At 35.7% G+C, this 72,089-nt stretch overlaps 3 protein-coding genes across 3 annotated transcripts in view; all 3 read right to left on the bottom strand.

Moving 5' to 3' along the window:
* The window catches only part of LOC130048559 (E3 ubiquitin-protein ligase TRIM71-like), an 8,663-nt gene extending 1,274 nt beyond the window's left edge, over positions 1-7,389 (bottom strand). Inside the window, exons 1-2 of the mRNA XM_056145436.1 lie at positions 7,231-7,389; positions 1-1,050 (exon numbers count right to left, since the gene is read on the bottom strand). The exon at positions 1-1,050 is cut by the window's left edge and continues 1,274 nt beyond it. Coding sequence (XP_056001411.1) covers positions 1-1,041 — 1,041 coding nt within the window. The 5' untranslated portion in view covers positions 1,042-1,050; positions 7,231-7,389. The remainder of the gene's footprint in view (positions 1,051-7,230) is intronic.
* Positions 7,390-24,127: 16,738 nt separating this feature from the next.
* Positions 24,128-33,773, bottom strand: LOC125654400 (uncharacterized). Its single transcript, XM_048884360.2, has 2 exons — positions 33,638-33,773; positions 24,128-26,972 (listed from the first exon to the last, which is right to left on the bottom strand). Exon 2 carries the CDS (start codon positions 26,961-26,963, stop codon positions 25,308-25,310), a length of 1,656 nt encoding a protein of 551 aa, XP_048740317.2. The 5' UTR covers positions 26,964-26,972; positions 33,638-33,773; the 3' UTR covers positions 24,128-25,307.
* A 16,184-nt stretch (positions 33,774-49,957) lies between these two features.
* LOC125654762 (uncharacterized) lies at positions 49,958-59,996 on the bottom strand. Its single transcript, XM_048884796.2, has 3 exons — positions 59,892-59,996; positions 52,288-52,416; positions 49,958-51,808 (listed from the first exon to the last, which is right to left on the bottom strand). Exon 3 carries the CDS (start codon positions 51,799-51,801, stop codon positions 50,149-50,151), a length of 1,653 nt encoding a protein of 550 aa, XP_048740753.2. The 5' UTR covers positions 51,802-51,808; positions 52,288-52,416; positions 59,892-59,996; the 3' UTR covers positions 49,958-50,148.
* Between the last annotated feature and the right edge of the window lie 12,093 nt (positions 59,997-72,089).

The raw sequence follows: 72,089 nt of genomic DNA, 5'->3' as shown, positions 1-72,089 counted from the left end.
TCTGGTCACTGTGATGTCACAAGGCCAGGGTTTACATGTGGTGGTGACAGTGTCCTGTACAGACCCGTGTATGTCAACACGTCTTATGGTTTTATCTTTACCACTAACCCAGGCTTCATCCACTCCCACACAGGCAACATTGTATAGAGGATTAACTCCAGTAGGAATGGTTGTAATTGATTTAGCTTGCTCTAACAGCTTTTGTAAAGATAAATAGGAGACTTCCCCTGTCAGACTGGACAGTGTTGTCTGTGTCAGGCTAACTTTGTATTCTCCTAATTCCAGGCTGAGTTCTCTCCCTTGGGCTATGTTGGTTTTGAGTGATGGCAGTTTGACATCAATATCAGTAGGCATGTTCCTGAATGCCGCAAGTTTAGATTTGTGGTTGGTGACTTCAAAAACTCTTTTGGATTTCAAAATTTCTTTATTTCGTTGAACTGTTTGAATCATGTCTGGAATACAATTATTTATTTTGGATTGGTGGGATATTAGAGCAGCCAGGTGATTCTCTTTCAGGGATTCCATCAAAGACCCAAGTGTGTTGAAAATGGTGTCTACTTCTTGGTGCCAGAATTTTCTCAGTTTTTCTTTTTCTGTTTCCAGTTCATCACATTCGGCCCTTGTAATGGATATTTTGCTTTCTGTTTCTTCGTTTTTCTTCTTGCACTGAGGAATAATGGTGAATTCAATTTCTTTGGTTTCCTCTTCAAGTTCCTTTTTCTTGTCATTAAAACTTTCCGGCATATCCTTGACTTTGTGTCCATTATGGACACCAACTATGCATTTCAGGCAAACTGGAACATCACATTGCTGGCAGTGAACCTCACATCTCTGGTTGGAGTGAAACTCACACTCAGGAAAATCAACCTTTCTGTCTTTGAAAGGAACGATGTCATGTGGTAGGGAGTCAAGCTTGTCCACGTGTTTACTAACGCATTCCACACACAAACTGACTTGACAATTGTTACAGAATTTTCGGGTTGGCTTGGCACAGAGGTCACAGGTGATGATCTCCTGTGCTTGGTTGGTGGGCGTGGCCATTGTATGTCTCTGTTGGAAAATGAAATATTTGTATATAGAATTAAGTTACAATTACATGTGTGTAAAAGAAATGATCGATATATGATGATTGTGCCAATGACAGGTTTTTTTTTCATTTATTGCTGCAAACATGCTACATCAAAAAAGAAAATTAAACGTCGTGCACCCGAACCGCCGTCACCGAACTCTCGGTGCCAAACTCCCGAACTGTCCCATTCCAAGTCCCGAACCGTCGCGCCCCCGAAACGCCGCGCACCCATCTAGATATATTTAAATTACCATTTTTTGTTAAAAACCTTCAATCAAGGGTAAGGAGTGACCCACACCCGGAGTGTGAATATAATGTGTATAGATCTTATATACATTACTCCCTTCCTAGTATTGGAAAATGTGGCATATCTGGTTTTTCTCTCTTCCCGTAATTTATTTCGATCTCGATTTAAATTATTTACCCGATCTAAGTACATGTAAAGGTTATTGTATATTTATTTCGGTGTATCTTGATTTATTTCAACGAAGGGCGTGACGAGTTCTGCTTCGCACTCGTCTCGGCCCTTCGTCCAAATAAATCAAGATACATCGAAATAAATATTCAATAACTTACTTGTATTATGAATTAGAAATATACTATCTGTCATGTGACCAGTGATTATCATTGGCGGATTTAACCTCCCTCCCCTAAAATTTTCAAATTTAAGGTAAATTGTGGTCTCTTGTCAATGTAAACGATATAAGAATTTCTTTCGCTCTCGGAGGAATAAATGACAAAATCTTTTGATTTACTGGATTACTTTTGTTGCGAATAACATTTGCGTCATTTTATTAATTTCACCTTATTGAAAATGACAGTAAATAGTAAAAATTACTACATAAGAGACATATTTCAAGCCTTGTAAAATCCAGGAGCTTTGTCCCCCGAACCCCCACTAGGGCTTTGCCCTGGATCCACTGGGGACCTTAATGCTGCCTCCAGAGCCCATGCCTTATAAAAAGGTGCACCCCTTAACCGCAATTCTTGGATCCGCCCTTGTTTATTGCATGATTTTTTTTTAATTAACGCATTGAAAAGTAAAGTTTTTGTCAGGTGATCGCTTTGGGTATTTTCCTCTTTCTGCCATGCATGTTCATCGCGCACTTATCGCCCGATAGATGGTGAGAGCGGATGTGCAGTATGTGTCTGATCAGAGCACCTCAACTATGATCATTGGCGGCTTGCACGATATGGGTGCACAGTTTTTATTCAATGATGATCACACATTTCGCACAAACACGGCCGTGAGCCTAGATCTCGTGAATTCGGATTTCGCCATGTGTTGAAATTGTCAGTTGGTGTTCAGTAATGTATTTACACAGGACAGTTAAAAAAAGGTGGTCTCCAGAGCCCATGCCTTATAAAAAGTTGCGCCCCTTAACCGCAATTCCTGGATCAGCCCTTGTTTATTGCATGATTTGTTTTTAATTAACGCATTGAAAAGTAAAGTTTTTGTCGGGTGATCGCTTGGGTATTTTCCTCTTCCTGCCATGCATGTTCATCGCGCACTTATTGCCCGATAGTTGGTGAGAGCGGAAGTGCAGAATGTGTCTGATAAGAGCACCTCCACTATGATCATTGGCGGCTTGCACGATTTTATTCAATGATCACACATTTCGCACAAACACGGCCGCGAGCCTAGATCTCGTGAATTCGGATTTCACCATGTGTTGAAATTGTCAGGTGGTGTTCAGTAATTTATTTACACAGGACAGTTAAAAAAATATGCAAATGATGGTTCCCCCCACTGGTGTATCTCCAATTATTATACACTTTTTATAAAAGGACAAACACCACAGCCATGATACAAGTAATCATTGTATAATCATTGTATCATGCATGGCTGTGCTGTTTTTTCCTTTGATAAAAAAGTGTGGATATACACCAGTTGGCAGAACCATCATTTGCATATTTTTTTTAAAACTGTCATGTGTAAATAAATTATTGAACACCACCTGACAATTTCAACACATGGTGTTCAAATTAGAATTCACTTGATATAGTCTCGCGGCCGTGTCGATATCCACCTTATCATCCCAGTAAATTTCACGAAATGTGTGATCCTCACATGCTTGTGAGAAAATCCTCATGGTCATCATTGAATAAAAACTGTAAATCCAAATCGTGTAAATCGTCAATGATCATAGTGGAGGTGCTCTGATCAGACACATTCTGCACATCGGTTCTCACCAACTATCGGGTGATAAGTGCGCGATGAGCATGCATGGCGGGAAGAGGAAAATACCCAAGCGATCACCCAACAAAAATTTACTTTTCATTGGGGTAGTTAAAAAAATCGCTAAAACACATCAAAGATGCGTATGGCCGAGTTGCAGTTTGCGTATTTAATATAGTTTATAAGTATGAAGCTTTGAATGGCCGCAAAAGGTATTTAATGTGATCTTGACCTTTGGACTTTGGATTTCAAAAGCATTAACATGAATCTTGAATGTCATCAGGATTTGAAGTCAGCAAGTATATGTATAAAAGTTAGAGGCAAGCTCAAATCTACAGCATATAGTGAAAAAGAGACCTTGACCTTTTACCTTAAAATAAATAGGAACCTTCCTCTTTTGGATGTGATCAAAATATGCAAGTCTGACAAACACGCACAAAGTAGTATGAAAGTCAGAGACCAGACAAGCTCAAATCTGTGACAAAGTTACCTTGACCTTTGACCTAAAAATAAATGGGAACCTTCCTCTTTTGGATGTGATCATGTTATGCAAGTTTGACAAAGATACCCCTAGTAGTATGAAAGTTAGAGAGCGGACAATCTCAAATCTATTGTATTTAGTGACAACGTGACCTTGACCTTTGACCTCAAAATAAATAGGAACCTTCCACTTTTGGATGTGATCATGTTATGCAAGTTTCACAAAGATGCCCCAAGTTGTATGAAAGTAGACTGGACAAGCTCAAATATATGACATTTAGTGACAAAAGTGACCTTGACCTTTTGACCTCAAAATAAATAGAAACCTTCCTCATTTAGATGTGATCATGTTATGTAAGTTTCACAAAGATGCACCAAAAAGTATTAAAGTTAGAGACCGGACAAGCTAATTGTGGACGCCGCCCGCCCGACTGAACGCTTATCCTTCGACAATGTAAAAGCCGGGATTTGCAACGCAACTCGGCTAAAAAGCATGCAATAACCACTGGTCACATGACATATTTTACCTTTCTAATTGGTCATGATACAAGTAAGTTATTGGATATTTATTTCGGTGTATCTTGATTTATTTGGACAAAGGGCGGAGACCTGTGCTTCGCACTCGACACCGCCCTTCGTCCAAATAAATCAAGATACACCGACATAAATATACAATAACAATTACATGTAGGTAACGCCCACTTATCATTAAATGCCATGTCAGTTGTCTTGCGTGCAAACGAACTCTGGCGGAAGTTTGTTGTCCATTCTAAAGCCGTGCAGCGGCGGTCCTACTAAACAGAGTACGCTATGTATGTTTTATTATCTTAGAGTATATGCAATATTTAACCACTGTTCGTAAGGTTTTTTGCTTTAGTTTAACCTAATGAATGTATATCTGGAATAGTTTGTGTTTGTTTTCATTATTTTAGGAATTATTTTGAATTACAGTGGTACACATTCAAAATAAAGAATTAAATTATGAAATTTTACCAGCGTACTCAAAAGTACTTTAAAGTACTCTAGCGTATTCTGTTAAGTAGGACCTGTGTAGCGGACACCTCGGAGAAGTGAGACAGCTGTTTAATTCCTAACGCCATTTCTCAAAATAACACTATAGCAACAGTTGTTTTATTCACATTCAAGGAGTCTAACCTCTTCGCATGCACAGACGTCACCCTAGAGTTACCCGGGTCATCCCAATCAAACGTACCCAGGCTGTGTCCATCTGTGTTTTGTCCCATTTTACCTTAGTGTAGATGAAATCATATTTGGGTTTCGGAATTTTTTTTTCGACTAAAAGAAAGGTTTTACATTATATGCTTTAGGAGCATGTATTTATCATTGATGAACGGGTAATAAATTTTTTAAGTATTGTCAGGATTTCTCCAAAATCATGTGATTTCTCCGCCGATCACCTGTATTTATAAGTCGTTAATGTGGATAGTCATGATCAGATGTTAGCTTTTGAGATCTTTAATATATGTTCACGTATAAATTGTATTAGAATTCAAAAGTAGTCATCTCAAACGCTTACGTAAAGTAAAAATTGGACTTTTCAGAACGACTCTTAAGAAGGTATGCTACACCGGAGAATTTGATATGGATGAAAAATGGAGGATATGTACAACAATATTTGAAAACTGAAAACTGATATTTACTCTATTTAGTCAAAAAATACATTGTTAGTAATTTAAACCAATCTGAATTTTTTTTGTTTTGAAAACCTGGTGGACTCGAACCCGCGATCTACAGTTCAGCAGTCGACGTGCTAACCTACTGAACTACTCAGCTAGCCAATGATTTAAAATTGATAGACAAATATTGCTGATATCTATATTTTCATCCATGCTTGAAAAGGAAGTCAGCCATTATGACGATGTAGAGTACCTCCTTAAAATGAAGATGATCGGTGAGGAAATCGCATATTTTGGAGAAAGTATTGCTACCTATTTAACATAACCTATTTAACATAACAACCCAACACATACAATCAATCATATATATATATATATATATATATATATATATATATATGTGTGTGTGTGTGTGTGTGTGTGTGTGTGTGTGTGTGTGTGTGTGTAAATTTACCCAATTGAGAGAGAGAGAGAGAGAGAGAGAGAGAGAGAGAGAGAGAGAATACAATTATTTAGAAAAATGTAAACGATGAAAGAAGCAATAATTTTCTCCACTCTCAGAGAAATAAATGACAAAAACTTTTAATTTATTGAATGACTTTTATTGCCTGTCTGACGTGTTTCATGCCGATTGTTAGACCGTTCTTGGCACACTGATTTTGACTACGGATAACTCCGTTTACCTAATCAAGATATAGGGCTCACGGCTGGTAGATAAGAAAGCAGGGGATGCTTTCTTATCCAAGGCACCTGGTCCCACATCTGGCATATCCAGAGGTCCGTGTTTGTCCAACTCTCTATTTTGTATTGCTTATGGGAGTTATGAGATTGATCACTGTTCGTTATCTTCGCCTTTCAATGGGAGAACTGATACGTTTTCAAAAAATCCTTAAAATTTGCGTCATTTTATTAATTTCACCTTTTCAAAAGTGACAGAAAATAGTAAAAACGACTACATAGGAGACATATTTCAAGCCCTAAAAAATCTGTAAAAATCCGGGAGCTTCCGGGGCCTTCGCCCTCTGGGCCCCCACCAGGGCTTTGCGCTTGACCAACTGGGGACCTCAAGGCGGCCCCCAGATCGCCTGCCTCATACAGTTGCGCCCCTCCCCCCAACTGCGATTCCTGGATCCGCCCCTGATCTTAAGGTCATAAAATGTGCTTTCAATGGCGATGGAATTGGACCCTACACGGTCATTGAGAATGGAAATGGAACTCGGTTATTTAAGGTTCATACAAGATACACATTGCATTAGAACTATTTTATAAAGCACAAAGATAATAATGAACTCTTAAATCAACATGTACATAATAATATATTATATCAACAACCGATTATACTGTAACAAACATTATATGTAAAATTTCAGCTGTCAACGTGGACAACAACTATAAAGTGACCAGCCTATAAGTTACCACCCGTTTACTCCCCGTGACAGTATACCGACTTCCTGTAGGTCAATATGATGGACCATAACAACTAAATTAAATAATTATGTAATGCAAATACATCGTTTGCCTGTTTTTACTACCGAACCGTGGGGAAATAGAGTTATTGGTTTTATAATCTATATTCATTTCGTAATTGAATTCGAGGGAGATGGTGGTGTACATAAGATTATGTACACTTTATCCCAACAACTCAAAAAACTCCCAACAACCATTATGTAACCCACTCCAGATCCGACACAAAGTACCCCAGGTTGATCATTATAATACACTATTTCACAATATCGTAAAAAATTTGAATCATGTGACCCAGAATGATAATTAGATACATTATCTATCGATATGATCGTTCTATTAACACGACTACCAAATGAAAATAATATTAAGTTTAAACAACATCCATGATCTATATATACCTTTCACATCCGATCACCGCCCAGATCGCTGTCGATGGACACGGAATCCACGGCCCCCACCCCGATATTCACCTGGCTGGGAAGTACTTTCGGTTTGGTGTTTATTCTTCCTGGTAGATTTACCTTTACTACCAGTCACGTGATCTAAGTTCAAGTCACATGGTTTGAGTTCATATATTGTGTACAGTGTATACTGAGGTATGTTCAGCAGAGCGAGTGCTCGCTAACAGTGTCATACCTGGCGCGCACCTGTCAACTGAACGGAGGCGAGCGCTCGTTTTTTATCCAATATGGCAGACAATTTGAGTTTATAACTGTTACGAAAGTCACAATTGTAGATTTTTAACGATTTAGCATTTACAATGATTTTCGGAATATACGATCGACAGGGGTTCTGATTTTAGATGCTTTGTGACGACAACCGACGAAAGGAAACTGAGTATGGAAATGAAAAAGACTTCGACAATCGTGTATTTTTGTCTCTGTGAAATTGAGAATTAATACAGAGGTACAAACATGTTATTATCGTCTGCTTCACTTCTCAGTCGTGGACAAGAGAATATCCTCTGTATCAGTGTTCCGTCTGCGCACAGGGGCATCTTATCACACATATATAAATACCTTATCCGCTGTTCTCAATCACACATATATAAATACACAAAGCGGATAAGATGCCCCTGTGGTCTGCGAGATTTTGTTTTGACTGCCCTGGGAGTAGCCCTCACCCCAGATCCTAATGGTTGAAGAAGGGGGAAAATGCTTGGTAAAGTACAGAACTTGCATTTACCTGCAAGTTGATACAACAAATACAAGTCCTCTCAAAATATGTTGTATACCTTAATCCAAATTGACAAAAATGTTTAGATCTATAAATTTAAAAGTGCAGGATTTATGTATAAAAAAGAAATTGAATACAACCAGGAACCTGTATATGTTGACTGATTTAATACTCAAAATCAGCTAGAGCCTCCTATTTTAGCTGGGTTTTTTTATACTGTATAATCCCTCAGATTTTGTTTTTTATGTTCCATACTTTAGCAAAGATGACATGTTATAAAGAACTTAGTACTACCAATACATGTACTGATGGAGATCTAGGTAAGTAGCCAAGAAAGGTAGGTATATTCATTATTGTATTAATAGCTTCATGTTATTAACATGTTTTATTCCCTCGCCCTCTTTTTTAAAAAGAAAAACAATCGCAGTTCACAAATATTTTGACCAGTAATGATACATGTACATTACTTTATAAGATTATGCTTTTAAAATCATCTGTAGGTCTACATAATGTTGATCATAAATATCAAAGCAGGGTAGCCTTATTGTTCATAAATTTTCACAGGCTCACAGATTACAATTTTTGCTTCAAAATCTTATACACTGTATATATATATATTGATGATCAAAAAATCTTCCAAGAGCTTGAGGGCATTGTTACCTGACTGTTCATATTTGACTGTTCATATTTTTCATCTGTTCAGCATATCAAAAGAAAAACATGTTTGATGGGGACTGAGAAATTTTTTAGCTGTTGATATTGTACATGTCTGAATGTTTCGATATCCCAATTTCTTCTTTTTCCCATTATCCTTGTATGTCACTAACTGTCTGTTATGAGGATCTGTGGGTTCGAATCCCACCACTACTTATGTATATGATCCAGAGTAGTGAGTACTATAGGGAGATCCTCATTGTCTGACTAATAATGCAATAATGATCTGTAATTTATATGCCTTTGTGATAGTAACTGTTTTGATTTTGTTATCCTAATTTCATATACCTTTAATTGTTGCTAATTTTCTGTTATGAGGATCCCACTACTAATATATATTTGATACGAAGTAGTGCATAATATATCAGTGAGATCCCCAATGTCTCTTTAATAGTGTTATAATTAAATTAATGAAAGACTGCTTCAAGTGTATTCACTCAATGATTTTAAATTGTTTCTTGAAATATTGTCAAAATCTATGTTAGTTTCAGCTTTTATTCATCTATTAGAAAATCATTATGTTATTGTTCAAACCCCTGTATTCCAAATGCTAATATTGTGTGTGTTGTTTATTGTTTCCTTTGAGGATCTATTGTTTAAAACCCACCACTACTGCAAGAAATAATTGTAACTTCTTTTCTTTAGATCAATATGTATGGATAAATGTCAAAAACTAATCATCAATCATAATTGAGGTTTTCCCAGAAAATACATGAACACATTTACACTTACATTTTTGACAAATTTAGGGATGTGTGTACCCCCACATCTTTTTTAAAACTACCAGTCTTTATAAAAGAAGGGTTTGTTAATGAATAACCTGTGTGGCTATATTTACATAGTTTTTATTTGAGACTGCTGAATTTCAGGTACAAAATTATCAATGAAAGATGAGGCAGTTGCTGCATGGTGATCCCGCTGTAAATCCTGTGCCTGTGTCTTCCTCCATTCAGCCATCATCATCAGCAACACCTTTCCCATAGAAGAAGAAGACTAAAGTTGCCAGCATATCAAAGGATCTAAGCTGAGTGGCATCATTTAAAGAGGACTTGCATCAAATGCATGCCGAGAGGATGGAGGATGAGAAAAAACTGTTGGCTTTAGAAGAAAGGAGAGTTGTTGCACTTGAGAAACTGGCTGATTTTGTTCACAAATAAACTGTGAATACTGATCACATATATGCCATACATTGAAGTGAACATGATAAGACATATATACAGTGTATAGGAATCTGCCCCTTCAGAATATAAATCCTCTTTCTGAAACTAAATGTATGAATATGGAAATTGATTTCAGAGGTGTAGGGGAACAAGGTGTATCAAAACATTTTGTAACATATAACTCATGGCTGCTTCATCATTTATTAGGGTCCTGCCATATGGTGGGTGCCCTATAGTAATAACTTTGTCCGTCCGTCTGTCAGCACTTTCTGTAACACACATTAATTAAAGTTTTCAGGGGAAGATTTTCATAAAGATACATATTACTTGGATTAGAAAGAGGAAGACCCCTTCGATTTTCACATTTATCAACTTTGCCTTTATTTATTTGAAGGTCTTTTATGGCATGTAAAGCATTACAATATTATACAAATCTTGATTTATATTTCATCTTAATATTTATATCCGAAGATTTTCATTTATATGTGATAAATCTTGATTTATATTCGATAATCTTGTTATTTGTCTTCAATAAATCTTGGTTTATATTTGATAATCTTGTTATTTATATTTGATAAATTGAAAAAGATTATCCAATATAAATCAAAATTCATCAAATACAGATAACAAGATTATCGAATAAAAATCAAGATTTATCGCATATAAATCAAAGTTTTTGCATATAAATATCAAGATACCCGAGTATACATAAAAATACCGCCTATAAATATCAAGATTGTTGAATATAGATTAAGATTTTCGCATATAAATATGAAGACTAGAATATAAATCAAGATTTTTGCATATGAATTAGAATTTGTATAATATTGCAACATTTGACAAACCATAGTCTTTATCTAGTTAATTATATGACTTTATCGACAGTATCACACAGTAGGACTACACATTTTTGATATTTAATAAAATAATAGCATTTTCTATATATGCATATGTATGTACGTGTGATATATATATATATATATATATATATATATATATATATATATATATATCAGATCCGACACTAAGAAAGTAAGGTGTTGTTGGGTTTTCGTGCTTTTATATATATATATATATATATATAATATATATATATTTGTGTGTGTGTGTCGGTTTTCTAATGTATATTGTCCTGTGGGGATCCGGGTTAGAAAGGTCCTCAGTACTCCTTGCTTGTAATAGGAGACTAAATGGGAGGTGGGTGGGGGTGGTCCTTCAGATGAGACCAAAAAAAAAAAACCCGAGGTCCTGTGTCACAGCAGGTGTGGCACGATAAAGATCCTTCCCTGCTCAGAGGCCGTAAGCGCCGAGCATAGGCCTATATTTTGCAGCCCTTCACCGGCAATGGTGACGTCTCCATATGAGTGAAATATTCTCGAGAGGACGTTAAACAATATAAAATCAATCAATCTATTGTATATTGTAAATACGTTGTGTAGATTTAAAAAAAAAAAAAAAAAAAGATTATGATCTCCCCCTCCCTGTCTATATATATTTTTTGTCCTGTATGCGTGTCCAAATCTTTAACATTGCTCATAACTTTTGAATGGTGAGTGATAGATAGGGCTATCATATTTCACACATGTTCTTTGTGACAATTATGTTGATGTGACAGTGACCTGATTTCAAGAAAATTTAACTTCTTCAATATCTCCTGAAATATTTAAGGTTGCTCACTACACCTTCAAATAATTTCTCAGATCAGCTCAGCATGAAATGATTTAATTATGAAAAATATGATGACATATAATAAGTATATGTGTCAAAAAGGCAACAATAAGCAATTTTGGAGAGAGAGATAGATGGTTTTCAAAAATGTATTGCAGTAGATAACATAAAACAAAGCAACAAAAAAACAAACCCGCGGATTTGAACTCGGGATCTGCGGGTCAGTCATCAGATACCTTATCCACCGAGCTACGTAAATATACAAACAAATCGATTGCAATACAAGTATTTTCACAAAACATTTGAATCACCATCTTGTGACTTAGTCATAAAATATGTAAGTGTTAATGTAGTGAGCTGCCGTAAGGTAGGGATTTTGTATATAAATTTCTTATGGCAAGACCTTTCATTCCATAAGCTATTACTTTGACCTCCTGAGCAGCAAGGTCATGTTAATCATATCCCCATGTTGTGTGAATTCATGTTCGGTTAAGTTCTGACACTTTGGTACTAAGTGGTGGGTGGGGGAGGGGGCACCATATAGGGTTAGGTAGTCTGTTTCATTCTTGTCTCCATTACAATTTGCTTAATAATCGATCGGAAAGGAAGATATTTACATTTATTTTTTTATTTGTTTTGTCAACATTCCTCACAATGGTCTAGATCCTTTAACTTGGCTATTAGTGACCAACAATTTAAACTAATTAAATCTGAAAATTAATAACAAATGTAACACAAGCTGCATCAGTACATGTAGAATGCCAGAAAGAGCATGTGCACGTGTTAAAATAGTATAGGTGTGAAAACCGGGGACTGACCTGACTAACTAACTAAGGATCTAAAAATGTGGGTCACATACATTAAAACTAATATGACTTTCTGATAAAGCATATCTCAATTTCTAATCAACAAAAACAAGGTTTTTTTTTTTGTTTTTTTAAAAATATTTTATCTCTGAGACAACCTAATGCAATGGTGACAACTTCCTTACAAATCAGCTGTTCAATAGTCAATCATTTCCAAGATAAATCTTAACAAACTTAATCCAATTAAAATTATATTGTTTTTGGTGTAACGATCATAGAACCGATTTTTTTTTTTTAAATTGGATTGAAAGCAATATTTCAAAAATTGTTCAATAAGATATGAACAATTGATTAAAGATTAATAAATTGTTACAGTATATTTTTCTCCACGCCAAGCTCTAAAAGTACTTTTTAAAATTGTTTTCTAGACATTTACGACATGCTTAATCAGAAAACCAAACCATATTAGTCATATGTTTCAATGTATATAGCCTACATTCTTGTAGAATAGGTCTTCAATTACACCGTTGCGAATCAGGCGTGACTTTGACATTAAAATAGCTTTATACGAAAGTCAACACAATGAAAATTTCAAACAAAAAAGTAACACCTTTATCAGTAACGAATTGTCACAATTCTCAGTAACAATCTATATAAATATAAAATGGTAGTTCTGCGTGTGGTAGAAGCAGAGAACACTGGCATGTTTTTTGGTTTTCAGTCAAAAACTTTTCGACCGTCAAAATACTATCAGGTGTTACTTACTCGTTTGATATTTCCGTTGTGCTGACTTTCCGTGTATTTGATCATGTAAAATTCACATGATTTACCACTGTGAATTAGACATTCTCTTGCGTACCATTTCATAGAGTACATATACATGTATTGTATGAAATAATGGGGGAAATATATCTCCTATTTCTTCGGAATGTTCTGTGCGATAGGTTTTTCTAAGGACTAGTTAAATCACCAGTGGAACATGAATTGGAGCTTAAATATATGACATTTCACAATGAATGGATATGTTCGATCATCTGTGTATCTAAAATTTATCTTTTTTTCTTCTACAGGATCATGTGCATGAGACAAGATCTAAAAAATGTAGATACACGAGAAATAAAACTTCTTTAAAGATAACTAATATAATATAATTATATTAAGCCTATACAGGCTATCTATAGGCTCTTCATATTTGGGAAAATCGTCTTTCAATGCTAAATAAGAAAGTCTTCCGTTTATCTTTAGGCTTACAGGCTTAATTAACACCTTATATGTATATAATCTTAATATTGGAATCCGAAATGAAGCTTGGTCGATCGTCCGAAGAGCCATTGTTATTGATGATAGCAGGCGATAAAGAGATTTGACAGACGAACCACTTATTTGTAACTATGGATTCTAAAAATGTTACATAGAGACAAAAAGTGGTAAAATTTGTCATTTCTCAGAGGCAAACTATTGTTTTCAAAGTCCTTGTCTTTTCCCGTCAACTGTACGACGCAAATAAAGTTAAAATCTGTTCAAATTCGACATTCTAGAATGTACAGAAGCTATCAGAGGGCAGCTTTCGTCAAAAATAAAATGAAAGATCCACCGATCAACACATTCGACGCCATATTGGATTACAAGGCGAACTACATTGGGAGCAGGTTCGCGAGCGATCGCGAGCACTTTGGCGAACTCTACCGTTCAGAAGCGAGCGCCCGCGAACAATCGCGAGCGCTCGCTCTGCTGAACAGGCCTCTGATCTCAGTGCTGATATAAATAAGGTGGTCTTTAATGATTTAAATGTCTAATATCACCCGCGCGTGCTGGGTTTTTGTGAAAAGTTACACATGTCCTTCATATTGCATTTACAATTTCAAAATGCAGATTATTCATACAGGAACAGATAAGTCAAAAATGAAATCCAGATTGGGTTCATTATGTTGGTTTTTTTTGCAATCAATATTGACATATGGATTTAGCTCAAAGGTTATTTGTTTGAATCTTAATGTAACCTCTGTAAATAAATTCTCATTAATCATTTATTTCTCATTGTTGCATAAGTGTAAATGTGTTTTTATTTCTGCGCTCAAGTGTGACAGACCACGTGTGTGTGTGTTTATAACTGACCACTGGACTTCCCTATACTTGTTTAACCGGTTTCTAATAATCACTCACTTTCTCGCTTTTACTAACCCAGGGCCCGCACTCTCGGTGCTACCCTTGAAGGGAACAGACATAAATAGCTACTTAGCATTGAGTTTTCATATTTCTTATTGAGGAACTATATGTACCGGTGTTTGGTAATTATTCATGATAACGTTAACTATATGTAATTGTGATATTCATTGTCATATTTAAACGTATTTCTAATTATTCATTTTATTTCAGGTTTTCACTTAATAGTTTTAATAAAACATATTCCTCAGACTGATGGTATTTGTCTCTCTAGTTGCATTAATTTTGTTTATACAATCCCCCCCCCCCCCCCCTCGTGGATACCTGACTTCAAAGTGGATCATTGCACCGAAATTTCCAAACAACTCGTTACATAAGTCTGATGTCATAATCAAAAGCCTCTATCACGCAAATCATTAGATACGAGTTTTTCGCATTTTTTCGGAATTATAAAAAGGGGCATTTTATTTGCAAGCAAGATATTTTATTTATTTTATTAAATTTTGCAATGATTGATGCATGATATAAATAATCTAATAAAATATGCATAAAAGACGCATATAAATGTTCCAATTTTTTTTTTTTTGATAATAAAATATCAAAATTAAAAACATTATATTCCTTAATATTCTTCTTTAAAAAAGCATGTCAATTACAAAACAAAAACAAAAGAGGATATGTTGAACAACTGTAATTCAGAGGCTATATACATTGAAATGAAATGGCCAGAATATTCACATTCATTGCGATTTTTCAAATTTGAACCAAGTCCAATGTGAATCATACAAAAAATTCGTAAAGAACATCGGGATCCGAAAACTACAGTCCATTGATGTAAAGTGCTTTCAAATTAAATTAAATGAAGTTATACAAGAAACTAATTTCATCATAGAAAGTGTATGCAATTTTAACGAGCAACAGTATGATCGCCCGCTATTTTACTGATTTCTATTTAATTTGATCGGGATCGGAACTTTTTATTTTTCTTCAAATCTAAACAAAATTAGAAACGCAATGAAACAAGAGGCCCATGGGCCACATCGCTCACCTGAGTCACCTTGGCCAATATCTGAAGACTTTCCATATATATTTGCATGTAAAACCTTAGTCCCTATTATGACCTAAAGTAACCTTTGCAAACTTAAATCTACACTATGTCAGAAAGCTTTCATGTAAATGTCAACTTCTTTGGCCAAATGGTTCTTAAGAAGAAGATTTTTAAAACTTTTTCCTATATTTGTATGTAAAACTTTGACACCCCCCCCCCCACTTGTGGCCCCATCCTACCCCCCGGGGGCCATGATTTGAACAAACTTGAATCTACACTATGTCAGAAAGTTTTCTTGTAAATATCAGCTTTTCTGGCTAAGTGGTTATTGAGAAAAAGAATTTAACTATATATTTGTATGTAAAACTTTGATCCCCCTTGTGGCCCCATCCTACCCTCGGGGGCCATGATTTGAACAAATTGAATCTGCACTATGTCAGAAAGTTTTCATGTAAAAATCAGCTTTTCTGGCTCAGTGGTACTTGAGAAGAAGATTTTTCCTATATATTTGTGTGTAAAACTTTAATCCCCTATTGTGGCCCCATCTTATCCCCGGGGGCCATGATTTGAACAAACTTGAATCTGCACTATGTCAGAAAGTTTTCATGTAAAAATCAGCTTTTCTGGTTCAGTGGTTCTTGAAAAGATGATTTTTCCTATATATTTGTATGTAAAATTTTGATCCCCTATTGTGGCCCCATCCAACCCCAGGGGCCCATGATTTGAACAACCTTGAATCTGCATTATGTCAGGAAGCTTCCATGTAAATCTCAGCTTTTCCGGCTTAGTGGTTCTTGAGAAGAAGATTTTAAAAGTTTTTCCCTATATATTTGTATGTAAAACTTTGATCCCCTATTGTGGCCCCATCCTACCCCCGGGGGCCATGATTTGAACAAACTTGAATCTGCAATATGTCAGGAAGCCTTCAGGTAAATTTCAGCTCTTCTAGCCCAGTGGTTCTTGAGAAGAAGATTTTTAAATGACCCCACCCTATTTTTGCATTTTTGTGATTATCTCCCCTTTGAAAGGGACATGGCCCTTCATTTGAACAAACTTGAAAGCCCTTCACCCAAGGATGCTTTTGGCCATGTTTGGTTGAAATTGGCTCAGTGGTTCTGGAGAAGAAGTCGAAAATGTGAAAAGTTTAACAGACAGACGGACAGACAGACGGACGGACAGACAGACAGACGACGGACAAAAAGCGATCAGAAAAGCTCACTTGAGTTTCTCAGCTCAGGTGAGCTAAAAATGGTTGTATCTCAAATATTTCTCTGATATATCTTTTTCCAAATGATATGTTCCGTCAAAACTTAAATCGTAGATTCAAAACTTATAACCAAAGAAAGAAGAATTTTCAGTAGTATTTTAAAAATATAAAATATTTACATGATTCTTATTACATATCTATTGACATTGTGCATCAAATCAAAGCGAAGTTTGGATTTTAAAATTTCTTATTTGCACCAAAAACATTCTTAATCATACCGGATAACTCATATAAAATAACTGAAAGCTTACAAGTATTACAATGTGATCGTAAAGAAACATGACTTTGAGCAACAGAGACAGGGTGTTATTTTTGTTTGAATACACCTTTTTATTGTATATTTCCGTGATAGAGTCATTTAACATTATCCTCGGTTACTCGCATGTTCTTCTCATCGATTATCTCTATCCTTAAGAGGAGTGCACGTGGACTCAAAACCGTGGTTTGCGATGAGAAATTAATAATGATAATAAATTCTTTATTTAGACAGGATAGCAGAATTAGTATCAAATGACTAGTTTACATTGTGGTCCTGTATAAAACATATTCACAGAAAGATAAATCAGAGGATAGAAAAATAGATAACATAATATAGAATATATACATGAAATATATACACGATATTACTGGGAAAAAATAAACGTATGCATATTTATATATCACTTATTTGATTTACAATGCTGCAAAAATGCTGATTTAAAAGATACAATAGAACAACCCAGACAACTGATTCCATAAAATTGTGGAAGATTAAATTTACGTGCATATTTCTTCTGTCAGTACTATTACATTTCAGAAAATTTCATTGGGTGTCACCTTGATCAGAAAAAAGGACCTATTAGAAACACCTTCTGGGAGATTATGGACATATCCTCATTGCTTTGTAATTTTTTTCTGTTCAATGTCTTGGGCATTTAGCGTATATTTCTCACCAAATATCTAACGTGTTTTCATTTCATTGGAATAAACAAATCCCTCATAGAAACTATTCTTATAGATAGCATATCACTGATCATACTTGTAAATGTACAGTAATAACAGTTCATCTATTATGGTAAGTGATATAATAAAACTAAAAAAGAAAACAAATTCTATGTCCGAAGAATTTAAGATGCAGTGTATTTCTTATTAACAGAGTGTTTTGATTTGTCAAATAATACACCAATAACTGTAGAGAAACATTACATATACATGTACATAAACTAGATCGCAATTAAGTTAACATTAGATGTTAGATATGTTTGTACACTCCCTATCCTTCTGCTGAGAACTTCATTAGCAGGTCAAAGACTATCGTTTTCATTGGCTTGTTTCCTTCACACAGATCAAATAATATCGTCTTGACCGACTTGTTATCTTCATACATGTTAATTGAACAGAGTGTTCCAGGAATACAAAGATAACAAAAATCATACGGAGTACTGAGGGATACGGTTTGATAAATAATAAGAAAGTAAATCAAAAACTTATTTTACTTCAACATTCATTAACGGAAAATAGCTGCCATTTTGTCACCAACAATTGAATTCAATGAGAATTTCTCTGTATCATGTATTTCAGGAATACATGTACATGTAACATCAGCATTGAATCATTTCAAATACCTTTCAACCTCAAAGCAAACACATGAATATACAATTTTGGTGCTTAGATAATCATCATCTTGCAAACCTTCTTATTTTATGTATCTCTTTTCACCAAAAGCGGTTATCTAACGTAGCTGTGTTAGGTTTATCTGGTTTTTGTACGTTTATTAGTCATCAATGAAAGGTGAAGATATATTTCTATGTTATTGATAGATTATGCGAATAAATGCGAAGTGCCATCATTTTCACGGGTAATGCTCTTTAAATTTTTTTTTTAACATTATTTCAATGAAAATATTCATTGAAAACATTCATTGAGCTTTGTTCCCATTATGATTAAAAGCGAATTTTTATTTCTATAAATATCTTCTGGTGCAGCATGACTAGATGTAATACGATGACATGTTTTGATTTTTTCTGTGATTCTGATATCCCCGATAAGGCACCATGATTTTTATATAATTGCCCTTAATTTCCTTTGCACCTGTTCTTTGAAATTATGAAATGTTGGTATTCCGGAATACAGCCCAATGAAACTGATTTCAGTTGAAATGAATTAATTTGTGAATGATATGCATACGTCATCCACACAGCGTTAGAAGTTTGATTGAAATGCTTGACAGTATAAATAGAATTAGCCCTTATGTTTTATCAGCTGGTATGATAAAGTACGTAAGATACGCAATAGCGGATTTTAATTTGACCGTGATATGTGATATATACTAGCGGAAAAAAGAAACTGTGTATCCTTAAAAGTTAATAAAACATCAAAAATATTCTTTGGTCACTCTTTACTCATAAAGGCATAGTTTACTATAAAAAACAGGTGTTTGGTGGCCACAGCACGATTGTCTGGAGTTTTGAGCCTAAGCGACATGTTGTTAGTAAGTAGAATTAGATTTTTAGGATTATAATGTCTTGCATTCATTGACATCAAAGCATAATATTTCTAGGATTATAATTTCTAGCATTCATTGACATTATCCAATGTACTGAAACAGAAAAACCTTGGAGATATGCCTTGCATGATTGAAAATGATCGTAGGCGTGCTATTGGGATGCTAGAAGCTAGGATATACCTTAAAGGAGTATAGCAAGGCAGTTTGTAGTTCATATCAACACTATCAATGCTTTTATGGACCGTTATCAGAAAAGTGGCACCATTCGGGACCACCCATGATCGGAAAACATGCGTGTGACGTCACGTGGGCAAGATACGTAGATGCGGACGCCACATTTGCGTTATCTATTCCAATCGGCTTTTATGGCCACTAGAACCATCCCTGGGCATCAACGAATAAGTCCACGTACCGCACGGAACATACACGTATTGCGAAAGGTCAACATCCGTCCTCATTATCCTGTTATCCGTCCTGTACCGCTCTGACCTCACCTTGTTTCGAGGTTAGCGCGATGTAGACGGCATCGTCGTTTCAATAACAGAGATAGGGCGAAATTTCTGTTTTCGGACAAGTCGAGATTTCCTCTTGAAAGCAGTGGCGTTCTTGTTCGGGCTTACAGTCGTGCCGGAGAACGTTACATTGAAGACTGCGTTATTCAGCGCCACTAATTCGTCGCAGGGAGCGTTATGGTCTGGGGTGGAATTACAACACATAGTAGGACCCCTTTGATGATAGTAGAGGGCAATCTAACCGCCGTATGCTACCGTGATGAAATTGTACGTTAGTACGGCATTCCATTCATTCATAACAGCCAGCGTAACGTCATTCTGCAACAGGAAAACCCACGACCACACACCAAACGCGTTGTTAGTGACAATTTACAACAACTAATTACCCTGGTCTGCGATGTCACTGGATTCATTGCCTATATAACCTGTTTTTGATTAAATAGATGTCAAGAGCCAAAGTGCTGCTACTTTTGCGTTGTTTCGATATTGCACAGATGGCGGGGCATTCCCAGGCAGTTCTGCAAAACCTGATTTGTTTAATACGTCAGAGCTATGAGGAATACATCGGTGTAAATGGGGGTAATACACACTATTAAATTTGCGAACTTTTTTGCAACCCCTTATTATCAGTGGCTGTTCGTATCAACCATAATGGACATAATCCGTAATTTGATGTTTGAATCGAAATACAATACATTGTATTAGGTACTGATATACATAACGCAACATAATATTTTGTATTCGTATCGGAATCGGACTCTTCCTGACTTGTCCACCACGACCAATGCCTTAGCATTACCATCAGAGGCAAATGTGTCACCATTGTTGTTCTCCACCACACACAGTGCGTATTCCCCTCCTTTACAGATTGGTTCTCCGTCTTCATCTCTATCTATTTCCTGTTTCACTATGTGTCCCTGATATCGGATAATTTTATTTTGACTATAATTTGTAGTAAACATACTGACCAGGATGTCTCCTGACTTAGTACAACATATTTTGTCTGGTTTCCAGCCTTGTGGTGTAGTTCTCAGTGTCTCTGTTCTCCCATGTCTGACAATGTTCACAGTTCTATTGTGATCATCACTGTATACCAGTTCTCCCTGTCTGGTCATCATGATGTCACTGGGCACGATTTGACATGTGGAGATGACAGTGTCCTGTATAGACTCTTGTATGTCAAAGTATCTTATGGTTTTATCTTTACCACTAACTCAGGCTTCATCCACTCCCACACAAGTGACATTGTATAGAGGTTTAACTCCAGTGGGAATTGTTGTAATTGATTTGTCTTGCTCTAACAGATTTTGTAATGATAAATCGGTGACTTTCTCTGTCAGACTGGACGGTGGTGACTGTGTCAGGCTAGCCTTGTATTCTCCTAATTCCAGGCTGATTTCTCTCCCTTGGACTGTGTTGGTTTTCAGTGATGGCAGTTCGACATGAATATCAGTAGGCATGTTCTTGTATTCCTGGAGTTTGGATTTGCATTGGTGATTTTAGACACCTTTTTTTTTATTTTTTATTTCATAATCATTTCATTTTGTTGAACAGTTTGGATCATGTCTGGAATACAGTTATCAATTTTGGATGGATAGAATTTGAGAGCAGTCAGGTTGATTTTCTTTGGAATTAATCAAGGACTCAAGTATATTGAAAATGGTGTCTACTTTTTGGTGCCATATTTTTCTATGGTTTTCTTTTTCTGTTTCCAGTTCATCAAATTCGGCCCTTGTAATGAATAGTTTGCTTTCTGGGTTTTTTTTTAACTTCTCCTCTTGTACTGTGGAATAATGGTGAATTGAATTTCTTTGGTTTCCTCTTCAAATTCCTTTTTCTTGTCATTAGAACTCTCCGGCATATCCTTGACTGTGTATCCATTATGGGGACGAAGTGTGCATTTCAGGCAAACTGGAACATCACATTGTTGGCAGGGAACCTCACATCTCTGGTTGGAGTGAAACTCACACTCAGGAAAAGCCACATTTTTGTATTTGAAAGGAACGATGTCATGTGGTAGGGAGTCGAGCTTCTCCAAGTGTTCATTGATGCAATCTGTACACAAACTGACTTGACAGCTGTTACAACATTTTTGGGTTGGATTGATTGATAACAAAGGTTACAGGTGATGACCTCCTGCGCTTGGTTAGTGGGCGTGGCCATTGCGTGTCTCTGTTGGGAGATAAGCTAACATTTATTGAAGATTGAGATAAATATGTGTAAATGTAATTAAGTTAAAACTATTAATTATTGAAATCAAATGGCAATATTTGTTTTTGTTAAAAATGTGGTGTTTTATCTATGTTTTCACTTCAATGTAACTGCTAATATCGCTCTACTTATCACTTCAGGGGTAACATTATCACTTATAACTGTGTCTTATGTCATAGGCACTCCGCCCGTCTCAATCATAAATATAAACGAATATAATGTCTATACTATGAATACATAACACAGCAGAAACTCTGCTGGATTTTCCCTAGGGGCACCTACTCACTTTTATTGAGAACTATTCGCAGACATTGGTATATATTGGTTGAATTTTGCCGAACTATTGTCGGATTCTAGCGTTATCTAACATTTTAGACACAGTGTGTGCACATTCTAGGCTTCAGGAGTGTGTGGGTATCATTGCTGTACTGGTAATCAATTCGTAGCGTTATTACTCTTATTTTCATTTCTAGTGCATTTTAAGTTAATGTATCGTCACTGCGTAATTTGGACATTCAGAAGTGAAATGTGAAATACAGATTAACGAACGCCAGAACTATAACACATTAATTTCTTCAGAATGTGTTATTTCTCCTGTATAAGTCGCTAATGAAAGGTGAAGATAACGAAAAATGATCAATCTCATAACTCCTACAAGCAATACAAAATAGATAGTTGGGCAAACACTCTCTGAATAGTCATGATGGAATGTAAGATGACTACGTTTAAATACTGATATATGTATATATATATTGCATTTGTTTTCAATAATGACAATCTCAAAAGTTTACGGAAAGTAAAAACTGATTATTAGGGAAATGATTGGCAGAGGAAATCACATATTTTGGGGAATGTATTGACCTACAATCTACATTCATTTCGTATTTGAATTAGAGGGGGAAGGGGATTAAATAAGAAGTATGCACTCTATCCACACTTCTGGGGCCTTTATATGTACATTCGTCACTTGTAACCCACTCCAGATCCGACAACAATATTTCAGGTAGATACATGTACATGTAGTTGCAGTGCATTGTTTCAAAACATCCTGCAAAACTTGAATCATGTGACCTAGAAAAATAAGTGGATGCATTCTCAATCGATTTGATTGTTATATCAACACGACTTTGAAATTATAAATAATTTCAACTTTAAAAAACTTTCAGGGTCTATATACCTTTACATGCGATCCTCGGCCGAGCTGTTGTCTATGGACATGATATCCATGCCCATACCTCAACATTTACCAATATGGGAACACGGGCTCTCGGCGTTTTAAACATTTATAAATAAAAAAGTATCTTCCTGTAAGCAAACTCTCGTGAATAGATATTTCAAACGTCAAGAGCCTGTTGCTAGGAAGTACTTTCAGTTCGCAATCCACATGGTCTAACTTCATATGTTGTGTTAAATGTAAACTGGTTTTAAAAAGGCATTCTTAAATGAATTACAACGTGCAGGATTTTTGTAAAAAGCATAGGACTAAAATTGTACAATTTCACCATAAAATACAAGCTTTAATTTTTATACGGCAAAAGATGAGTCAAAGATGAAATTAAGTCTGAGTTTATCCAGTATACTGTTGTCTTGTATTCCAATCAATATTGGTAGATGGAAAATTTATTCGTTTTAATCTTTCGTTTCTTTTATATACAACTCTCCTCCCCTCGTGGGGTGGATAATTACAGCGAAATATTTATGTAAAAGTTCGTTGAAACACCATCGAGAATGTCGGTAAAATGGGTAGGGAGAACTGGACTGTTTAGTTTACGGACCGGGTAGTTTGGCATTTGGCAACGATAAAAATACCTATAACTTTCGTTAAGGGCTATAATTTACGTCCCAACCCGGTTGACTTTGGTTCGGTTATAATTTTGGTTCCGGGCATATACTTATCCTTTAAAACATTTCAAATATGAAATGTGTAAAACAGTTCTTATGGATTTGTGGGGTTCTTTTTCATCAAGTTATACAATAATTAAAGATTAAATGAATAGGGGTCTGTCATTAGAGCCGGATTTATACGTATATTTCTGAGTTTATTCGTCTTTTATTATGAAGGTTATCTTGTTTTGAATTTGGAATGTGGAAGGTGTGAATCTTTGATTAAGTAGTAAATACATCTAAAATACCGAGTAAACTCATCAATAAATTGTAAACATAATAACATTAGTTTTACGGGAGGAAAAATTAGAGGCGATCACTTCATTGCTTGTTTGTAACAACTGGGGAACAGAATGTCACTGAAAATCAAGCATCGGCCTCTACATCGGAAACCTCTCTTATCAATCCATCAGAGGCAGGCCCAGAGAGTGGAGGACCCCGTATGTCACCGGGGATATTAATGATTTCCCCCCCAAAACTTTAAAAACGATGAATAATCAACGACAATCTCATTAAAGTTAGATCGTATGATCCGCTCATCTACTATCGTTACATACATAGATCCTATGATCCGCTCATCGACTCAGATCTACTCACTTACATGTACATGTATGTGTAGCGATAGTAGATGAGCGGATTATATGATCTGATTTTAATTAGATTTTAATCAACATATAATTTAAATTTCTGAATTTTACGTTTGATTCATTGCATACAACGCTCAACATTTCGATTTACCTACACAAGAAAAATCATCACACTTGATTTATAAATTTTACATAAACATTTATACAGGCAACATTCAGAATTCACCAGCTTGCATATTAGACTCGCCTAAAATTAGCCCCGCCCCTTACCCGAGGAAAACTGAGCGGCTGAAAATCCCAGTAGCAGATAGTATGCAACCATTTATAGACATGCAGAATGAACATAAGGGTATATGTATTCTATAAAAATTTCATGGTATTGTAAATGACTATGATGGACCAGAAAAGCAATTATTAATAAGGCTCCTGACGCAATCTAAATTAAACAGCTAGAGTAACATCAACTTATATTTTCAGAACAGAAAGTAAATAAAACTTTAAGATAAGTTAGAATACAGGGGGGTGGGGGTGGTGTGATATTTTTAAACCTATACAGAAGTTACATTTTGATACCAGTATTTGTAATTGTTTCAGGCTTTTTCTCTGAACTTGATTTTGTCAGTTCTCAAATTGATATATCATGTATATAATCAAGTAGATGTAACTTAATATTCTCATGCCAGTTCTGTCAGTTATAACGTGATTAGGATTTTTATATCTCAATGAATTAATGCACTGTGTGAACTTTGTCATCATCTGATGTCTGTACATTACATGTTGTAAACAGTGTGTGTTTATTTCATGTACTGAATCACTTTCACTTCTCCTGATAGACCTAACCCTACCCACAACCTCCCCTCACTGTCCACACTCAGTCCAAGAGGATTATCTAGTCCACAATTGTCCACACATCTCAGGAACTGTCCGTTCTGATCCAGGATGTGTAGACAGGCATTGTTGTAATCTGTGACAATGATCTGACTCATGGAGTCTGTCACTATATGTTTAGGATAAAATGACTTCTTCCTCCTGGCTGGGGTACCGTCGTATCGGAATCGGACTCTTCCTGACTTGTCTACCACACCCACTGCCTTAGCATTACCATGAGAGGCCACGGTGTCTCCATTGTTGTTCTCCACCACATACAGTGAGTATTCCCCTCCTTTATAGATTGGTTCTCCATCTTCATCTCTATCTATTTCCTGCTTCACTGTGTGTCCCTGATAACGGGCAATTTTATGTTGGCTAAAATCAGTAGTATACATACTGACCAGGATGTCCCCTGACTTAGTACAGCATAGTCTGCCTGGATGCCAGCCCTGTGGTGTGGTTATCAGTGTTTCTGTTCTCCCGTGTCTGACAATGTTCACAGTTCTATTGTTAGCATCACTGTATACCAGTTCTCCCTGTCTGGTCACTGTGATGTCATTAGGCCAGTCTAGACATGTGGTGGTGACAGTGTCCCGTACAGACCCGTGTATGTCAACACGTCTTATGATTTTATCTTTACCACTAACCCAGACCTCATCCACTCCCACACAGGCAACATGGAATAGAGGATTAACTCCAGTAGGAATGGTTGTAATTGATTTGGCTTGCTCTAACAGTTTTTGTAAAGATAAATAGTAGACTTCCTCTGTCAGACTGGACAGTGTTTTCTGTGTCAGGCAAGTCTTGTATTCTCCTAATTCCAGGCTGAGTTCTCTCCCTTGGACTGTGTTGGTTTTGAGTGATGGCAGTTTGACATCAATATCAGTAGGCATGTTCCTGTATTCCTCGAGTTTAGATTTGTAGTTGGTGACTTCAAACACTTTTTTGGATTTCAAAATTTCTTTATTTCGTTGAACTGTTTGGATCATGTCTGGAATACAATTATTTATTTTGGATTGATGGGATTTTAGAGCAGCCAGGTGATTTTCTTTCATGGATTTAATCAAAGACCCAAGTGTATTGAAAATGGTGTCTACTTCTTGGTGCCAGAGTTTTCTATGTTTTTCTTTTTCTTTGTCCAGTTCATCACATTCGGCCATTGTTGTGGAGATTTTGCTTTCTGTTTCTTCGTTTTTCTTCTTGTACTGTGGAATAATGCGGGATTCAATTTCTTTGGTTTCCTCTTCAAGTTCCTTTTCCTTGTCATTAAAATTTTCCGGCATATCCTTGACTTTGTGTCCATTATGTGGGCCAAGCATACATTTCAGGCAAACCGGAACATCACATTGTTGGCAGTGGGCCTCACATCTCTGGTTGGAGTGAAATTCACACTCGGGAAAAGGCACCTTTCTGTCTTTGAAAGGAACGATGTCATGTGGTAGGGAGTCAAGCTTGTCCACGTGTTTACTAACGCATTCCACACACAAACTGACTTGACAATTGTTACAGAATTTTCGGGTTGGCTTGGCACAGAGGTCACAGGTGATGATCTCCTGTGCTTGGTTGGTGGGCGTGGCCATTGTATGTCTCTGTTGGAAAAATGAAATATTTGTATATAGAATTAAGTTACAATTAAATATTTTTAAAAGAAATGATCGATATATGATGATTGTGCCAATGACAGTTTTTTTTTTTATCATTTATTGCTACAAACATGCTACATAAAAAAAGAAAATTAAACGTCGTGCACCCGAACCGCCGTCACCGAACTCTCGGCGCCAAACTCCCGAACCGTCCTATTCTAAGTCCCGAACCGTTGCGCCCCCGAAACGCCGCGTACCCATCTAGATCTATTTAAATTACCATTTTATGTTAAAAACCTTCAATCAAGGATAAGGAGTCACACACACCCGGAGTGTGAATATAATGTGTATAGATCTTATATACATTACTCCCTTCCTACCATTGGAAAATGTGGCATATCTGGTTTTTCTCTCTTCCCGTAATTTATTGCGATCTCGATTTAAATTATTTACCCGATTTTAGTACATGTGATGGTTATTGTATATTTCTTTCAGTGCATCTTGATTTTTTTTTTAACGAAGGGCGGAGACGAGTTCTGCTTCGCACTCGTCTCTGCCCTTCGTCCAAATAAATCAAGATACATCGAAATAAATGTTCAATAACTTACTTGTATCATGAACAATTAGAAATATACTATCTGTCATGTGACCAGTGATTATCAGTGGCAGATTTAACACCCCCCTCCCCTAAAATTTTCAAATTTAAGGTAAATTGTGGTCTCTTGTCAATGTAAACGATAAAAGAATTTCTTTCGCTCTCGGAGGAATAAATGACAAAATCTTTTGATTTACTGAATTACTTTTGTTGGGAAACCTACATTTTTTTCAAAAACCCTTAAAATTTGCGTCATTTTATTAATTTCACCTTATTGAAAATGACAGAAAATAGTAAAAATTACAACATAAGAGACATATTTCAAGCCTTGTAAAATCCAGGAGCTTCGTCCCCCGAACCCCCACTAGGGCTTTGCCCTGGATCCACTGGGGACCTTAATGCTGCCTCCAGAGCCCATGCCTTATAAAAAGGTGCACCCCTTAACCGCAATTCTTGGATCCGCCCTTGTTTATTGCATGATTTTTTTTTAATTAACGCATTGAAAAGTAAAGTTTTTGTCAGGTGATCGCTTTGGGTATTTTCCTCTTTCTGCCATGCATGTTCATCGCGCACTTATCGCCCGATAGATGGTGAGAGCGGATGTGCAGTATGTGTCTGATCAGAGCACCTCAACTATGATCATTGGCGGCTTGCACGATATGGGTGCACAGTTTTTATTCAATGATGATCACACATTTCGCACAAACACGGCCGTGAGCCTAGATCTCGTGAATTCGGATTTCGCCATGTGTTGAAATTGTCAGTTGGTGTTCAGTAATGTATTTACACAGAACAGTTAAAAAAAATATGCAAATGATGGTTCCGCCCACTGGTGTATCTCCAGTTATTGTACACTTTTTTTTTTATAAAAGGAAAAACACAACAGCCATGATACAAGTAATCATTGTATCATGCATGGCTGTGGTGTTTTTTTCCTTTTATAAAAAGTGTGGATATACACCAGTTGGCAGAACCATCATTTGCATATTTTTTTTTAAAAACTGTCATGTGTAAATAAATTATTGAACACCACCTGACAATTTCAACACATGGTGTTCAAATTAGAATTCAATAGATATAGACTCGCGGTCGTGTCGATATCCATCTTATCATCTCCCAGTTAATTTCACGAAATGTGTGATCCTCACATGCTTGTGAGAAAATCCTCATGGTCATCATTGAATAAAAACCGTAAACCCAAATCGTGTAAATCGACAATGATCATAGTCACATTCTGCACATCCGCTCTCACCAACTATCGGGCGATAAGTGCGCGATGAGCATGCATGGCGGGAAGAGGAAAATTCCCAAGCGATCACCTGACAAAAATTTACTTTTCATTGGGGTAGTTAATAAAATCGCTAAAACGCATCAAAGATGCGTATGGCCGAGTTGCAGTTTGCGTATTTAATATAGTTTATAAGTATGAAGCTTTGAATGGCCGCAAAAGGTTTTTAATGTGATCTTGACTTTTGGACTTTGGATTTCAAAAGCAACATGAATCTTGAATGTCATCAGGATTTGAAGTCAGCAAGTATATGTATAACAGTTAGAGGCAAGCTCAAATCTACAGCATATAGTGAAAAACAGACCTTGACCTTTGACTTTAAAATAAATAGGAACCTTCCTCTTTTGGATGTGATCAAAATATGCAAGTCTGACAAACACGCACAAAGTATTATGAAAGTTAGAGACCAGACAAGCTCAAATCTATGACAAAGTTACCTTGACCTTTGACCTAAAAATAAATAGGAACGTTCCTCTTTTGGATGCGATCATGTTATGCAAGTTTGACAAAGATACTCCTAGTAGTATGAAAGTTAGAGAGCGGACAATCTCAAATCTATTGTATTTAGTGACAAAGTGACCTTGACCTTTGACCTCAAAATAAACAGGAACCTTCTTCGTTTGGATGTGACCATGTCATGCAAGATAGAGACCGGACAAGCTCAAATCTCTGACATTTAGTGACAAAAGTGACCTTGACCGTTTGACTTCAAAATGAATAGGAACCTTCCTCTTTTGGATGTGATCATGTTATGTAAGTTTCACAAAGATGCACCAAAAAGTCTGAAAGTTAGAGACCGGACAAGCTAATTGTGGACGCCGCCCGCTCGACTGGACGCCCATCCTTTGACAATTTAAAAGCCGAGATTTGCTTCGCAACTCGGCTAAAATGCATGCAATAACCACTGGTCACATGACATATTTTACATTTCTAATTGGTCATGTTACAAGTAAGTTATTGGATATTTATTTCGGTGTATCCTGATTTATTTGGACAAAGGGCGGAGACCTGTGCTTCGCACTCGACACCGCCCTTCGTCCAAATAAATCAAGATACACCGAAATAAATATACAATAACTATTGCATGTAGGTAACGCCCACTTATCAATAAATGTCATGTGCAAACGAACTCTGGCGGAAGTTTGTTGTCCATTCTAAAGCCGTGCAGCGGCGGTCCTACTAAAAAGAGTACGCTCTGTATGTTTTAGTATCTTAGAGTATATGTAATATTTAACCGCTGTTCGTAGTTTTTTTTTTTTTACTTTAGTTTAACCTAATAAATGTATATCTGGAATAGTTTGTGTTTGTTTTCATTATTTTAGGAATTATTTTGAATTTGAGTGGTACACATATAAAATAAAGAATTAAATTATGAAATTTTACCAGCGTACTCAAAAGTACTTTAACGTACTCTAGCGTATTCTGTTAAGTAGGACCTGTGCAGCGGACACCTCGGAGAAGTGAGACAGCTGTCTAATTCCTAACGCCATTTCTCAACAAAAAAGCAACGTTTGTTGTTTTATTCACATTTAAGGAGTCTAACCTTTGCGCATGCACAGACGTCACTCTAGAGTTACCCGGATCTTTCCAATCAAACGTACCCAGGCTGTGTGTACATCTGTGTTTTGTCCCATTTTACCTTAGCACATGTATATGAAATTATATTTTTGGAGTTTCGGGATTTTTTCTACTAAAAGAAAGGCTTTACATTATATTCTTTAGGGGGATGTATTTATCATTGATGTACGGATAATACATTTGTAAAGTGTTGTTAATCTAATTTTTATTTCTAGTACATTTCAAGTTAGATGACATGTACATGTATGTATATTCACTTTGTAGTTTAGTCACTACGAAGTTGTCACTTAGAATATAAACACAACGTGAAATACAGACTAACGAACGCCTGACTTACTATACAATGATTTCTCCAAATCATGTGATTTCTCCGCCGATCACCCGTATTTATAAGTCGTTAATGTGGATAGTCATGGTTAGATGTAAGCTTTTGAGATATCTAATGTATGTTCACGTATAAATTGTATTAAAATTCAAAAGTAGTCATCTCAAACGCTTACATATAGTGAAAATGGACTATTCAGAACGACTTTTAAGAAGGAATGCTACACCGGAGAAATTTGATATGGATGAAAAGTGGAGGATATGTGCAACAATATTTTAAAACTGAAAACTTTCATATTTACTCTATTTAGGTAGCAGGGGACAGTTTCGCATTATAGGCCCGGTCAACTTTTTCAAAAAATGGAAATACCCTATATTTGAAGCGATATTACATGTGTAAAAATGTATACAATAATTTTAGGATGCATGTCAAATGTAGCTGAGTGCTTAATAAAAATGTTGATATACAACATGTAGGTGTCACCATGATTCTTAGCATATAGATGGGTGCAAATACCAAACTAAGATACGTGGTCAGTTGCTGAAGAAATTCCGGTGAGAACATGCAGGGTCCAGCAAAAGGGCTGTAGCTGTGAGGGAAGGTGGATGGCCCCATATGAGAGGTAGATTTTTGAGAAGGGCAGATAGGGTTGTTGATTGTGCACAGTGTCTAAATCCCCATGTTTGGTACTGTGATGGTGTGGGGGTGGTGCGGATTAGCCCAAATGAGAGAAAATCAAAGCAAAAAAGGGGGAACCTGCTCAGAGCATGTTTTGTGCACCAGCACCAGTATTTATAGATTACATGTAATTTAGGGTCATAATTTATTAACTACACTAATATGAAATACAAGTATTGACATAAAAGGGAAATATGATTTTTCATTAGTCTGTCATAATGTGACTTTGGTGTATACCCCCTATCCACATGTTTCAAAACCAAAGATACTTTCCCCTGCCACCTTAGTCAAAAATGCATTGTTAGTAAAAACCAATCAAACCCTGGTGGACTCGAACCCGCGACCTACAGTTCAGCAGTCGACGTGCTAAGCTACTGAACTACTCAACTAGCTAATGATTTAAAATGAATAGACAAATATTGCTGATATCTATATTTCCATGCATGCTTGAAAAGGAAGTCAGCCATTATGATGATGTAGAGTACCTCCTTAAAAAGAAGATGATCGGCGAGGAAATCACATATTTTGGAGAAAGTATTGCTACCTATTTAACCTAACCTATTTAACCTAACAAACCAACACATACAATCAATCAATCATATATATATATACATGTAAGTTTACGAGAGAGAGAGAGAGAGAGAGAGAGAGAGAGAGAGAGAGAGAGATTACAATTGTTTAGAAAAATATAAACGATGAAAGAAGCAATAATTTTCTCCACTCTCAGAGAAATAAATGACAAAATCTTTTAATTTATTGAACGACTTTTATTGTCTATCTGACGTTTTTCATGCCGATTGTTAGACCGTTCTTGGCACACTGATTTTGACTACGGATAACTCCGTTTACCTAATCAAGATATAGGGCTCACGGCTAGTGTGACCGGTCGACAGGTGATACTTACTCCTCCTAGGCACCTGATCCCACATCTAGAATATCCAGGGATCCGTGTTTGCCAAACTCTCTGTTTTGTATTGCTTATAGGAGTTATGAGATTGGTCGCTGTTCGTTATCTTCACCTTTCAATGGGAGAACTTAATTGTTTTCCACAAATCCTTAAAATTTGAGTCATTTTATTAATTTCACCTTTTCAAAAGTGACAGAAAATAGTAAAAACGACTACATAGGAGACATATTTCAGGCCCTAAAAAATCTGTAAAAATCCGGAGCTTTCCGGGGCGTTCGCCCTCTGGGACCCACTAGGGCTTCGCGCTGGACCAACTGGGGACCTCAAGGCGGCCCCCAGATCGCCTGCCTCATACAGTTGCTCCAACTGCGATTCCTAGACCCGCCCCTGTTCTTAAGGTCATAAAATGTGCTTTCAATGACGATGAAATTCCCGTCACGCTGTTAGACCCTACACGGTCATTGATAATGGAAATGGGACACGGTTATTTAAGGTTCATACAAGATACACATTGCATTAGAACTATTCTATAAAGCACAAAGATAATATTGAACTCTTAAATCAACAAGTGCATAATAATATATCAACAGCAGATTATAATGTAACAAATATAGTCAATTGACTCTCTCTCTCTCTCTCTCTCTCTCTCTCTCTCTCTCTCTCTCTCTCTCTCTCATAAAATTAAAATGAAAGTTATAATATATAATATATGTACACTTAAATATATTCATATTCTTTTGTATCTACTTTTGTGCAAATGTATGTCGATTGAATGAAATAAAAAAAAAATAATGTAACAAATATTATATATGTAAAATTTCAGCTGTCAACGTGGACAACAACTACATTGTATAAAGTGACCAGCCTACAAGTGACCATCCGTTTACTCCCCGTGACAGTATGCTGACTTCCTGTAAGTCAATATGATGGACCATAACAACTAAATTAAATATGTAATGCAAATACATCGTTTGCCTGATTTTACTACCGAACCGTGGGGAAATAGAGTTATTGGTTTTATAATCTATATTCATTTCGTAATTGAATTCGAGGGATTATGTACACTCTATCTCCACAACTCAAAAAACTCTGTATATACAATCATCATGTAACCCACGCCAGATCCGACACAAACGTACAAAAGAACCCCAGGTTGGTCATTAAAATGCATTATTTCACAATATCGTACAAAACTTAAATCATGTGATGTGACCCAGAATGATAATTAGATACATTATCTATCGATATGATCAAATTAAAATAATATTAAGTTTAAACAACATCCATAATCTATATATACCTTTTACATCCGATCACCGCCGAGATCGCTGACGATGGACACGATGGACACGGAATCCATGGCCCCCACCCCGATATTCCCTGGCTGGGAAGTACTTTCGGTTTGGTGTTTATTCTTCCTGGTAGATTTGCCTTTACTACCAGTCACGTGATCTAAGTTCAAGTCACGTGGTTTGCGTTCATATATTGTGCACCGTGTATACTGATCTCAGTGCTGATATAATAATAATTAAAGAATAAGGTGGTCTTAAATGATTTAAATGTCTAATATCCCCCGCGCGTGTTGGGTTTTTGTGAACAGTTACACATGTCCTTCATATTGCATCTACAATTTCAAAATGCAGATTATTCATACAGGAACAGATAAGTCAAAAATGAAATCCAGATTGGGTTCATTATGTTGGTTTTCTTTGCAATCAATATTGACATTTGAATTTAGCTCAAAGGTTATTTGTTTGAATCTTAATGTAACCTCTGTAAATAAATTATCATTAATCATTTATTTGTCATTGTTGCATAAGTGTAAATGTGTTTTTATTTCTGCGCTCAAGTCTGACAGACAACGTGTGTGTGTGTTTATAACTGACCACTGGACTTCCCTATACTTGTTTAACCGGTTTCTAATACTCACTCACTTTCTCGATTTTACTAACCCAGGACCCGCACTCTCGGCGCTACCCTTGAAGGGAACAGACGTAAATAGCTACTTAGCATTGAGTTTTCATATTTCTTATTGAGGAAATATATGTACCTGTGTTTGGTAATTATTCAGGATAACGTTAACTATATGTAATTGTGATATTCATTGTCATGTTTAAACGTATTTCTAATTATTCATTTTATTTCAGGTTTTCACTTAATAGTTTTAATAAAACATATCCCTCAGACTGATGGTATTTGTCTCTCTGGTTGCATTAATTTTGTTTATACAATCCCCCCCCTCCCCCGTGGATACCTGGCTTCAAAGTGGATCATTGCACCGAAATTTCAAAACAACTCGTTACATAAGTCTGATTTCATAATCAAAAGCATCTATCACGCAAATCATTCGATATGAGTTTTTCAGATTTTTTCGGAATTATAAAAAGGGATATTTTATTTGCAAGGAAGAGATTTTATTTATTTTATTAAATTTTGCAATGATTGATGCATGATATAAATAATCTAATAAAACATGCATAAAAGACGCATATAAAAAAATATGAAAATTAAAAACATTATATTCCTTAATATTCCTATTTAAAAAAGCATGTCAATTACAAAACAAAAACAAAAGAGGATATGTCGGACAACTGTAATTCAGAGGATATATACATTGAAATGAAATGGCCAGAATATTCACATTTATTGCGAGTTTTCAAATTTGAACCAAGTCCAATGGGAATCATACAAAAACGTCGTAAAGAACATAGGGATCCGAAAACTACAGTCCATTGATGTAAAGTGCTTTCAAATTAAATTAAATGAAGTTATACAAGAAACTAATTTCATAATAGAAAGTGTATGCAATTTTAACGAGCAACAGTATGATCGCCCGCTATTTTACTGATTTCTAATTTTTTTTGATCGGGATCGGAACTTTTTATTTTTCTTCAAATCTAAACAAAATTAGAAACGCAATGAAACAAGAGGCCCGTGGGCCACATCGCTCACCCGAGTCACCTTGGCCCATATCTGAAGACTTTCCATATATATTTGATGTAAAACCTTAGTCCCTATTATGGCCCAAACTACCCTTTGCAAACTTGAATCTACACTATGTCAGAAAGCTTTCATGTAAATGTCAACTTCTTTGTCCCAATGGTTCTTGAGAAGAAGATTTTTAAAGCTTTTTCCTATATTTGTATGTAAAACGTTTACCCCCCCCACTTGTGGCCCCATCCTACCCCCCGGGGGCCATGATTTGAACAGACTTGAATCTACACTATGTCAGAAATTTTTCTTGTAAATATCAGCTTTTCTGGCTCAGTGGTTATTGAGAAAAAGAATTTAACTATATATTTGTATGTAATACTTTGATCCCCCTTGTGGCCCCATCCTACCCCCGGGGGCCATGATTTGAACAAATTAAATCTGCACTATGTCAGAAAGTTTTCATGTAAAAATCAGCTTTTCTGGCTCAGTGGTACTTGAGAAGAAGATTTTTCCTATATATTTGTGTGTAAAACTCTGATCCCCGATTTTGGCCCCATCCAATCCCCGGAGCCCATGATTTGAACAAACTTGAATCTGCACTATGTCAGAAAGTTTTCATGTAAAAATCAGCTTTTCTGGCTCAGTGGTACTTGAGAAGAAGATTTTTCCTATATATTTGTGTGTAAAACTCTGATCCCCGATTTTGGCCCCATCCAACCCCGGAGCCCATGATTTGAACAAACTTAAATCTGCATTATGTCAGGAAGCTTTCATGTAAATCTCAGCTTTTCTGGCTTAGTGGTTTTTGAGAAGAAGATTCTTAAAGTTTTTCCTTATATATTTGTGTGTAAAACTTCGATCCTCCCTTGGGGCCCCATCTTATCCCCGGGGGCCATGATTTGAACAAACTTGAATCTACACTATGTCAGAAAGTTTTCATGTAAAAATCAGCTTTTCTGGCTCAGTGGTTCTTAAGAAGAAGATTTTCCTATATATTTGTATGTAAAATTTTGATCCCCTATTGTGGCCCCATCCTACCCCCGGGGGCCATGATTTGAACAAACTTGAATCTGCAATATGTCAGGAAGCCTTCAGGTAAATATCAGCTCTTCTGGCCCAGTGGTTCTTGAGAAGAAGATTTTTAAATAACCCCACCCTATTTTTGCATTTTTGTGATTATCTCCCCTTTGAAAGGGACATGGCCCTTCATTTAAACAAACTTGAAAACCCTTCACCCAAGGATGCTTTTTGGCCATGTTTGGTTTAAATTGGCCTGGTGGTTTTGGAGAAGAAGTTGAAAATGGGAAAAGTTTAACAGACAGACGGACAGACAGACAGACGGACAGACGATGGACAGAAAGCGATCAGAAAAGCTCACTTGAGCCTTCAGCTCAGGTGAACTAAAAAGGGTTGTATCTCAAATATTTCTCTGATATATCTTTTTCCAAAGGATATGTTCCGTCAAAACTTAAATCGTAGATTCAAAACTTATAACCAAAGAAAAAAGAATTTTCAGTAGTATTTTAAAAATATAAAATATTTACATGATTCTTATTACATATCCATTGACATTATGCATCAAATCGAAGCGAAGTTTGGATTTTAAAATTTCTTATTTGCACCAAAACATTCTTAATCATACCGGAGAACTCATATAAAATAACAGAAAGCTTACAAGTATTACAATGTGATCGTAAAGAAACATGACTTTGAGCAACACAGACGGGGCGTGTACTCTGTTTGAATGCACTGTTTTATTGTACATTTCCGTGATAGAGTCATATAACATTATCCTCGGTTACTCGCATGTTCTTCTCATCGATTATCTCTATCCTCAAGAGGAGTGCACGTGGACTCAAAACCGTGGTTTGCGATGAGAAATTAATAATGATAATAAATTCTTTATTTAAACAGGATAGCAGAATTAGTATAAAATGACTGGTTTACATTGTGGTCCTGTATAAAACATATTCACAGACAGATAAATCAGAGGATAGAAAAATAGATAACATAGTATAAAATATATACACGATATCACTGGGAAAAAATAAACACATACATAATTATTTATATATCACTTTTTTGATTTACAATGCTGCAAATATGCTGATTTAAAAGATGCAATAGAAAAATCCAGACAACTGATTCCATAAAATTGTGGAAGATTAAATTTACGTGCATTTTTCTTCTGTCAGTACTATTACATTTCAGAAAATTTCATTGGGTGTCACCTTGATCAGAAAAAAGGACCTATTAGAAACAACATCTGTGAGATTATGGACATATCCTCATTGCTTTGTAAGTTTTTTCTGTTCAATGTCTTGGGCATTTAGCGTATATTTCTCACCAAATATCTAACGTGTTTTCATTTCATTGGAATAAACAAATCCCTCATAGAAACTATTCTTATAGATAACATATCACTGATCATACTTGTAAATGTACAGTAATAACAGTTCATCTATTATGGTAAGTGATATAATAAAACTAAAAAAAGAACACAAATTCTATGTCCGAAGAATTCAAGATGCAGTGTATTTCTTATTAACAGAGTGTTTTGATTTGTAAACAAATACACCAATAAATGTAGAGAAACATTACATATACATGTACATAAACTAGATCGCAATTAAGTTAACATTAGATGTTAAATGTTTGTACACTCCCTACCCTTCTGCTGAGAACTTTATTAGCAGGTCAAAGGTTATCGTTTTCATTGGCTTGTTTCCTTCACACAGATCAAATAATATCGTCTTGACCGACTTGTTATCTTATACATGTTAATTGAACAGAGTGTTCCAGGAATAGAAAGATAACAAAAATCATACGGAGTACTCTTAATGGGGGATACAGTTTGATAAATAATAAGAAAGTAAATCAAAAACTTATTTTACTTCAACATTCATTCAGGGCTCACACTGGACCAAAATTTTGCGTCGCAACCTGGCGCGCGTGCATCGCCTCATACTGTTTACTGTAGACTTATTTCATGTATATTATTTAAGAGGACATATACAACATATCATATATGTTTCTGATTATTCTTAGAACGTAGCTTTGTTCAGCTTTTATCATAAATGACAATATTATTATGATATTGTGAAAATTGTATTTCAGCAGATTGCTTATCAGTCAGTCTAGACAACATTGCAGCACAATCACGATTTTATTTTTAAATATTGTTGGCTAAGTTGATTCAATTCTATTTCATACCAGGAAAAAATTGGGAGTATTTCATAGCCTATAACTGGCTACATTGAATAAAGACAATAAATGAGTTTCTATATGTTTATTAATCATGTTAGTAGTGCAAATGACATATAATACTCATCATTAACATTAAATTGCAGTCTATAAAAAGTCACTGATGACAAAGATACTGAAGATTAATTAATGTAATACATAACACATCATCATAGTTTCACAACATCACATTCTTCAAAGAATTAACTGAAGAATCCTTTTTTCATCTTGAAATCTTGAATGACAAGGCGGTCCTTTAGTGAATATCATCATGTTGTAGTGAAGGGAACTCAGAAAGTCTGAAATAAAGTTTTATGATGATGTGAAGTCAAAAGATGACAGCATAGCAATTTCAGAAAAACCTACAATTTTGCGTTTCCTCGTGGCCATTTTCCATATAGATCAAACCAATGACCTAAAGAATGATACAATTTCCCCAACATTCCCCCATTTTTAAACTATACTACCGTCAAATGGATTAGAAAATGTAGCTGAACATTCAATAGTTTAATTTTCTAGATGAAATTGTTTTTGTACCGACAAATTAAATTTTATATGTTTTTATTGACACGAAAGTATCTTCCATTAACTAGCTTGTGTGCATAATCACACGCTTTTTATTCCTCCCAGTCTAAAACAGGTAGCTCCCCAGTAAGCCATACAGAATACTTTTATGTCTATTTTCATTACGATATGTAGGCAACTCGCATGTGTAAAGTTGATTTCATGTACACCTACCTGCACACAGAGGATCAACCTTTTGTCTTGTGTAAACTGCTAAATAAACAAGACAACCCTACGTCTATTGTTCCCACAGGATAGGGTATCCACATTCTGCACAGGTAAAACAGCCCTGAGGATGTTTGGATGCCAACAGCTGAAATCCAAGATGGCGCCGCGATTTCTAAAATACGAAATGTCCGTGTTGCATTTCCGGAATTTCTGTCGCATTTTTTTCCTGAAAAATCGCAAAATGCGACAAATGACATTAAAGGAAAATAGCTGTCATTTTGTCACCAAAAATTGAATTAAATGAGAATTTCTCTGTATCATATATTTCAGGAATACATGTACATGTAACATCAGTATTGAATCATTTCAAATACCTTTCAACCTCAAAGCAAACACATGAATATACAATTTTGGTGCTTAGATAATCATTATCTTGCAAACCTTCTTATTTTATGTATCTCTTTTCACCAAAAGCAGTTATCTAACGTAGCTGTGTTAGGTTTATCTGGTTTTTGTACGTTTATTAGTCATCAATGAAAGGTTAAGATATATTTCTATGTTATTGATAGATTATGCGAATAAATGCGAAGTGAAATCATTTTCACGGGTAATGCTCTTTAAGTTTTTTAAAACATTATTTCAATGAAAATATTCATTGAAAACATTCATTGAGCTTTGTTCTCATTATTTACTTAAACAAGTAGATCATAGTTTAATAAATACACTTGCATTCATATTTCTTATGTATTCTAACTTTTATCATTAAAACTATCAACGTTAACTTTTTAAATGAATAAAATGCGAATTTTTATTTCTATAAATATCTTCTGGTGCAGCATGAATAGATGTAATACGATGACATATTTTGATTTTTTCTGTGATTCTGCTATCCCTGATAAGGCACCATTGCTCTTAATTTCCTTTGCACCTGTTCTTTGAAGTTTTGAAATGTTGGTATTCCAGAATACAGCCCAATGAAACTGTTTTCAGTTGAAATGAATTAATTTGTGAATGATATGCATACGTCATCCACACAGCGTTAGAAGTTTGATTGAAATGCTTGACAGTATAAATAGAATTAGCCCTTATGTTTTATCAGCTGCTATGATATAGTAGTAAGATACACAATAGCTGATATTAATTTGACCGTGATATGTGATATATATATACTAGCGGAAAAAAGAAACTGTATCCTTAAAAGTTAATAAAACATCAAAAACATTCTTTGGTCACTCTTTACTCATAAAGGCATAGTTTACTATACAAAACAGGTGTTTGGTGGCCACAGCACGATTGTCTGGAGTTTTGAGCCTAAGCGACATGTTGTTAGTAAGTAGAATTAGATTTTTAGGATTATAATGTCTTGCATTCATTGACATCAAAGCTTTAGATTTCTAGGATTATAATTTCTTGCATTCATTGACATTATCCAATGTACTGAAACAGAAAAACCTTGGAGATATGCCTTGCATGATTGAAAATGATCGTTTGCTTGTTATTGGGATGCTAAAGCTAGGATATACTTTAAAGGAGTAAGGCAAGGCAGTTTGTAGTTCATATCAACACTACCAATGCTTTTATGGACCGTTATCAGAAAAGTGGCACCATTCGGGACCACCCATGATCGGAAAACATGCGTGTGACGTCACGTCGGCAAGATACGTAGATGCGGACGCCACATTTGCGTTATGTAAAACTTATACGGTACCAATTTTGATGCACCAGATGCGCATTTCGACAAATAATCTATTCCAATCGGCTTTTATGGCCACTAGAACCATCCCTGGGCATCAACGAATAAGTCCACGTGCCGTAAGGAACATGCATGTATTGCGAGAGGTCAACATCCGCCCCCAATATCCTGTTATCCGTCCTGTTCCGCTCTGACGTCACCTTGTTTCGAGGTTAGCGTGATGGAGACAGCATCGTTGTTTCAATAACAGAGATTGGGCGAAATTTCTGTTTTCGGACAAGTCGAGATTTCCTCTCGAAAGCAGTGACGTTCTTGTTCGGGCTTACAGTCGTGCCGGAGAACGTTACATTGGCGACTGCGTTATTCAGCGCCACTAATTCGTCGCAGGGAGCGTTATGGTCTGGGGTGGAATTATAACACATAGTAGGACCCCTTTGATGCTAGTAGAGGGCAATTTAACCGCCGTATGCTACCGTGATGAGATTGTGCGTCAGTACGTCATTCCATTCATTCATAACAGCCAGCGTAACGTCATTATGCAACAGGAAAACGCAGGACCACACACCAAACGCGTTGTTAGTGACAATTTACAACAACTAGTTACCCTGGTCTGCGATGTTACTGGATTCATTGCCTATAGAACTTGTTTTTGATTAAATAGATGTTTCGATATTGCACAGATGGCGGAGCATTTACAGGCAGTTCTACAGAACCTGATTTGTTTAATATGTCCGAGCTGTGAGGAATACATCGGTGTAAATGGGCGTAATGCACACTATTAAATTTGCGAACTTTTTTGCAACCCCTTATTATCAGTGACTGTTCGTATCAACCATAATGGCTATAATCCGTAATTTGATGTTTGAATCGAAATACAATACATTGTATTAGGTACTGATATACATAACGCAACATAATATTGTGTATTAACTGTATACCAGTTCTCCCTGTCTGGTCATCATGATGTCACTGGGCACGATTTTACATGTGGTGATGACAGTGTCCTGTATAGACTATTGTATGTAAAACTTATACGGTACAAACTTTGATGCACTAGATGCGCATTTCGACAAATAATGTCTCTTCAGTGATGCTCAACCGAAATGTTTGAAATCTATTCATAGAATTGATAATTTTTTAAAGTATCATCAAAAGTAAAGAATAATTAATATGTGGGTGTCTAATAATACTGAATAGTGTCCCCACCTTAATTCACTTCTTAGTTGAGTATCTGTACATGTATACCCCCCCCCCCCGATTTCAAAGTATCTTATGGTTTTATCTTTACCACTAACCAAGGTTTCATCCACTCTTACACAAGCGACATTGTATAGAGGTTTAACTCCAGTGGGAATGGTTGCAATTGATTTGGCTTGCTCTAACAGATTTTGTAATGATAAATAGGTGACTTTCTCTGTCAGACTGGACGGTGGTGCCTGTGTCAGGCTAACCTTGTATTCTCCTAATTCCAGGCTGATTTCTCTCCCTTGGACTGTGTTGGTTTTCAGTGATGGCAGTTCGACATCAATATCAGTAGGTATGTTCTTGTATTCCTGGAGTTTGGATTTGCATTGGTGATTTTAAACACTTTTTTTTTAATTTCATAATCATTTTATTTTGTTGAACAGTTTGGATCATGTCTGGAATACAGTTATCTATTTTGGATAGATAGGAATTGAGAGCAGTCAGGTTGATTCTGTTTGGAATTAATCAAAGACTGAAGTATATTGAAAATGGTGTCTACTTCTTGGTGCCATACTTTTCTATGGTTTTCTTTTTCTGTTTCCAGTTTATCAAATTCGGCCCTTGTAATGGATAGTTTGCTTTCTGGTTTTTTTAACTTCTCCTCTTGTACTGTGGAATAATGGTGAATTGAATTTGTTTGGTTTCCTCTTCAAGTTCCTTTTTCTTGTCATTAGAACTCTCCGGCATATCCTTGACTCTGTGTCCATTATAGGGACGAAGTATGCATTTCAGGCAAACTGGAACATCACATTGTTGGCAGTGGGCCTCACATCTCTGGTTGGAGTGAAACTCACACTCAGGAAAAGCCACATTTTTGTATTTGAAAGGAACGATGTCATGTGGTAGGGAGTCGAGCTTCTCCAAGTGTTTATTGATGCAATCTGTACACAAACTGACTTGGCAGCTGTTACAACATTTTGGGGTTGGATTGATTGATAACAAAGGTTACAGGTGATGACCTCCTGTGCTTGGGTAGTGGGCGTGGCCATTGTGTGTCTCTGTTGGGAGATAAGCTAACATTTATTGAAGATTGAAATGAATATGTGTAACTGCTAATATCGCTCTACATTATCACTTAAGAGGTAACATTATCACTTATAAATGTGTCTTATGTCATAGGCACTCCGCCCGTCTCAATTGTAAATATAAATGAATCTAATGTCTATACTATGAATACATAACACAGCAGAAACTCTGCTGGATTTTCCCTAGGGGCGCTTACTCACTTTTATTGAAAACTATTCGCAGACATTGGTATATATTGGTTGAATTTTGCCGAACTATTGTCGGATTCTAGCGTTATCTAACATTTTAGACACTGTATGCGCACATTCTAGGCTTCAGGAGTGTGTGTGTATCATTGCTGTACTGGTAATCAATTTGTAATGCTATTACTCTTATTTTCATTTCTAGTGCATTTTAAGTTAATGTATCGTCACTGCGTAGTTTGGACATTCAAAAGTGCAATGTGAAATACAGATTAACGAACGCCAGAACTATAACACATTGATTTTTTCAGAATATGTTATTTCTCCTGTATAAGTCGCTAATGAAAGGTGATGATAACGAAAAATGATCAATCTCATAACTCCTACAAGCAATACAAAATAGATAGTTGGGCAAACACTATCTGAATAGTCATGATGGAATATAAGATGACTACGTTTAAATACTGATCTATGTACATATATATTGCATTTGTTTTTAATAATGACAATCTCAAAAGTTTACGGAAAGTAAAAACTGATTATTAGGGAAATGATTGGCAGAGGAAATAACATATTTTGGGGGAATGTATTGACTTACAATCTACATTCATTTCGTATTTGAATTAGAGGGGGAAGGGGATTAAATACGAAGTATGCACTCTATCCACACTTCTGGGGCCTTTATATGTACATCCGTCACTTGCAACCCACTCCAGATCCGACAACAATATTTCAGGTAGATACATGTACATGTAGTTGCAGTGCATTGTTTCAAAACATCCTGCAAAACTTGAATCATGTGACCCAGAAAAATAATTGGATGCATTCTCAATCGATTTGATTGTTATATCAACACGACTTTGAAATTATCAATAATTTCAACTTTAAACAACTTTCAGGGTCTATATACATTTACATGCGATCCTCGGCCGAGCTGTTGTCGATGGACATGATATCCGTGCCCATACCTCGACATTTACTAAGATGGGAACACGGCCTCGCGGCGTTTTAAACATTTATAAATAAAAAAGTATCTTCCTGTAAGCAAACTCTCGTGAATAGATATTTAAAACGTCAAGAGCCTGTTGCTAGGAAGTACTTTCATTTCGCCATCCACATGGTCTAAGTTCATATGTTATGTTAAATGTAAACTGGTTTTAATAAGGCATTCTTAAATGATTTACAACGTGCAGGATTTTTGTAAAATGCATAGGACTAAAACTGTACAATTTCACCATAAAATAAAGCTTTAATTTTTATACGGCAAAAGATGAGTCAAAGATGAAATTAAGTCTGAGTTTATCCAGTATACTGTTGTCTTGTATTCCAATCAATATTGGTAGATGGAAAATTTATTCGTTTTAATCTTTCGTTTCTTTTATATACAACTCTCCTCCCCTCGTGGGGTGGCTAATTACAGCGAAATATTTATGTAAAAGTTCGTTGAAACACCATCGAGAATGTCGGTAAAATGGGTAGGGAGAACTGGACCGTTTAGATTACGGACCGGGTAGTTTGGCATTTGGCAACAATAAAAATACCTATAACTTTCGTTAAGGGCTATAATTTACGTCCCAACCCGGTTGACTTTGGTTCGGTTATAATTTTGGTTCCGGGCATATACTTATCCTTTAAAACATTTCAAATATGAAATGTATAAAACAGTTCTTATGGATTTGTAGTGTTCTTTTTCATCAAGTTATACAATAATTAAAGATTAAATGAATAGGGGTCTGTCATTAGAGCCGAATTTATACGTATATTTCTGAGTTTTCAAAATAAAAACTTAGTAAAACGACAGGTGTTTATTCGTCTTTTATTATGAAGGTTATCCTGTTTTTGTATTTGGAATGTGGAAGGTGTGAATCTTTGTTTAAGTAGTAAATACATGCACATTCAGTCAAGCGAATCACTCTCCTTTAAGGAGGTATACATAATTTTCATAATGGCTGACTTCCTTTTAAATCATCAATGAAAACATATAACGTGCAATGTGAAGATAACGAACAGTGATCAGTCTCATAACTCCTATATGCAATACAAAATAGATAGTTGGACAAACACGGACCCCTGGACACAGCAGAGGTGGGATCAGGTGCCTAGGAGGAGTAAGTATCCCCTATTGACTAGCATATCAGCAATATTTGTATATTCATTTCAAATATCATTGTCAAGAAGATCACATCATTAGCTTAACATATCTACTGCTGAACTACAGATCGAAGGTTTGAGTCCAGCGGTTTTTAATATTTCTTTTTCCGATTATTTTCTATATGATTTAAATGTCCTTTTCTCGATATTTAAATGAATTCTCAACTTAATAAAATTCTGTTTAGCCAGATAGAGTTAAAAATACATGTTCATGATCACTAAGTCAACATGAATTTGTTTTGAATAAATATACGACGGTGACGAGGAAAGTAGAGTAGAATTTCACAGAAATTCAGATTTTATTTTAGCATCGCTATTATGTTCCTTGAAATACCCCCTCCCAGCACCATCACCACTCTACTACATGAAATATGCAAGGTGAGGATAACAAACAGTGATCAATCTCATAACTCCTATAAGCAATACAAAATAGATAGTTGGGCAAACACAGACCCCAAGACACACCAGAGGCGGGATCAGGTGCCTAGGAGGAGTAAGCATCCCCTGTTGACCGGTCACATCCGCCGTGAGCCCTATATCCTGATCAGGTAATCGGAGTTATCCGCAGTCAAAATCAGTGTGCCAAGAACGGCTTAACAATCGGTATGAAACACGTCAGAAAGCATTTTACCCAATGCGAGGTTCTATTAACGAAGTAGATCGTTATAACCACTATAGAATTTGCGAAATGATGACTTCAATCGAGACTGTTGAAACCTCTGTACCATCAACTTGTTTGTCAGTAGCTTACCTTGATATAAAAACTGACTATACGCAGAACAAGCTCTTGCATATCGAATCAGTTGAGATATATAAACACCATATGCAGGTGGTAATGGAATATTGCTACATAAATATGGGAAATTGACGTTGGAGAAGATGAAATCATCCCGTTTGTCATACAGTTGAGTTGTCAGTTTGCTGTTAATGTCTACTTTCAATAAAATATCTAAGTATGAAGCAGAGGTGGACGACTCTGTGGTGTCCTTTATTTCGATCTCACAGGGATATATCAAATCGACATATGAATGAAAGCTATTATTGTTAATAGACATTATTTCTATACTCCGAAAAGCAATTATACTGGATTGATGTATAATGTTTTCTTTTATAATATATTTAGAAACTTTATTAAAAGCATTGATGATATACATGATATCATGTTTGTTTAGGACGATTTACGAATAATGAATTATTTTGTTGATTAAACTTACCATGCTGCAATCAAATTCCATTTTGCCTGATTTTTCGTAAGAATATTTTCATTTCGGAGTTTTTGGTTTTAATCCATTTTTTATCTCTGTTATTATTTCTAGCTATTCTATTTTTATTGGTATTATCCGAATATATATCCGCCTTGAACAAGAAGACAGTTTAGAGGTTGTCGAAAACAAAGGTTTCGATCTTGAAACCACTTGGGACTGTGCTATGTATAAACTGTACAGATCCTCATTCTTGAAAATCCCATGAACATTGTGCAAGCATAAAAAGAAATCAGACATACTATATTATGGGAGATAGTTGTGAGTTTCGTTCCCCGGTTTCCTGCACGGCGGCAATATTTGTCCCTGTCCGAGAACGTCTTGTTTACATTGGATGCGAGATAACAGCTGTAAAGTTTAACAATATTTGTCTTCGCTTATAAATCCAATCGGTACAGTGAATTTTGTAAATGAAATTATAATGGAAAATTACTAATAGGGTTTAATGAGTTTAGGGTCAGTTTATAAACGAATGAAGAAAAAAATGCAAGAATCTACGGTCTGAAAAGAGAATTTGTCGACAGATAATTCGATACTCGAAACCGCATGCCACATTCAAGTGTTATCTTTGCTAAATTGAGTGTGGATAAAAAACCAGGTAGAAATGCAAACTGTGGAACATCAGAGAAGCTTGACCCAGATTTCTACATGACACTGTCTAATAATGATACATAGTCGGGTGTCAATTCAGATACCACATTCCGTGAATTGATTATTGGTATAATGCATAAACATTTCGAAACGTTTGAAAAGATATCTGTGTAACTTACAGCCGTAGCTTCTATTGTGGCAATGAGGTACCTGTTTCACTGGATTTTTCACACTGACCATATAAGAGGAAATAAATTATATATATATGTATTTTAGAAAACTGATCGTTACCCCCTCCCCCTTACATTCTCGTTACCCCCCCCCCCCTTACATTCTTTGAAAAACGACCCCACCTGTAATGCTTCCTTTAATCATAGATCGATTCTAAATCTTTTCAGATTTTTACCACAATCTAACAAAAGTTGCTTTAGCAGATATCATGCTACAGTTCTCAGAATATTCTCTCCGCAGTTCCATAATATCTTTCGAGTCAATCACATCAGACATCACAATTATTGTGCATAATACAAAAACCTCGTAGAAGCTTTTAAGTGATCATAAGACGTATAAGAGGAAAAACAACAAACAACAAATATGATTATACATATACATATACAAGTTTGAGAAGTCAAACATGATTTTACCTTTTGTATAACTGTAATTCTAAATTGTGTATTATGACAATATCTACTTTTTAACAAAAAAGAAATACATGTGTACATGTGCAAACTTCAGTATTATAAATTTCACATGAAATATGCAGTGATCGTATTTAATAGACATAATGCTTATGAATATACTTCTGTATATCACTGAGTGTTTGTGCATTTTTCTATTCACTTGTAATTCTTATTGATACGCATTTATTATTTATTTATTTATCTATTTATTTCAAATACATTCATTCAAAAACATGTGCAAGGGTGTATTTTTACTCCTTAGTATTTATTTAGGATTAATATCGTTTATCATAAAGTTGAGTTGTTAGTTTGCCGTTAATATTCATTTTTAGTAAAATATCTAAGTATGAAGCATGCGAATGAAAATGATTATTGTTGATAGATAAAACGTGTCGATACATCTAAATGTCGTATTGAAGGTCATAGCAAGAATTTTTTTTCTCAGCTAACAATGGAACAAAGTTCGTGTCCATGGGAATTCCAGTAGACTGTTTAAAGACCTGATCACTAAATACTATGAAGACAATGTAAATGAGAAACTTTAGCATATTTTTATTTTCAACTTCAGAGTACTAATGCATGTGGGTGGAATCAGAGTGGTGTTGATCAAATTAATTCTTTATTTATGTCTATCCTGTATGTTGGAAATCACGGAGACACCTACATGTTGCATGTCAATTTTTTCAATAAGCACTCAGCTACACTTGGCATTTATCCTAAAATAATTTTACAAATTCTCATACATGTAATATTACTTCAAATATGAGGTATTTCCTTGTTTTAGAAAGTTCAGCTGGTGTACGGTGCAGAACTCTCCCATGCCACCATCTCTCGTCGATCCATCGGAGGGATGCCCAGAGTGTGGAGATCCTGTGCGTCACGAGGTGAATCAACAGGTCTATCTATTCAGGATTTATTTTTTTGAATACGTTAAGAATAATGTAAATTGCTGAATTTTATGTTTACCGATCAACATTTTAAATAACTTAAACAAAAAAACAAAAACAAAAAAACAAAAAACAAAAAACGTTACAACGAATTTATAAATCTTACAAAACCGTTTAGGTAATGTCGGTAACAAGGTAACATCCTGCGTATTGAGGAATGCATACACCAGCTAGTAAGTCTTCTTCGCGTTCTCACACCTGTCTCAAATTAGTTCCGCTTCTTACTTGAGGAAAAGTGACCGGTTGAAAATTCTTGCCCAATTCTAAGCCACCACCCTTCGAATTAACCTGGACTAAGATAAACAACCCATTGCACTTGGTAATCATACACGAGACCATACATAAGGCCCCGGCTGACATAATGAATTGGCCAAGCGCGTTAACTGGGCACCCGATGTAGGATGTTTTTATTGTGGTATATTCAGTACTGCCGACTGATAAGTCTTCGCTCATCGCCTAGAATAAAAGATACGTTATTCAAAAATCAGATATATTTTCACTTATTTGTTCCTTTTGCGATAAGTGAGCTGGAAAAGTTTAATTGATTACTTGATTATTTAAACAATTAACGACTGTGTTTCATCAACTGTCTCTATTCAGATGGCTAAGTTTACAGCATTTACATAGGAACACGATCGCGATCCCGATGAATATAAAAATGTAACAATTTAAAAATTGATTTCTTTCACATCCATCAAACGTTACGAAATGCGAACTTGATGCTAGTATGCAGCTTACCACTCTAAAACGTCACCGCAAGTTTCAAATGAATCCTTCCAAGTATAACGGAAAATTTGGAAAACTAGCGAGACAGACTGATTGGCAGACGGATGGACATACAGAGAGAGAAGAAACCTATAGTCCCTTGGGTTTTAGAAACCAGTTGGGAATTAATGAAACCCTAATCCAATATAGAATATACAAGGGTGTCTGATACTTTTATACATATTTTATTTCTTACGCTTGGAAGGTCTGAAATTGGTTTTGCCACCTTAAACTTATCGTGTCATTTCTATCAAATATAACATGATTACATTAAATATCTCAATGAACTAAAGTACTGTTAGAACTTTATCATCATATGATGTCTGCGCATTACAGGTTGTACATGTAAGCAATATATACTTATTTCATGTACTGAATCACTTTCACTTCTCCTGAATGAACTAACCCTATCCACAATCTCCCCTCACTGTCCACACTCAGTCCGAGAGGATTATTTAGTCCACAGCTGTCCACACATTTCAGGAATTGTCCGTTTTGATTCAGGATGTGTAGACAGGCATTGTTGTAATCTGCCACAATGATCTGACTCATGGAGTCCGCCACAATATCTCTAGGATCAAATGACTCCTTCCTCTTGGCTGGTAAACCGTCGTATCGGAATCGAACTCTTCCTGACTTGTTCACCACGACCACGGTGTAAGCATTACAATCAGAGGCACATATGTCTCCATTGTTGTTCTCCACCACACGCAGTGAGCATTTACCTCTTTTATAGATTGGTTTTCCACCTTCATTTCTATCTATTTCCTGTTTTAGTGTCTGTCCCCGATAATGGACAATTTTGTTTTGGCTAAAATCAGTAGTATACATACTGACCAAGATGCCACCTGACTTAGTACAGCATAGTTTGTCTGGATGCCAGCCCTGTGGTGTGGTTATCAGTTTCTCTGTTTTCCCATGTCTGACAATGTTCACAGTTCTATCGTCACTATCTCTGTATACCAGTTCTCCCTGACTGGTCACTGTGATGCTATTAGGCCAGGTTTTACGTGTGGTGGTGACAGTGTCCCATTCAGACCCGTGCATATCAATACGTCTTATGGTGTTTTCTGCACCACTAACCCAGGCTTCATCCACTCCCACACAGGCAACATTGTATAGAGGATTAACTCCAGTACGAATGACTGTAATTAGTTTGACTTGGTCTAATAAATTTTGTAAAGATGAATAGGAGACTTCCTCTGTCAGATTGGACAGTGTTGACTGTGTCAGACTAGCCTTGTATTCTCCTAATTCCAGGCTGAGTTCTCTCCCTTGGACTGTGTTGGTTTTCAGTGATGGCAGTTTGACATCAATATCAATAGGCATGTTCCTGTATTCCTCGAGATTTGATTTGTAGTTGGTGACTTCAGTCACTTTTCTTGATTTCATAATAATTTTATTTTGTTGAACTGTTTGGATCATGTCTTGAATACAATTATTTATTTTGGATTGATGGGATATTAGAGCAGTCAGGTGATTCTCTTTCATAGATTTGATCAAAAACCCAAGTGTATTGAAAATGGTATCTACTTTGTCGTGCCAGAGTTGTCTATGCTTTTCTTTTTCTTTTTCCAGTTCATCAAATTTGGCCCTTGTAATGATAATTTTGGTTTTTGTTTCTTCATTTGTCTTCCTGTACTGTGGGATAACAGTAGATTCAATTTCTTTGGTTTCCTTTTCAAGTTCCTTTTCCTTTTCATGAAAACTGTTCGGCATATCTTTAACTTTGTGACCATTATGGAGACCAAGTATGCATTTCAGGCAAACTGGAACATCACAATGTTGGCAGTTTAATGTACTTTTCTGGTTGGGGTGAAATTCACACTCTGAAAAAGCCACCTTTTTGCCTTTGAAAGGAACGATGTCATGTGGTAGAGAGTCGAGCTCCACGTGTTTACTAACGCATTCCACACACAAACTCACCTGGCAATTGTTACAAGATTTTCGGGTTGGCTTGGTACAGAAGTCACAGGTGACGACCTCCTGTGCTTGAGTGGTGGACGTGGCCATTATGTATCTGATGGAAGATGAATTGAAATCTTTTCAAAATTGAAACAAATAGTTTTCAATAGAATTAAGTCCGAACTACCTATATTGTGCAAAAAATCTTATTGTGTTAATAACCACTTTTTCGTTTGTTGCTACAAAAAGGCTACTTAAAAATCCACGCATTGCATTGTCGTTTTGCTATTCGTTGCTGTTTTCTGTGAATGACTAATTTTTAATCAGTAATTTGCATTCTTTTCATCATATATTTTTATATATTTATTGATATGAAATCTTTGAAATTTTGATTTCAACAATTTGAATTCTTCATATCAAAGTATGAATTCGTGTTTTTGAAAATTCTATCACAATTTCGTATATGGTGGGTCCATAATTCGTTATTTCAAATGATTACTTAAACTAGGGATAAAATTAAATTATCAATTGTCTATCACAAATCACAAAAATGTTCTCAAATCAACAACATCAAAACACATGATTGTCTATTACCTTACACGACCATTCCTCAAGATGAATTACGGGCTGCACTTTTTGACATCATAACCAGTTGCTTCTTTTAAAAAAATGGAAATAGGAACTATTCGTATGTAGTGATCCCGCAATTGAACGGAAAATGTACTGAAATAGGAAATATTCGTATATAGTGACCCCACAATTGAACGGAAAATGTACTGAAATAGGAAATATTCGTATCTAGTGATTCGGCAACTGAACGGAAAATGTACTGAGTGTCATTTTTACTGATATTGCTGATAATTACTGCTATCGTACTGTTGGTGCAAATAAATTCTGACAAATACTGATAGTTTTACTGTTGGTACTGATAATTTCTGTAGATGCTGAATATTCCGGACATTTACTGTGGTTTGTACTGTGGTTTCTGATACTTATTGATAAGTGCTGAGGAAAGCACTGTCGCTACGAAGTGCTCATCAATGATGCTGCTATCAGTAACCTTAGAGGAGGTGTGAAATTGTGCCGCAGCCTTAATACACATGGTGAAAATTCGATTTCTTAACGCAAGTTTATAGTGTCTGTCGTCAAAAATTACTTTCTTAAAAACCGATTTGATTACACAAAAGACCCCACAGAGTCGTCCACTTCTGCTTCATACTTAGATATTTGATGGAAAGTAAATATTAATGGCAAACTAACAACTCAACTTTATGACAAACGGGATGACTTCAGCTTCTTAATCGTCAACTTCCCATATTTATGTAGCAATATCCCATTATCACCTGTATATGATGTTTATATCTCTCAACTGATTCGATACGCAAGAGTTTGTTCTCCTTATGGTCAGATTTAAAACGAAGCAGGCTATTGACAAACAAGTTGATGGTACTGGGGTTCAACAATCTCGATTAAAATCAGCATTTCCCAAATTCTACTGTTGTTATAACAGTCTAGTTGCCAGTAAGACCCATACTTTTGTCAAATGCTGCCTGGCTTGTTTCATACTGAATGTTAGGCAGTACAAGAAACTAGCACGAATATTACACTAAATTTACAAATTTAATTACATTTCAAATTACATGTTTACTCTTTTGGCTCGCCGATCAATGTTTGATATTTTGCAAAAATTTGGTTTTACGTTATATGATTTATGACTGTGCATTTATCTTTGTTAAATAGGTAATTGCCCGAACCTGTCTTATATACTACAACTTTGAAATATTTTCCCTCTCCTTGTTCTATTGCTTGATGTTTGTTTACAACTGTAACCTTCGGGACAATATAAAGTATAAAGCCCGGTCAGTGGTATATCTAGAGGAGGGGGGGGGGGGGGGGTAACGTAAAGTTAGTAAAAATCACACTTATAAATGTGTTTTATGTCGACGTTATGCAAATGTTCCTTCGACAAAATCAAAACTATTCTAAGATGTACTAGAGAAACCCCTTTTTTATTTTTACATGATCAGATCAGATATTCAGCGTTGGTGTTTAGCAAATACACAAACGTAGAAAACGTTGTACAATTCGCGTTTTAAATCGAGGAGTGATTATATATGACTACGAAAATAAGATTTACATGCTTTTATGGATTTTATCTAACATCTCAGAATAGTGTGAAATTGGGTATACGAGAAATACATGCCCACGCGATAGTATTTGAATCGGCGTCATGGGGACCAAAATTTTCAAGTTCCACAGTTTTCTATTTTTTCGTTTTAAACATGCATATATGTGTTACCTATAGGGAGAGCTACGATGTTTGTTTAGAACCCTTCGGGCCGTGAGAGGGCTTCGCCTTCTAATATGACATTTTCCCTTGATCCAACTATGAAATGACGCATTTTTTCATTATGACGTCATAAATCGCGAATTGCACTGAGATATATCCAGAGTTATTTCCCTGTTGTTGCAAACCTTACCTTAAGCCTATGTTCGGCGCTTATGGCCTTTTAGCAGTATTTCGGATGATACCGCTGTCTCGTGTCACAACAGGTTTGGCATGATAAATGAAACTTCTGCTTCATACTTAAATATTTTATGGAAAGTACATACTAACGGCAAACTAACAACTCAACTTTATAACAAAGAGTATTATTTCAGTTTCTCCATCGTCAAATCCCTTATTCGTGATATTCCATTATCACCCGCATATGTTGTTTATAACTTTCAACTGTTTGGATACGCAAGAGCTTGTTCTGCTTATGATCAGTTTTTAAATCTAAACAGGCTACTGACAAAGAAGTTGATGGTGTAGGGGTTTCAACAGTCTCGTTTCATGTCAGCATTTCGTAAAATATATGATCGTTAAAACGATCTAGTTTGTCACTACAACCTATCATTTAGTCAAATGCTTTCTGACGTGTTTCATACTGATTGTTAGACCGTTCTTGACACGCTCATTTGGACTATGGATAACTCCGTTTACCCGATCAAGATATAGGGCTCACGGTGGGTGTGACCGGTCGACAGGGGATGCTTACTCCTCGTAGGCACTTGATCCCACTTCTGATATATCCAAGGTTCCGTGTTTGCAAAACACTCTTTTTTGTATTGCTTATAGGAGTTATGAGATTGATTACTGTTCCTTATTTACGTCTTTCATCAAGCAGTGATCAACATTCTGCACATTCCTATGATGGCTTATTTTTATTTGATAAACCCTTTAAAGTGATATCATGATTACAAACATTCCACCATCCATTTGCTAGATATGAAATAAGATTTGTATACACTGAATACTTTAATACTTGTGAAAAAGTATTGACAGGGCGTAAAACAAATAACTACCCTTAAACATCGATATACTTAATACCATGGATATGTTGAAGGGAGTTGAAAGTCCCAATTACTCCATTTTCTTTGTGCAATTTAACTTCAATAACTCGAACTTTCATATATCTCGAACTTTTTTCTTAGGCATATCGAGTTCGAGATAACGAGGTTTGACTGTGTTTTCCGTATGAATTGATTTACAGTATGTTGTTCTTGTTCTGTAATTAACTGCATTATTCTTGTTGTAGACCGAGATTTGATGAACAAACGTTGACCAGAAAAACTTCCGTGAGCATTGCACGGGAAGACATTGAGTACATATTTTGTTGTAAGAAATTATAACTGAGATCCAGTGCACCATTGAAGCTATGCACAAGCAACTTAAGGCATTGATACAAATCTAACACAAATGTAAATATAGCATCGTCCTAATAAAACCGTTATAAAACACATTATTTGACCTCCAACTGTTGGTCTATAATCTAAAACTTATGATTAAACTAGATTACCACATAATATATCATATGGATCAACTCCTCCCGGATGGTTCCAATCTGTACTTGGGTGTAACACTTAGTATTTTATAACAGACTGTTTAAAAAAAGCGAGCCTCTATTTTTACGAGCTATCAATAAGTAGGAAAGCTGAGACAAATCCATAATTGGATATGCACAATCCAAAATAACGATTACTTCCGCACACACATTGTTAACAAGAGTGCAAGGATTACAGTTCCGTTACATGTATATATTTATAAATCATGTTTCCCTTTATGGCTTTCGCATATCATTGACTCAATGAGTATCTTCCTAAACTACTAATACTGAATGTCTAAATCTAAAGTGATACAGAGCTAAACAGAAAGACAACGTGCATGCATTAAGATTTCTTATTGTGTTTTATATCGGTGTATCCTAACCCTATCTATTTGGAAAATGAGCTAATCTTAGGAATGTGGATACCCAGGTCCCTTTGAGCTAGCTAATCTTCTGAATCTTGATGATGAATATATAATAAAATTTGCAGAACACTTTCGATACACGACCTCACTGATACTATAGATAAGTAAGTTTACTTTTTGAAGAATTAAAGATGCAATAATTCCAATCTTATTTATTACAATTGTTTTGATTGGACAAAAATAAAGCTGAACAAGAGTTTACACATCAATAAATCCGAAAACGCGATGTATTCATACACGCCTGAAAACAAACAACATAGTGCGGGTAACTATTCAAATTTTTGCAATTGTTAATAAAGTCAATGAATTGGAATTATAAGAATCAAACATTCTTTTGGAAGAATTTATCGATGTGTAAACTCCGGACATTTTACTCACAAACTTCACATAAAAGTGCTTCGCACTTTTATTCAGTTTGTGAGTAAAATGTCCGGAGTTTACGCATCGATAAATTCTTCCAAAAGAATGTTTAATCCTATAATGCATTGTCTTTATAATGGATTGTTTTGATTTGTAGCGAAACAGAACATTGCAGGTAAAAAGGTTAGAAGTGAATTGAAATTTGATGTCAGATCTTTCCCATTCTTTCAAAGCTTTAAATTCGCAAAACATTGTTGTGAAAATGAATATTTATCTTTTCAAAGAAAATATCAATGTAATCAGTGCACATGTATCTTATATAAACACAACATCAAAAAATGTCTTATGTTCCGTTAACTTCAACAGAATTAGAAAAACGCTTTAGAAAATATTCATTATCATTTTATCAAAATCATAAACTATTTAGGAATAAAGTGAAGATAAAGTCTACAACACTCCACACTCTTGTACATTATTCAGAGGATGTTGTTTTGATTGGCTTGACATGTAGATGCCAATGGAATAGGGTGTTTCAGGAATAACAACGATATAAAAAATCGAAAAGAAACGAACATATTGGGCAATGAAAGGTGATGATAACGAACAGTGATCAATGTCATAACTCCCACAACCAATACAAAACAGAGAGTTGGGCAAGCATAGACCCCTGGATATACCAGAGGTGATTTACAAGTATGTCATCAGAAACTCAAAGCCTATAGTAACAGCAATAATTATATGTCTGGCTGGAATCTTTTTAAGTACATCCTTATTTTCTTTGAATAATTCAAACAATCTGTGATCCAATATTGATACAGCTGTACCTCTTTACTTGAGGCTACGACCCTTTATTAAAGACAGTCTTCTGCCAAATTAAGTTTAGATTACATCAGTATAATTCCTTATCATAAAAGTGAAAATGTGATTAGCACTAATAAAATTGACATGGACCAACGTTAACGGCTGATGGACACATTCTGATCAGATCATTAGTGAGTTGAACAGAAAGTCTTGTAAAGAAAACGAAAACGTAAATATACTCCTCTAGACTGCAAATGCTGTAGATTTACAAATGTTTTAGATTTACAAATGCTGTAGATTTACAAATGCTGTAGATTTACAAATGTTTTAGATTTACAAATGCTGTAGATTTACAAATGCTGTAGATTTACAAATGCTGTAGATTTACAAATGTTTTAGATTTACAAATGCTGTAGATTTACAAATGCTGTAGATTTACAAATGCTGTAGATTTACAAATGTTTTAGATTTACAAATGCTGTAGATTTACAAATGCTGTAGATTTACAAATGTTTTAGATTTACAAATGTTTTAGATTTGTAAATCATCTGATTGTTATTGATTCTAACTGTTTGAAAGCTTCGACCTATATTCTGGAGAAACAATTTAAAAACATTTCAAAGAGGGAGGGAGGAATGAAATGTGAATATAACGAACACTGATCAATTTCATAACTCCTATAAGCAATACAAAATAGAGTTTGGCACACCACTGGACACATCAGAGGTGGGATCAGGTGCCCAGGAGGAGTAATCATCCCCTGTCGACCGTTGACACTCGCCACGAGCCCTTTAACTCCTTTCAATATAATAATTTAGTACGAAGCAGATGTCGAACTCCGTGGTGTCTTTTATTTCGAGTTCACAGGAATACAGCGAATCGACAAATGAATGAAAAGATTATTGTTAATAGGCAAAACGTTGTCAATATATATAAATGGCGAGTTGAAAGTCACGCCAATATATTTATTATTTAGCTTTTGAATAAACTCTATTTCATACGAATATGTACACAGGTCACCTAACAAAAAAGAACAACCCATGTACACGGGCATTCCAACAGATTGTTGGAAGACCTGATCACCAAAGACTATGAAAATATTGTCTATGAGGAAATTTAGCATATTTTTCTTTTCAGCTTCAGAGTACTTGTGAGTGGAATAAGGGTGATGTTTAACAAAGATATTGTTCGATGACTGATCACTAGATTCGAATATTTTGTTTTTTCATTTTTGTGAAAAAAGTAACTATCTATAATGTTAAAAATGTAGTTTTTCATTCACCGTGAGGAATGTTTGTATAAAGTGTTGAAACGTCCTACATTGTCATGTTGAATTTAGAAAAGTTTTGCGATTTCAATTTTACTGAAAGTTCTTTAGAATGTTTTAGAATCCACATTTGATTTACACCGGTTCTGGCATATGCAAGGTGAAGAAAACGAACAGTGATCAATCTCATGATTCCTACAAGCAATACAAAATAGATAGTTGGGCAAACACGGACCCCTGGGCACACCAGAGGTGGGATCAGGTGTCTAGAAGGAGTAAGCATCCCCTGTTGACCGGTCACACCCGCCGTGAGCCCTATATCCTGATTAGGTAAACGGAGTTATCCGCAGTCAAAGTCAGTGTGCCAAGAACGGCTTAACAATCGGTATGAAACACGTCAGATAGCATTTGACCCAATGATAGGTTGTAATGACGAACTAGATCGTTATAACGACCATATAATTTGCGAAATGATGACTTCAATCGAGACTGTTGAAACCCCTGTACCATCAACTTGTTTGACAGTAACTTACCTCGATTTAAAAACTGACTATACGTAGAACAAGCTCTTGCATATCGAATCAGTTGAAATATATAAACACCATATGCAGGTGATAATGGAATATTGCTGCATAAATAAGGGAAGTTGACGATGGAGAAGCTGAAATCACCCCGTTTGTCATACAGTTGAGTTGTCAGTTTGGGGTTAATGTCTACTTTCAATAAAATATCTAAGTATGAAGCATACGTGGACTACTCTGTGGTGTCCTTTATTTCGAGCTCACAGGAATACATCAAATCGACATATGAATGAAAGTTTTTGTTGTTAATAGACAAAACGTCATCGATATATCGAAATGTCAAATTGATGGCCATAGCGAGAGATTTTTTATTCTCACGTAGAAGTCTTTGAATAAATTCTGCTTCATGTGAATATAGAAATCGGTCATATGTAGTGGCACAGTACTTTCAAGTTCCTCCTGCACAGCTGTTAATATTTTCGTGAGGAGCAAAGATAGGGGCTTGATAGCACATATATTCAATCCAGCAAATATATATTTTTCTGCTAGGGTTTCTAGTGAAGTTTAGCAATCCAGTACAGGTATGGTAACTCATTCATTTATCCCATTGACTGGAATATCAATTATATCTACAACTGAAGCATGCTTATAAAGAATTTCATCTTTTGTGTTATACATCATAATAAACATGGATCGATCTCCATTTATTTTGAAAACTTCTTAAACAACAACACACCTTAATCTTTGTTTTCAAAACTAATAATAACTCTCTATTATGGGCTTCTATGATGTCATATAACGTAAATTTTTGTGAAAGCTTTTAAGCACATTAGAAAGTAGATTTTAATCTCATCTAGAGTGAAAAACAAAATTTTGGGAAGAATTATTAATCCGTCTCCTGAACACGACTTTGAAATTAAAATAGTATTAATTTCTAACAACGTCCATGATTTACCTTTTATCTTTAATCACCGCCCAAATCTCTGTCGATTGACATGAAATCCATGGTCTCTCTTCCCTATACTCACAAGACTGGAAATTTAAGCAGTATCGGGTTTTATTAATTCCTTTTGGCCACGTGGTGCAAGTTCTTATATTGTGCACAATGTCGACCGATTCCCATCCTGGTTGATTTCAACATAGAGAAGGTGGATTTAAATAATATAAACGCTAAGCGTTCAATATTTACATATCACCGAGGCGTGCAGAATTATTGATAAAAGTATGCATATTATAATTTAACAACACAACATACATATAGTCTATTTATACAGCAATATATAAATGAAAGATAAAATTCATCCTCGATATACACGTATATATATGGAACCTCTCCTCTCGCGGGTACCATTATTAAACGTAAACTTGATTTGAGCTGCCATGACTAAAATCCATTCTTTAAATGATTGCACAGTTATTATTCAGTGAATTGGTTAACATGTACATGTATTTTTAGTTTGTCAATGGTGCTAATATTAGGTGACCTGAATTGCTTAACTTATAATAGAAGCATATATTGGGTAATTGTGGACAGAACCCCACCTTTGTGTTTTAGTGAATGCTCAATACCTTACGTACACACATTGTACATTTAGCGTATATTCTTTTCCCAAAATATTTTTAAATTAAAAGGTGTTTTTATTTCAACGAAATAAACAAATCCCACATAATTAAATCTTTTTATAAATAACATCTCACTAATCATATTTGTGCATGTTATAGTAGTTTCTCTATGTTGGTCAATGACATGATGTACATATTTTTAACAAAAATACGGTTTCTGTGTGCTTGAGGTATCAATCCCCTATTCTGCACAGACGCCGCTTCTTTGTGATTTTAGCTCACCCAAGCTGAACGTTCAACACATTGTAGTTAGATAGTGACAGATGGCAATAAAATTACAGAAAGTACCTCTGTGCACTTCACACTATATGACGTCCTAATATGAAATTACGTTACGAAGTGCAGGTGTCTGGTTGTGTAGAGTTCATCCTAGTTCGATCGTTGGTGACCAATAAGTACAGTTGGTAGAACACCAGACTAGAGAATTCCGGTCTTCTTTGTTGCATTTTCTCCCTCCCTGTTACATTTGGTACCGTGACCAGCTCGTGAAACAAACAAGTGAAAATGTCTGCCAGGGAATAGAGATCATGGGATGATGTCGTCAAGTGTGAAGACATTTTAGGGGTTAAATCTAGTGGCCAGCCGGGTTCGATCGTCAATGCCAGTTAGCACAGTTAATAAAACACCTGCCTAGATAATTCAGGGGACCAAGGTTCGAATTTCCTTGTGGTCCAAGCTGTATATGTGGAACATTGCCTGTCAAATGGTTCAAGCTGTATGTGTGCAAATCAACTGTTTGATACTATATAAGTATTCTACTTTTATATGTAGCATGCAGTACAATATTTTTGATATTACATTGTGACCTTGAAGTCACCCGGAATAGTTATTTAGAATAAAGAAAGTCGATCGTGTGTACATATCGACTTGGCACATTTAAAAGATGAGGATAGGTTGGTGATATTCCGTGTAGTTTAACTTCATTCTTCCTCATAATTTTGTATGGTTAAAGACAGATCTTATGTTTCATGCTTAAATTCCTTGTGACAAGACAGTTCTAGGTACCAAGGTTCCTAATCTTATAACCCTGACCTTGGAGTTTGACTAGGTTTTTAAGAAAATCTAGTATATTTGATACATCCTAAACCACTTAATGTAGGTTTTCATATTTTTATCTGGATTATTTATCGCAAGGCACTTCATTTGACACCACGTTGTTTGACCTTGTGACCCTGACCTTGCAGTTTGTCCCATTTTAAAGAAAATCCAGTATATTCAATATCTCCTGAGCTATCTAAGTATTTGGTATATAGATTTCTTATAACAAAACATAGCTTCAGTTCACACTGTAAAATATGACATTTTGAATTAATCTCCGTGAGCACATGTGAGTCATATTGGTGATGAGACTATCCCCATGGTAAAAGTGAATTGAGGTTCGGTTATGTTGTAATCCTTTAGGATTAGGCTAGGAGGTTATAAAAGTTGGCTCGGGCTCCAGTTCCAACTCTAGTTCGAAAACAAGATTTGGAGTATGGATCCAAATAATTTTAGGTTATAAAAACTCGCTCAAGCTCTGGCTCCAAATCAGGCTCGAACGTTGTCTTGAAATTTTGAGCCGGAGCACATACTCGAAATGAGGGTTATACAACTTTTGAGTAAGGAAAACATACTCCAAAGGAGTATGCCATGCTTAAATCTCGAGTAAGTTCAAAAGCTTACTTGAGATTTAAAGTATGTGCTCAAAGTGTCGTTTGCTTTTATAAAAATGGTTGCATGCCGACAAATGCCAAATTGGAAACGTGCTCCACGCAATATCAGATACAGATCATGCAACCCTTTAGAAGAATTATCTGCAGATGATGTTTTTGCAAGATATACATTCCTACCACACACCATTATGGATCTCTTGTTTCAGCTGCCAGACATGACATCTCCAACTCGGCGGAACCTTCCAATTCCACCCCTCCTTCAATTACTAGTAACACTGAGATTTCTAGGTTGGATTTTACAGATTTTATAGGGCTTGAAATATGTCCTGTGCAGTCATTTTTACTATTTTCTGTCATTATTAATGCGAAATTGATGAAATAATGCAAAGTTTAAGGGTTTTTGGAAAAAAAATAAGTTCTCCCAAACAATTCCCTCAGAGTAGAAGAAATTATTGCTTTCTTTTATTGTTTACATTTCTCTAAACAAGATACCATGATTTACCTTAAATTCTATAAGTTTAGGAGGGGGTACTGTCCCTGAAACGTTCTACTTCCCCACTTGAACGGTGAACGCAAAGCGGAATATTTCGGATTTTACCCTTGATTGTACTTATTTTATAACAAGGTAGGGAATATATATATATATATATATATATATATATATATATATATATATAGTTATAGTCAAATGTGAAAAAATGCCTCATATATATATAATCGATTCGGGAACTGAATGTTCTACAGTTCTGAATACATCTATTTCTCATGAAATGATCGTAAAAAGGGTGTCACCTCGTGTTGATGCCCGAACGCTTCTAAATAGTACAAAAGGTTCATTCCCACGTACATTTTAAGTGTGTAATTCACTATATTGTAACTACATGTACAGTATATCGACCTGAGGAAATAATCTCAGAATTAATGTATGTACAAAATAGTGTCACCATGAATTACATTTAGATTGTGCAATGTATATTTGTATATATTTGATGCGGATAAAACTGTTTATTGTATACTGAAGTACACGTATATTATGTGTGAGGTAGAAATGCACGAGAAAAATTACATCTTTATATTAGAGATTGATTGATTGATTGTATCTTGCTTAACGTCTCGCTCGAGAATATTTCACTCATATGGAGATGTCACCAAGACCGGTGAAGGGCTTCAAATTTAGGGCTATGTTTGGCGATAACGGCCATTGAGCAGTGAGGGTTCTTTAGCGTGCCACACCTACTGTGACATGGGTCATCAGTTTTTAAGGTCATCTCCAAGGACCCGTGACATTCACATCTTATGCCGAGCGTTTGGCGATGGAACTATCTGTTTTAACGACTTAGGTCTGTCGCGGCCGGGATTCGAACCCCGGCCTTTCTCACACAGGCACTTGTTTCTGTAAAAGACTTATGACCTCTGTATACTAATAACAACACAAGGTACCTAGCTTCAAATGACACAGAATGACACCCCCTGAGAATGTCGGCCTTTTGAGCCTCCAAGGAATATGCGATGCTAATGTATTTACTACCGTTGTATTGTACAATCATTCAACTTAAAAACCATGTATGACATGACTGCATTCATTGTCTCTTATCGCCGAAAACTGCAACAAAAAATGGCTTTTCCGTTTTATACCACGAAGTGCTATGTACTGATACCGCACAGAATACGTTGTCGATTTTGACTGGCTAGCACGCTCTTCTAAAATTACGTTTGGAATTCTTTAGAGTTATTTATAGAAAGATAGAGCATCAGAGATGAATTAAAAATAACAGGCAAAAGGATGATTTTAATGGTGACCATTAACCACAATTGATCTTATTTTATATAATTTAGTTACTAACATTAGGGGGGGGGGGAAATGCTACAAAAAATAAAGGGGACTCCATCCCCCACATATTTTTTTCCACAGACACCTGATAACTATAATCCCCCTTCTGATTTTTTTTTGCGGTGACAATTCCTCCAAAATGTGTGGATTCCTTGTCTCTCTCAAACCAATTTCGATTGATGTAGTTGTTTCACGCTTTTCACAAGCTTTAGAGATTGACCTTCTACTGGACTAGTATAATATAGAATATACTTATTATAAACAGTATAAGGTATTTAAGGCTTACAAAAAAGCATGTTTACGATTACATAAATCGAAATTAGGATGGAATAGGCGGGGAATCCACACATTTCGGAGAAATAATCGCCGCCCCAAAAAATCAGAAAGGGGGGGGGGGGGTGTCCATACTTCAGATGCCTGTGAATTTTTCCATATCGGCACAGATCCGTAATATTAGGGATGCGGGGGAGGGGGTTCGCCGGAGAAGTTGTAAGTTGCACATGGCTTGTTTAAATTCCCTGACAGACAATGATAAAAATATGATAGTCATGATAAAGACCTTCAGAACCTTAATCAGTGAGCGCATGGGGGGGGGGGTATATAATGTTCGTCATTGCTGTCTCAATTTTTTCCCCTCAGGTTGGGAAGGGGGGTCATTCTTTGCTCCAGGGCTTCAATTCATAACTTTCAAGCTTACATGCATTAATATCTTCTCATTCACTACTACATAGTACTATAAAAATAGTGGAGGGGCCATTCTCGCAATATATCTTCATTTGCATGCATGAAAATAACAGTTAATGTTAAGGGTTGGCCAGTCGCCTCCGAAAAACATTGATATGTGCCTGCAGCGTTCTTGGTACTTATGGTGGGTTTCATAAAACTTCAATGTAACAACAGGTACTTGCCACATCAATACATACCACAAAGTCAATAACACACCACTTAAAAAACTTTCCTTGCTCTATTTTGCATGCTTCCAAATAATCTTTTATCTATATTTTCTCTGACTTTCCATAGATCTGCATGAAACATGCAATTGGCAGAAATATTTCTCATACTAGTTAACGAAGTTGTATTTACAGTAAGTCATAATTTCATTATTATCTTCATCAGAAATGATTCCGACACGAAAATATTTTTAAATCTCCACTCGGGAAGTCTTAGCTTCTATCTTCTGATGACACGTAAAATCCCGAAACGTACGAACAGCTTTGGTTTTTTTTGAGTAACTAAAAATAGCGTACAACGTCTTCAATTCAAAATTTTTATTTTGTTAAGAAAGCAATATGTTCAAGATTTTTTTGGTAATAAACATCGTATTAATTTATTATGATAATAAAACAATGAGACATTATTTTTCAACACAACGAATATACAATTTTCATTCTGTGCGGTATCAGTACATAGCACTTCGTGGTATAAAACGGAAAATCCATGTTATGTTGCAGTTTTCGGCGATAAGAGACAATGAATGCAGTCATGTCATACATGGTTTTTAAGTTGAATGATTGTACAATACAACGGTAGTAAATACATTTACATAGCATATTCCCTGGAAGCTCAACAGGCCGACATTCTCAGGGGGTGCCATTCTGTGTCATTTGAAGCTAGTTACCTTGTGTTGTTATTAGAATACAGAGGTCATAAGTCATTTACAGAACAAGTGCCTGTGCTTCCACATGCGGGGCGAACGCTCTAACCTCTCGACCAAACGATACAAAAGTTACAAAGTTTGGGGAAAGGAGTAAATACATTTATTGACAATGTCTTTCATAAATATAGACGTAAAATAATCAGAAATACTTGTCAAATCAGTTTGACACGATCGTGCATTCATTGAATTGTAGAATCAAGTTACTTTTTAAGATAAGGGGGGGGGGGGGGGGGGGGGGTTAAGGAAAAAGATGACTTGTGTAAAATTCTTGTGAAGTGAGACAAAATAATAATAATAAATTGTGCTGTTACCGAAATTTGTATATGCAAAAATGATAAGGGGGGGGGGGGGATTGTTGGGGGATGTGAGGTATTTATTGACTGTAAGAAACTGTCTAATTTTTGTACATGTACCAGCACTCGTTCCGTGCAACGTGCGCATGTATAAGGGTTGAATTCATAACTGTAGGCTCTTACATTCTTCTCTCATTCAGAACTAACACCCCCCCCCCCACTTTTAAACCAAACCATAATTATGTTTTGTAATATAATGAAAATGATTTATTCTCTTTTGGTGAGTAATCTGCAATTGTCCTTGAATTTTCACAGTTGATAATCCTGACATTTGTACTTTATAAATTAAACTGATATAATAAGAAAATTAAAGTTTACTTTCACTCTTACGCACACGTTCCTTTTTCATTTTTGCTTTGCTATGAAGATCGATCCTTTCACTTTGGTGTAACGGCGAACGCACGGTGAGCGATTTATGAACGGTGAACGCAAAACTGTAAACGGAGAGCGAACGGGAAAATGGTAAAGTATCTAATGTTTCAGGGATTGTAAATCCGCCACTGGCTACAGCTCTGCAGACGATAGCGAAATTTTATGTTGTAAATGTCTACGATATATACATGATACACGGTAAATATGGTAATATACATGCATATATATATTAGCCCTTTATATTTACAGAAATTACATCTAATTCAACGAATATTTCTTTTAAAAAACATTTAGAACGTTTAAGCAAAGTACTGGCACTAAATAACTCTTATAAGGATTGGAATATTGAACTGCCGTCAACATAAACATATGGGCGCCGCCATTACGGAAGAAGTCTAAAAAAGGCCGTTTGTGCAATTAAAAATAGTTTTGAGTACGAGCTCGAAAACTGGAGTACATACTCGAAATGTTTTATAACCTTAGAATCTGACCACGTACTCCTAGGAGTATGATTTTGAATTCGAGCTAGAGTTGGAGCTGGAGCCCGATACAACTGTTATAACGTCCTAGCCTGGTTGGGTCGCAATATGGGGTCAAAACGTTTTAATGGAATCAATATTTAAAGAGAGTGAACATGAAAAAAATATTTGTTGCATAATAAATTTAAAAGACCTCCTGAAACTGAATATTGTGACCTGAATCTAATTTGCTTCTTCCTATTCCTATTAGATTCAAATCTTCCTATTACGAGATTTGATCAATTAAACACTCTAAGTTAAAGGTTTATGAGGTCATCCATTATTTCCCAGTATGCATCTGTGATCTGAGGTAGAGGAGATACATTGCTGTTGTTGACTGGGTCACTATTATACAGTAGAAGTTTATGGATTCACATTAGAAATTGATGGATAAGGTTTTGGAGCAAAAAGAATTGAAATCAAATCTAATTACAATGCATTAAAAAAAGAAAGAAGAAAACATCCACAAAATATCTCCAGCTCCTCCAACTTCTGAACTTACTCAGAAGGACTAGTACTGTTATATTTCAAGATTCCAAAACCAATTAATTTTATTAGATTTTAAAATATTTGGAGATAATTAAGGTGACTGTGTCATAAAAGTACTACAATATAGGCATATAAATTATATATTTTATAATAATTGATGTACATGGACCACAGATAAATTTCGGAGATGCAATTTACAGTTATATTATTTATTTACACTAATAAAAATTACTTATTCAGAATCTGTATCAAAGTCTGAGGTTTTAAGAAATCCTTTATAATTGCAGTGCTCTTTAGGAAATGCTCGCTTAATTTATGTCACAACAAATGATAGTATATTAAAACTACTCTGATTGTTTCCCCTAGAGGCTGACCGCGTCTGATCTATTTGATAAACTGTCTGTAGGCCATACATCTTGATAACATGCCTGCAACAGAATTGTTACGATATTCTATTAGGTCTGTGTGTAATTGGAAATATTAACACACAAATGCCATGTTATGTTTAGATTTTAATACATGTGAATACAGAAGGTATTTTTCATTTTCGTGTTTTTCTTACTTGTTTAACAAGTTGTTATCAAAGTCCTCTGAGACCCTTCCTCTCTGGATACATAAATCCATGGATAAATGTAAGCTGTATCAATTATAACTGGACTTAGACACACCATGTCAAAATATGGGTTTAGATAACCGCACTTTATGTGTATATCCATGTAATCTGACACAAAAGGTTCAAACTCATGACAACAAAGACACCCCTTGAATGTACATAATTCCTCTCTCATTAAAATCAATTGCTGGTAATGAAAAATTATTCTCAGAAACAATTTCTTCCTCTGTAACATCAGGTTGAAACTGATATCCCATATTTAATTCACTTTCTGCTGATGACATTTTAACGTTGATGCTTACAATGTGCCAAAAATGTACACTGTGTTCTACTGACATCAGCATCAGTGTTGCCCTCTAGTGGATGCTAAGAGATAACCCAGCAGGGAGGTAATATTTTTTTTCAATATGGCAGCTTCCAAGGATTGAAAAGATTAATTAATCTTTATGAAATATCTCCCTACTAAAGAAAGCTACATCTTAATGATTTTCAGAATTCATTATATACATCAAAATGACCAATTTAAACCCTTTGTTACATTTTCATGTTCACTTTCTTTAAAGAAATAGTTTGAAACTTATAACAACTGAACAACTACAGGGCTAACGTGACTCAGGTAGCAATAACTCAGTGGTAGGGCGTTCACAAAGTAACCAGGAGTCATGAGTTCGAGCCCTGCTTGAATCATGGCTGTGTCAAACTTAATTAAAACATAGATATAAGTAGTGATTGCTCCTTCGCCTAACGCTCTGCATTATAAAGTGAGAATCGCAATTCTTTCAGATATGGCCTGAATCATGGAGGTCCCGAGTCATGGTAGGTGTTGGTATCTTTTAAAAACAACTTCATTGGTACTGCCCTGAGCGCTAGACATAGGTCTTTATTTCCTGGATTTCACCTTCATCTGATGGGGTCTTAATATCAGTGAAAAACTCTTCACAGGACGTAAAATAATGAAACAAAGAACCAAGCCCAAACATTGATACCTTGAATACATGAATATGTTGACGCGAGCTGGAAGTCACTACTGCATTTTTTCATGTAATTTAACCTTAATCTCTCGAAACCGGCTATATCAAGAAGTTTTGTCTTGGGCCTATCGAGTTCGAGATAACGAAGTTTCGCTGTATTCATACTTTTCAAATTAATTCACAGTATCTTGTTCTCGTTTTGTAACCACCTGCACCATTCTATAGTAGACAGAGATTGGATGGAAAGTGAAGGACAAAACTTTGTCCCGAGAAACTGCCGAGCATTCCACAAGACGACAGTGAGTAACAGGTGAATACTGAACCCCAGTTCACAATTGGTCGTCTCCACAAGCAACTTAAATCATTATCCCAAGTCTATGTTGAATATATATATATATATATATAGCGCGTCATCATAATAAAACCGGTATGAAACATATCATTTGACCTCCAACCTTTATTCTGTAATCTAAAATTAGTAATTAAACTCGATAACACTACCTATGTACATCCCCCATACCCTCTCTTGCTGAAGTTGTAATGGTTTCATTCTGTACTTTAACATTCAATATTTTACAACAGACTGTGTAAAATAAACAGATATATTTTTGTGAACTACCCAGGGGTAGGAGAGCTGAGAGGAATCTGTATCTGGAATTGCACAATCCACGGTAACGCTTACTTATGCACACAGATTGTCAACAAGAGCGCAAGGATTACGTTTCCGTTACATGTATATATTTATAAACCATGTTTCCCTTTATGGATTTCGCATATCATTGGCACAATGAGTATCTTCCTAAACTACTAATACTGAATGTCTAAATGCAAGGTGAAGATAACGAACAGTAAATCTAAAGTGATACAGAGCTAATCAGAAAGACAACGTGCATGTATTAAGGTTTCTTATTATGTATTGTGTCTGTGTATCCGACCCTTATTTTTTTTTGGGGGGGGGGTGCGTTCATTTTAGGAATTTTGGAAACCCAAACACCTTTGAGCTTAAAAAGTAGTTGAATTTATTTCGGGGGTATACAAAATAAAAAACAAAACAAAAACAAAAAACAAACAAACTTCCAGAGGACTTTTGATACATGCTCTCGCTGATACTAAATATAAGTAAGCCTACTTTTTGAAGAAATCAAGATGCAATGCATCATCTTTATAGTGGAATCTTTTGATTTTTCAAAAAATACACCAATAAATGTAGCGAATCAGAACATTACACGTAAATAAGGTCACAACAAACACACCAATAAATGTAGCGAATCAGAACATTACACGTAAATAAGGGCACAACAAATACACCAATAAATGTAGCGAATCAGAACATTACAGGCAATTAAGGTCACCACAAATACACCAATAAATGTAGCGAATCAGAACATTACACGTAAATAAGGTCACAACAAATACACCAATAAAGTAGCGAATCAGAACATTACACGTAATTAAGGTCACAACAAATACACCAATAAATGTAGCGAATCAGAGCATTACACGTAAATAAGGTCACAACAAACACACCAATAAATGTAGCGAATCAGAACATTACACGTAAATAAGGTCACAACAAATACACCAATAAATTTAGCGAATCAGAGCATTACACGTAAATAAGGTCACACCAAACACACCAATAAATGTAGCGAATCAGAACATTACACGTAAATAAGGTCACAACAAATACACCAATAAATGTAGCGAATCAGAACATTACACGTAAATAAGGTCACTGTAATTGAATTAAAATCAGATGATAGATCCGTTTACCATTTTTTCAAAGCTCTAAATACGTAAAATATTGTTGTGAATGAACATTTGTCAGTTCAAAGGAAATACAAATCTAATCATTGTATATGTATTTATTTACAGTGTATATACATGTAAATATACAACATCAAAAAGTTATATTTTCCATTACGTCAACGAAACTGAAAAAAACACTTTAAAATATATACATCATTATTTTATTAAAATCATCAACTATTTAGGAAGAGCTTGAAGATAAAGTTTTGCACACTCCAAACCCCTGTACATGGATCAAAGGATATCGATTTTTAATTGTGTTGATATCTGCATGTCAATGGAACAGGGTGTTCCATGAATACCAACAATCTAAGACAAGAAAGAAAATCAGCATAATAGGCGCCGTGTTGTTCTAGTTCCTATTGAGGTTTAAGAGGTTTCCAAAAGGGGATGCTGTAGATCACAGTTCAATAGATAATAAGACAGTAAATCTAAACTTACATATATGTATTTTACTTAACCATTTATTTCATAAATACAGCTGTAGGGTCAGAAGAAAATGTTATTCATTTAGTATAGTAACCCAGGTATATCTGCAGTTTTCCTTGTAGGTAGGGCCTCTTTATTAAGTGTTACGTGATATTCAGCTGACTTCATGTGCGGCAATTGTATAATATATTATGTAACGCACTTTGGAGAATTATGCTTTTTGAAAAAAATTTCCAAATGCGTTAAATCTGGGACTAAGTCAACGGACTTGAAAAACATATATTATTTTTCAAAGTGTGTTGATATTGTCCAAATTAACGAACTTTGTAAAGAAAGAAAAAACAACAAATTTTGCACGGCTCGATCGATTTTCTTTTTTAAAAATATGATAGATAATTGTTTGAATCTTAGTATTTGATTATGACGTCATTTCGGATCTAAGATTTAGACTTTTTGGGGAATCATACATAAGGGCTTGGCTTTGCGAGAGCCCTACAATGATTTGACTGTCCATTCCTCTGACCGTTCGTCCTATTTCATTTGCCTTGAACAATATTCCTTTCCCTTGACAAAGTCTGGCAAAACCTTCACCCATAGACTGTCCACGGTTAGAGGATGTGTCGTAATCCTGATCCAATTTCCTAAATCAAAGGTCACTGTAGATAAACCTATCTGTGTAAGATTTTTCTCTGGGGAATATTTTCTCAACCCTTGGCCCAGTCGAGCTCAAATGCCACCCGTTGAGTGTCAGTGAGCGGAGGATGAGCAGTGTCCATGAAACAACTTTTTTAGATCAAGGGCCAAAGACGAACTAACTTCTCTGTGTAAAATCCTTG

This window comes from Ostrea edulis, chromosome 7 (assembly GCF_947568905.1).
Source record: "Ostrea edulis chromosome 7, xbOstEdul1.1, whole genome shotgun sequence".
Taxonomy (NCBI): domain Eukaryota; kingdom Metazoa; phylum Mollusca; class Bivalvia; order Ostreida; family Ostreidae; genus Ostrea; species Ostrea edulis.
The sequence above is the reverse complement of the archived record's forward strand: the minus strand, read 5'-3'. Positions and strand labels throughout refer to the sequence as shown.

What these genes read in the sequence shown, in the direction of transcription:
- LOC125654400 (XM_048884360.2), bottom strand. Translation starts at nt 26,963, where the DNA reads ATGGCCACGCCCACCAACCAAGCACAGGAGATCATCACCTGTGACCTC.
- LOC125654762 (XM_048884796.2), bottom strand. Translation starts at nt 51,801, where the DNA reads ATGGCCACGTCCACCACTCAAGCACAGGAGGTCGTCACCTGTGACTTC.